Below are 72089 nucleotides of genomic sequence, written 5' to 3'. Positions count from 1 at the left end.
GTAAGCAATGTAATTAAGTTTTCAATTGGTTTTAGATTTTTTGATGATGTTGCTCTTATGTTGTTTTTTAGTTTTCCATATTTGTATGATATTTTTTTTAGAACAAACAAATACAATGTTATCAAGGGTGGGAAAAGTTTCATGTTGTACAATTATTGTGGAAAAGGGTGGCCTAAAGTGGTCCTAAATCTTTATGGGAAGATGAGTAGCAATACATAACCAATGTTGAGCAAGTTTCTACATGTTCAAGCAATATAACCTCTCATCATTTGAACAGTTGGAAACAAAGGTGTTCCAAATTTTGGTTTATGTTTATATTTTGTGGTGCAAGGTAAGTTGTCATCAATTGAGAGGTTCTTCCACCCACATTCATTATGTCTTTGTAGCTTTTGCAAACCAAATACCTTCATATTGGGAAGGTGTAATCCACTTTGATTTTTGTACTTCTTGGCAGGTAGTAGAACAAATTGCATGCTCTTGAATGTTGGAGAGTATCAAATGACATTGAACATCAAAATGTGATATTTGGTAAGAGAGAGGATTGAGAATCAAGCATTTTGCTCACTTTAATGAAATCACCAATTGCAATATATGAAAAAAATGAAAGCATCAATATGTGCAATACAACAAATTCATTGCCTTCTTGTCAATAACATTTCAATTTCTCAAATTTTCCACATTTTGAAATGATTGCTGAATATGGACGTTTCTATAACAATAGGGAAGACACGTTAATCAAATTGCCCATGTCAAATTGTCAATGTGAACGCAATATGGACGTTTCTATAACAACAGGGAAGACACGTTGGCATAAATTTACCTTCACTGGCAAAATCTAAGAATTAGAAAACGTGGCAATTAACAACCGACAAGTTATTCTTGGTCAATGTTCCTCAAAGACTCTTTGATAATGGGTTTGGACGAAGGAAAAAAACAAAGGCGATAATATCGTTTACAAAAAGCCGCATAAAGACAATATAATATTCAATTTTCATTGAGCCCCAAGTCGTGGTGAGCGTTTTCAAATATCACGAGGGGCAAGGAGTTCTGGTTTTTGCAAAAACCTCAGCCATTGGGCCCCTAGAGCCCTTGTTTTTGCAAATTACAAAAGAAGAGAGTATGGATGCGTCAATTACCTTGATAAATCCCACAAAAATAGGAATCAAGCAGCGAAATTAAATTTATTTATTCTAGGATGGAGACGATTTACTAAAATTTCTCCCACACCAGATGGGAGTAAAAAAAGGCGGCTGGTACAGGCCTAGGTATTTGATTTTAAACAGATGACAGAAGCGGTGGGACAAGCTAGAAATAAAGATTAAGAGGATCAATCATTTTTTGGGGATGGCGACAGATGTAGACAGATTCGTCTGCACTCAATCGCCGCGCAAAAGATTGTATGGCTGTTATTTGTCATGGTTGTGCCAGTTGGCACTAGCTTCTTAATTTCCGTGTTGGTCAAGACTTTTTTCTGTTGGAATAATTTCAACTCATTCAATCATGACTTGTATGGAATTGAACGCTGATGTGGACCCCAATTGTTCTATTCTATGTACTAGTCAGCACTATGATAAATCTTATACTAACTATAAGTTTGTTTTGTTAATCAATTTGGGGGCACGAGTCTGTGCTCATACTTCTTCAGCTGAAAACCAAGAATTGAGAGGTATCGTAATATTCTGGCTTAGTCCTTTAAATCATAACTCCAGGGGTTTGAACCTTGGAGCAATGTCATAATTAAGGAACATATCATCACCCTCATCAATTGTGCTCAACCAATAATGCAGAATTATTATCCTACAGAATTATTATCACTAACCTTCAAACTCGCTAACCTTCAAAATTATCATGATGTCATGATAAGTGCATTTAAATCCATCATTTAGAAGATATATGGTTGTGATTATACACTACGCAAACGCAAAATGTGGGTGATTTGCTTTTATATTTGTTTATTTGTGTAATTTGGCATTTGCCTATAATAGAAAATGTGAAGCTTGGTTTCTATGAACTAGAAAAGCAATTACATGACAATGGATAACTGGGAAAAGGGTGTGTACAACTCGGCCTCGTAAAGCTCAACTTATATAAAGCTTTAGCGCCCTCTCTCTATTTTATGATGAAATGAAAATGCAATCATAATGAATCAAAAGAGTAAATCTTGAAATGAAATCGAATTGTTGACGGAATTTTGATCGTTTGAGCCAACATCATCTTTCTGAGATGAGCCACCAACATCTTGGAGTGCTATTTTAATCTTTTAGTTTATAGGTCCTTAATCAGTAAACTTCAGGTAATCTTAAAATAAAATATAGTCTATGGTAAACATAAAGAGAGGATGATATTTTTGAGAAACAGTGGAAAAGTTTTGTTGGAAAGCTTACCATATTTGACGAAGTTAAACAAACCATAACATCATCTCAACACAATCCCGAACACTTAAATGGCAAATCAAGGGATGACATTCATTACTATTTTGGGAAGCACAAGGTGAATGCTTAACTAAATACTATGTAGGATTGCTAATTTAATTGATGAAATTAGTTGTCCTTTGATTTTTCACACTGCAGTCTGATAAGCAGCGGCAATAGCCAAATTCAATTGTTATGAAGAAGATGATGAAAGTTGACTGGCTATGGTAGGTGCTAACTATAATGACTCAAAAACTCATATAATCATAAACAGGTGGAAAAAGGCATCACTTGATCATAATAAATTCAAGTTTCCAACCTAGTCCAAGCGCAAAGAGACCACTTAGTGGTGGTGGCTCAATCCCCAAGGCCACAAGTTCAATAGCCCAATGTAGGCACACAACTTGCAAGCATTACTGCCCAACTAAGGCACATGTCATGTGAGCATATTGGCCAGTGAAGGCATATGGCCTATGAGCTCAACAACCTAGCAGGGGTTTGAACCTTGATGAGCACCACAACAATGTTGTGATTTGACCACTAAAATGCACCCTTGTCAGTATTACTCAACAAACTTCATTGCACATTAAATGAGTGATGAAAAAACCCTTGTTCCAATGGGACGTCCCCCGAGAAAAAGCAGGATTTTCCAAGATAGGGACATCCCCGAGACATAGGGACGCTTGGGGAACATTCCTTCGCCGTCCCTACACTGCCACCAAGTTTCCTTTATCGTCTTTGAGATGTTTCCTCGCCAAGGGGACATTTCCCAAAGTTCTTGCGTCAGAAATGTCAAAAGGGACTCTAGAACTGTGAGATTTTGCCAAGATCAAGAGCTCAATGAAATGTACAAAATAGAGACACAATATAGGACAAGAATAAATTGTATTCTCATCAATAGAAAATGATCAATAATATCCAAAATTACATACAATGTAGATGAGCTTGCTTATATAGGCAAGGCTAGGGATATGTGAGCACACAAACATGACATGTGGCTCAATAAGAAACAAGGGTAGGTAGGAAATAGGTGTGGGTAGGTAGGAGAAATAATATAATAGTCCACATGAGGTGGATCACCCACTGAATGTGGAGTGTAACAACAAGATCAACACCATAAAAGGTGGAAATTCTCCTACACACACTATCCCAATGTGGCACAAACACCCAAGTGTCTCATACCCAAACTACTATGAAATGCATTTCCTAAGTAAACTTAAGTAAGTGTAATAATATCCAAGATGAATAATTATTTACACCAAGACCCCCCCTTAAATGCAACTTAGGGGAATGCACTTAAGTCTACAATGCAACTAAGCAATGCAAGATGGGTCCTGGCTACGAGGCCATGTTAGGTACCCATGTACAAATACAAATGCAAATGCATGCAAACCAATGCAATGAAAACTCTCACAAAGTGGGGAAAGAGAGAAAAACCCAATGGGAAAAAACCCTCCCCCAAAAGAGAGATGAAAAACATACAAGAGAACTCTCATAGAAGAATGTGAAGGACAAAACCCCATGTGAGGAAAAAGTCCCCCCCATATGAGAGAAGAAGAGAAGCTAGGAAGCCCCCCCTCAATGTGGAATCTGCACCAATGATAGAAGCTCGATGTATGAAGAAACTACTCCACGAACGTCGAACAACATTCTTCCCCTTAGGAAGAAACAAAACCAAAGGTGTATCCATGAAGTCTCCCCAATCATGAAGGGAAGATGTATGAAGAAAACTCATGATGAAAGGAATCTCTGAAAACTGCTCAAGTGTCCCCATGTCGATGCTGAAAGATACCCCCTCCAAAGGTGGTAAACTGTGCCACACTGCTGAAAAAGGCACTCCAAGATCTAGTGGAGATGGATGTAGAACATGTCCCAAAGACTCACATGTCTCCTCAAAACATAAAGAGACCTCCTCCAACTACTGTACATAAGTATCCACAATCATGTCAACCTCGAAAGAATGATCATGTAGAGAATGAACAAGAGGGTCAGAGTGTGCCCTCGCAACAATCGAAGAAGGATCACCTTCATCAAAGAGAAGATGAATGTCATCAATGATGTCTCCCAAATCTACAATGTAGGATTCCACAAACAAACCTGCAATATCTGTCAAGTAATCATCCCATGAATCTGAAGCTGGAAGACAATGAATATCCTGCTGCACTGAATCACATGAAGGCAAAACTGTCGCACTATCCGCATCATTAGGTGCAATAGGTGATGTGATATCAATATGAGGAGATGAAATACAAGAATCAAGAATGGGGTCACATGTGAGAATCCCCATGTTCAAGTGCCCAAAGTTCTCCTCAAAATCTGAACCATCACAAGAAGTGTGATCATCATGTGTAGAATCATCAAATGTGAAATCATCATCATCCACAAAATCTGAAAAGGAGTATAACCAAGATGCATGATCAACCACCCCAGTCGCAATGATAGCTCTAGTCTCCAAGTCTCTAATGAAAACTGAGTCGGGTGTGAACTCCACGACTCTCTTAGTTGCACCATGTGTGATTTGATAGATAGAAAGGAGATTGTTTGTCAAGTGGGGTACACACAACACGTCATTGAAGGAGTTATCCCCAATGTCAATAGATCATTTCCCAATCACATCCATGTATGTATGATTGCCCATCAAAATCTGTGGCATGGTGCAAGGCTCAAATGTAGAGAACATAGACTGCGAAGATGCCATATGATGAGAAGCCATCTCTCTGAATTATGACTAATAGTAGCACATAGAGCTTTTCCTTTTCTTGTTCCAAAAGAGTGAGTCTTCCCACTTGTAGAAGCCATGAATGCTTGCCCTTTTCCTTTTGAATGTGAGGAAGTGGAAGTTGATGAATCATCCTTCTTGTAGACTTTAGGCAAATCAATGTTATGCTTTTTGATGATATGTGTAAGCTCATCAATCTTCTTAGAATGGCAACGATGCTCCTCATGACCAATCTTTTTACAATAAGCACAAGTAGGTCTCTCCCTCTTTGGTGAATTATCTCTCTTGGAAGAGGATGAATCTCCTTCTTGTGGAGAAGATGGTGCTTTTTCTTTAGGCTTTGATTGCCATTTCTTCTTGTTTGAGTTGTCATTTCCTTGATTTCCTTTGTTCCCTTGATTTGCCACCTTTGTTCCCTTGATTTGCCACTAATGCTTGAGACTTAGAAGCCTTAAGAATGCCCATGCTTATCAACTTAGTTTGTTCCATCATCAACATTTCATTGAAAGCATCAAATGTAGGCATTGTGTAGCTTGAACCCATTGTCATCCTATGGGTTTGGAAACTAGAAACAAATGCTGCATATTCTTGTGGAAGCTTTCCTATCAAGTTGAATATCAATTGAGTATCCTTCTTATCAATGCCACAATCTTTGAGTTGTGCCCTCAACTCATTTGCCTTAGTGACATAATCTTGTATAGTATCAAAGTTCTTGGGATCTAACATGGTGAGATCACTATCAATTTGATATCCCCTAATCTCATCAACTTGACCATACAAGTCTTGAAACTTTTGCCAAGCATCCTTGATTAGAGTACATTTCTCAATATGTAAAATGAGATCCTTTGATACATACTTTCTTAAGGTACCAATTGCCATGATATTTTTAGTGAGCCAATCCAAGTGACCAACTGGATCAACCTTAGGATCAGCGGGAGCAACAATAGTTCCATCAATGTAATGAGTGAGTCCGTTTTTCATAAGTTTACTCCATGCATCAATTTTCCAAGTAGCATAATTATGAGGAGTTAAGAGAAGAAACTTAGAAGAACCCATAGCAACAAAAAGGAAGGAACATGAGCACAAAAGCACAAGAGACACCCCCCCAAATTCACTCAATCAAAGTACCCCCCAAAAATGATGATTTTGGCACTTTATATGTAGTGCGTGTACAATAGGCCACTTGCAAACAATGGCAAGGTGGACTTCTGATTTTGTTTTACAACTGCCCCAATAGGCTGAGAACTACAAAGCAAAAGATCAGGAGATAGATCTATGCAATACAATTGCCAAATTGGCCAAATAAGACCATATGATGAAAGTACAATTTCTACCCACAATTGTTGCAAACTGATAGCATATTCTGAGAGTAGACAAAAAATAACGCACTTTCAAAAAAAACGACACCTGAAAAGGAGTTCGTATGAGCCCGAACGGAGACCTGGAAGTTGCAGAAACGGGGATTGGACAGGTACAGTCACCAAAAACTGAGAATTCTGAAAAATCTGTCCATCAAAATCAGAAAATAATTCCACCACGTGAAAGTACACGAAATTCTAGCCCATTTGAAAACAAATTGCACCCAAAAAGGAGCAAAAATGAGCAAGTTATGGCATGTTGAAGTTGAACTGCAAAATCAAAAAGCTCAATGAGAGGGGCCTGCAAAATTTTGAAAAATGATGACGTCAACGAATTGCGGGGTTAAATTTGACGATCATATGACCATCATGAAAACTTCACCTCCCTGCTGACTGGGCGTCTGTGCAATACGGACTGCTGACGTGGCACGATCTGGTTGGCCGAAAATCTGACTGGGCGGATGACGTGTCAGATGATGTGGCCACGAGCCAGTGACCTCCTGCCACGTGGTGAGCGTGGATTCGTTGGGTGTGCTACTGACAGGGTCAGCTATCCGCGTGGCGGAGGAGGTGGCGGGTCCACCTGTGTGGTGGCGACAGTGCAGGGCCGCCGGAGGGCCTGCAGGAGCTACCGGCGACGAGGTACCGGCGGGAGGCTAGGTGCCGACGGTGGCAGCGGCGAAGTCGCCGACAGGGGCGGCGCGGCAGACTGGAGGCGCAAGTCGGCAGGGCGGCACGACAGGGAGGCGCGTCAAGAGGCGCGTGGTGGCGCGGCGGGGGAGCTGTCGGTGGGCAGTGAACCTACAGCAACGACGACCGAGGGGATACCGGTGGGAGGTGCCGAAGCAGCAAGGTGCGCAGCGGCGGCAGGAGGCTCCGAAGTTGCAGATGGCGATGGCCGAGTAGAGTACGGGGCGGCAGGGGCCTGCAGAACCTACAACAACGCAGGGTACAAAGAGGATGGGGGGGGGGGGGTCTGCGGACCCCCCTAAAACAATATTTTATTTTAATTTTTTAATTTTTATTTTTCCGATTTTTTTTTGACAATTTTTTCGAAAAAAAAAAAAAAAAATTCAAAAATTTTTTAACAAATTTTTTTTTTTTTCGAAAAAAACAAAAAAATTTCGAAATTCGTACAATAATAGCAAAATTGGCGAAAAAAATTTTCTCACCAAAATAGGCCGACTTTATAACCAAAATTCATGGAAACGGCCTTCTAGACGCAATGGCGGGGTCGGATCTGGTCTAGGACACCTCCAAAAGATGCTACTCCTCAGATCTGCCTCTAGACGTCGCAATAATGTCTCTTCAAGACGAATCAATGAAGCCCCAATGGCTCTGATACCATGTGAGATTTTGTCAAGATCAAGAGCTCAATGAAATGTACAAAATAAAGACACAATATAGGACAAGAATAAACTGTATTCTCATCAATAGAAAATGATCAATAATATCTAAAATTACATACAATGTAGATGAGCTTGCTTATATAGGCAAGGCTAGGGATATGTGAGCACACAAACATGACATGTGGCTCAATAAGAAACAAGGGTAGGTAGGAAATAGGTGTGGGTGGGTAGGAGAAATAATATAATAGTCCACATGAGGTGGATCACCCACTGAATGTGAAGTGTAACAACAAGATCAACACCATAAAAAGTGGAAATTCTCCTACACACACTATCCCAATGTGGCACAAACACCCAAGTGTCTCATACCCAAACTACTATGAAATGCATTTCCTAAGTAAACTTAAGTAAATGTAATAATATCCAAGATGAATAATTATTTACACCAACAAGAACGTCCCCGAGACTCCTAGACGTCCCTTGACACCCTAGGGGTCACAATTAAGACTCCCACGACAAAAAGTGACGTTTATTACTTTATCTTTTTAAAGAAAAAAGGTCACTTCAAATGCCTAACCCTAACCCTAACTCAAGCCAACACAGATTGATGATGATGCTACACAAACAAGGCTGGTAGGTATTGGTATAGATGAGCTTGAGCATGTGGTGTCCAGCAGTTCAAGTGATCAGCAGATTGGCAAGGAGCTTGGGGATGATTGGACTCTAGAGTGTAGATTGTTAGCCATTGACTCGTGAATCATGAGACATTAGTATTACAAATTACCATCTAGATTCTAGTATTTACTATTTTGTTTTTTAAGTTTGAACATTGTTGATAACTTGATTGTAATTATGAATCATGATTATGAAATCAGAAAATTTTGAAAATTCTCATTCCAATGTGTCCATATTTTATTATTTTGATTCTCACTATTAAAATTTAAAAACTACTACTAGTTCAATGCAATCATTGCAATGTGTTTAAACTTTAAAATTTACCTATTCCTCGGGCTTATACAGTTATACATCTTTGTCTTTTTAAAACTAATTTTTCAAGTACCATATGTATTGTGTATTTCAGTACCAGTCCCCCGCCGGTGTCCCCCCGCCATTCCTAAACTTAAGCCCCAAGTACTCCCATCTCTGCATCAGAAAACTCAGTGGAACTCTGGAAAAAAATCAAGAATTGAAATCCAAAACATAAGTAAAACAATTATTTTAAAATCTTAAAATGTTTTATTTGATCTATTTAGAATTGTGATATGCTCACCTAAGAAAACTGTGATGGTAGGGAAAGAAACAAAAATGTCAGCAAGTTGATTTCATCTGTGCCTTTTACAATTCATGGTAAAAGCACTAAGGATCTCTCAATATCTCAAGGCTCTCAAAATACAATGTCAACTAACGTAGTTTTACTCAACTGCAATTGTTCTGTTGAAACTTGTATGTTATTTTGTTTTGAAGCCATGAAAAATTATGGAACCCTAGCGTTCTATCAGCCTAGATTTTTAGGCAACATATTTCATACCTGACAGGCTGACATCATGTACGTGGTGGATGAAAAGCTTGGAGAAAATGGAGAATTGACAAGTTAAAGTACTGATTGACTAGTCGAGACAGTGAGAGCTGATCCAGGAAATGACTAACCACCCCAGTTTTCCACCTCATAAAAAACAGATTAACTCTGACTAGTTATTACAGCCAACCGTATTGTTCAAGAATTACAATTCAGTACCATGTTATACTTGATCATCACAACCTGCAACTATGTGAACCGGTAAGACTGAGTAGAGGTGATTGGTAATTGGTGAGAACCAGAAGAGTGTCTTGTGGATAAGGGGTTTATATGGGTGCAGCTAATTGTAGTGTATTTTTGTTCCTTGATCCAAAAATAGTTACACAGTAGAAAATGTTTCTAGAGGTCATGATTTTATAAAATGTTTGATCCATACCCAAGGTATAGATTTTGCCTTCACTTATGCATGGAACTTTTTATTAAAATTCCGTATACCTTTGTTTTGTCAAAAGTGTTAAAAAGGAGCTTATTAACCTTAAATGTCTACGTACCACCAAGGAGGGAAGACCTTTTCAAAAGCAAAACGAACTTAGGGTTCAATCTAAGGCTTGGGGTTCTCTATATTAACATTTTGCAGTTTCTAAATCCATGAGGCAAGAGCACCAGGTGTTGTTAACAGCTGTTAAAGTTTGGGGAGTTTGGAGTTATCCCACATTTTGACAGGTATGTGACATAATCTCAAAATCTTTGCATTACTGGCATATGCATTTACTTGATATCAAGAACATAAGAGAACACCTGTAAGTGTTTTGTGAAGACAATGAATGCAAGGGATGAAGTCTACTTTGTGGGAACTTAAAATATCAATGAAATACTTCCTTGTTCTTGCTGTAGTTGGTCATGAGTCTGCTATTTTTGTCTCAGTCCCTTAATAGGGATCCTGTTTCAGTTGAGAATTTATGTTCAAGAGGGTCAAAGCATGCAGGAATAATAAGATCAAAAGCCAAAAGGTGGACAGTGCATATGACAGCCAATCAACTATTGAAAAAAGACAGCATATAACAATGGAAGATTAAGATCTATGACATCCTTCAGCATGAGCAAAAGCCTTGGATCATAAAGGCGCAATGACAGTCAATAGACCCCAATATAGTGCATATTTTTTAGCTTTCAGCGAGTATCACAAAGAATACAAAGGTAATAACATATGTTCCCTTCTCACTTACACTCAATATATATGAATTATGGGATATTGCAGTTTTCCATAAGGCCTATTTTGTGACAGTTATAGGTTGCCCTGCAGCAATCATGTACGTCTAGAATGCATGCTTTCTTGATAAACAAGTAACTATGATCTAAATAGTGGTATAAGGAGGTATGATAATGCTTTGTAGGCAGAGTATGGTGATAAGGGAAAAGGCACTGTATGCAAGGTACAGTGAAGAGTATGGTCTCCTTTAAAGTTGAAAGACAGATCTCATTGCCAAGGTCACAATTTCAGAACATGCACGGCAGAGGTTCCATGAGAGACATGGGGAAAAGGAAAGAGGTAAAGGAGATAGTATGAAAAGATGGTGAAATGTATGGATAAACAAGACTTTTATACAGTGACACATGTATCACTATCTTATGCTTAAATCTTTCCTATGCTTTCCTAGAGCATTTAACCATCTTTAAATCTGTTTTCCACGTGCTAAAAGCATGGAGAGTAGGATTTGTATTTTGAAATTTGAAATGATGTTATGGAAGAGTTTTGAAAGCCCATGGACAGAGTTCATGGTGTAAGATGCGTACTTGTAAGATAGTTTGAAGCTTAAGTGGCAGGAAGTTGAGAAAGAAACGTTGACATGTTCAAGACAGTCAAAGAAAAATGGAAAGCTTTGAAGCACCAAAGCTGCGAAGAATATGGCAAGAAGAGTGACTGTTCCAAAGGGAGAATAACAATGAACGCAATAAGGAGAAAGGAGTTGAGTTTGAGCTAAAGCAGTCTTTTGACCAAGGAGTAACCTTGCAAGGAAGAGGTATAATTATCCCATCACAGTGAAGCCAAAAGAAAAAAACAGAGGTTACAGTCTCCCTAAGGCATGAAGAAACTTGAACATAAGAGCATAAGGCAAATATATTAGCAGTCAAAGAATCTATATACTGATAGATTTCAAGAGTTGATAACTGACAGCATTGTCCTTGAAGATAGATCAAAAATGTAAGAGATTCTAAAACATAAGATATCCTAAAGTCATTTTACACTCAAAACTATTGTGAATGGCATCAAGTATGGAAATATACTAAATCTCTCGATATTTTCAAAATACCTTTTTACAATTAGTTGCTATTGGCAAATGATTTTCTATCCTGTAATATATTTTATTTTATTATAAAAATATATGTTATTATATTACTATATCATATTTTCTATTCTATTATATTATAGAAAATAATAAATATATAATATAATATAATATAATATATAAATATATATAATAAGACAGTAGACAATATAAATATATAATTAGACGAACCAAAACCAATCTCCCTACAACTGCTGCTTTAATCTATTCACAATAAGCTAAAAGTAGAAGTAAAAAACATCAGGGTTCTAGAGCTACTAGACTCTTGAGCTGGAGATTAAATTTTGCAGCCTTTTTTACACAAACATATTGACTGAGAGTTAAAATTTCTGATAAATGGGCAAGTTTCTGACGAATGGGTAAATTTCTGAGAAATATGGATGCATGGACCATGCATGCATCTGATGGCTGGAGTATTTCTCACACCTGCTGCTTAAAAATACAGATAGATAAATATAGTTGTACTATATTCATAATTATTTCCAATTTGACTCTTGCCTCTGTTAGAATAAACTAATTGTAGTTTTTTTCCGCACAGACCATAATGCTGCACCGCACTATACCTCACCAATCATCATAAATAATTCATCTAGCCTCTATGCTAATATAAAATTAATATTATGAGTTATTTTGATTTGAAGCCATGGAAATGGAGCCCTAGTGTTCTATCAGCCTAGGTTTTTAGGCAACATATTTAATACCTGACATGATGTGCATGGTGGATGAAAAGCTTGATAAAAATGATGGAGAATTGACAAGTTGAAGTACTGATTGCCCGGTCAAGATGGTGAGGACTGATCCAGGAAATGACTAACCACCCCAGTTTTCCACCTCATAACAAATAGATTAACTCTGACTAGTTATTACAGCCAACTGTATTGTTCAAGAATTACAGTAAGTACTATGTTATACTTGATCATCACAACCTGCAACAATGTGAACTGTTAAGTCTGAGTAGATGTGCTTGGTAATTGATGAGAACTAGAGGAGCATCTGATGTGCTTGGTAATTGGTGCGAACTAGAAGAGCGTCCTGTGGATAAGGAGTTTATATGGGTGCAGCTAATAACTAAGATAAGGTGAAATTACATGCATGTACCACCTGCTTCTGGCACAAGAAGCAATTCTTAACTGATTTTACACCTTTTTCCAAAACCAGGAAAACCCAATTGGGATGAAATTATGCCAAAGCCCTTGCTTACAAGAGCAAAAGTACTAAAAACAAATAGAAAATTTGTGAGGCAAATAACATCCTTAATAACTGAACATGACCTTGGTAGTCAGATAACCTAGTAGATACTAGAGTCATGCCACTTAATCTTAGTTGGTATTCAGATAACCTAGCAGATACTAGAATCATGCCAGTAATTATCATATTTTATTATGAAGACTAGCATCTTAACCGTGACATCAAGTGGAATCAGAGGAAGAAAACCTGACATTCGCCACTGTAGAAAGAAAAAAGTAACAAGTAAATGCCAGAAGGCTACAAAGAAATTCAAGACGCCTGTGAATTACTCCTTGGAAACATGTTTAATCTAATACATACAAGAATCATGCCAATTGATCTTACTTGAATATTATATTTTATTATAAAAACTAGCATCCCAACCCTGATATACATAATGTGGATTGTACGAGAAAATAAGGACACATGACAATCAGAATATAGAAGAAGAAAAAAAGTACAAAGAAAAAGTCAGAAGGCTACACATAAATTCAAGAAGCTGGAAAATTATTTTACATTTATATCAGTTTCAGGGATCAAAAGAAAGGACCAACATACAATAAAATAACAATACTTTGTCAGAGAACAGGCCATATGGGTATCTTACAAGGTTTAAATGATCACAAAATAGTAAATACCAATGAAATTTCCCAATTGATAATCACTAATGTAAAAGGAATCATTGTTAAAATCATCAACCATTTAACAGCATGATATAAAAATACTGCTTTAAGAAACCCAGAAAAACAATGGTACTGGGATCTTTCATAAAAGCTCAAATGCGGTACACTGTTTTTGTCCAGCAGAAAGTTATATCACATAAGTTCCTTGTACCTCTTACCCAATTAATTGACACATTTTTATTAGAGAGAACTTCATGTAACTGATCTAGCCAAAGTGGAATCATTACCATGCACACAATTCTAGTTGAAACAACCAGAATACACAATAGATATTGTTGAACCGAACCTTTATGGTTTATTGTCAATACAACAGTTTTCAACCAAACAATTTAAGACCGGCCTTCAGTTTTCTTTTCCCACCAATTAAAGAATTTTATCTGGGCATCCATGGTGTCAAACTTGTACAACTGAAGAGTATGGTTTGCAACTTCCTTTCCAAAAACCCAACCAAAAGCAGCTCCTGCCCCAAAAGATAATAAAGTTCCTGAAAATCAACCAACAAAAGAGCATAAACTCAGGGAATCACATATGGTTGATCCATTAAAAAAAAAAAAAATCAACGTTGCATGTTATTCACAGATTGGCCATCAAATATTACAATACACAAATCCACCAGACTTCACTATTCCTTATGGAGCTTCCAAGAATCATGCCAAAAGTATTCATATACATCAAAGTACACACTTCGTTAGAGACTTCCGTTAAGATGAACAGTTACAAGAAAATAACAATAAACTCATTAGTGAAAAATTCATAGATTAAAAACTAGCCAATAATTCACATGACTCATAAGAAAACATCATAGCTGAGAAACTTGCCCATTTACTTGCCTATGCCAAGTTTTGCCAATTTCCCCTAGGTTTGGTCATGTTAGTGAATTAAAGTATGTTCTATTTTTTATTTGCGAGTTTTGCTGTGGTCTGCTGAGTTTTGCCAAGTTCCAAGATTTAAAACTAGAGTGAAACACACTAGAACATGCTTTTAGAGAAGCATTGGGTCAACATATATAGAAACTGATCGTTTTACAACTGAAGATATTTCAATAGACATGACAGATACAGATTCTGTACTGCTGGGATAAAGCCCCATTTGAGGCTTCAGGTCATACCTGAAATTGAAATTCCATTTGACCTTCACACATAATTACCAGGAAACCCAAGTATACGAATGAGGAACAAATCCCCATTCCCACAACTTTTGAAGACTGCATTTACATATAATATAACTGCACCTTTATCCATTTATTCTCGTATCATAATTTCAGTGGCATCCCCATTCCCGTACCAGTATCCTATCCCCACATCTTCAAGCAACTATGCCTATGTGACAGATTTGGATTGTCCCTCTACAGCAGAGAGATAACAGCCTATCAACATAATGAAGAACAAAATGTCTATCAACATAATGATTGAGTAGTAAATGTAAAGCATTTAATGAGCAGCATTCAAGTATTTTTAAAATGACAACTACAGGTAAGCTTAATGTAGTAGGTGCTCCCAACTCCATTAGTGAGAACCAAAATATAGAGAACTTGAGTATTTTTTTTATCCCTTTGTAGTTATTTAAGATAAATGGTTAACACTTTTGCAGATATGTCATTGCTACCAAAATGAGCAGAGACTAGAGTTCACAAAAAAAAATTACGCGGCTGGATAAGGGTGATCCCGCAGTTGGAGGCTCAAAGGTAGACTACAGAAAGGACGTGGATACACTCCCATCAACATAAAACAGAGCAATCATGTATGGACACCACCATCTCTAGTTATGCCAAGATGGAAGGATTTATCCAGCACATGACCATAAATGGATCAGGTTTTTCAAACACCATTGGAATTCAAAAAAGAGTTGCTCAAGAGGATTTGGTATCAAGAAGATCAAGCCCCTTCAATGCACCAATAAGCCCCCTATCTTGAAATTTGGCGAAGCAAATAAAATGAAAAAGGTTGAAAATAAATCTTTTTTCACAGAGAATGGATTAATCGGCAACTTCAGCCGTTTATGACCTAGTCCCCTCGATCCACACAAGTGGATCACTAATACCTGGCAACCCATCTTGAAAGGTGATCTTCAAATTCACCCCTATGCTCACAATTGCTTTATATTGGTTTTTGGCAATGTTCTAGATTGTAAAACAATTTTCTATGATTATCTCTAGGGTTGGGATCAGCACCCACAAGCCATGACAATCAACTTTCAACCCACATCCAGGTTATTCACCGTCTCACCTTTGTGGGTCCATCTTCCTAATCTTCCGCTCCAATTTTGGTTTGATTCGTGTATTAAAGCACTTGGCAATTCATTAGGCAACTTTTTGGCGGTAGGTAAAGACCCTCTAATTTGTCGCACACCTCATTCGCTTGCATACTGGTTGATCTAAACGCCTCCAAAAATCTCCTGTAGGCATTACTCTAGAAATTGAGGATCACAGCTGGACTCAATTTCTGGACTACGAGGGACTCCTCACTTTCATAGGTGTTTTAATACTAACCAGATTGCTGCAAATTGCTACAGACGCGAACTGGATGGCCAGGCTATCTGTGGAAATAGAGGAACACAGGCCTGCACCCACCCAAGATAGTATACAACAGCTGAAAATTCATATGGAACCTTTTCGAGAGAAAATATGACTCCTAATATGAGATGTCATGAAGCTTCATCCTTACAATCTCCATCTGCAGCCATTGTTGGTTCACCTCATCCTGGGTTGGGGAGTGTTTATGTATATGCCTCTAAGCCTAAAATATGCTTGAATTCAAAATACAGAGGTTCCAGAAGCAACAGACTAATGTTGTGAACTTGGATGGTGGGATTGCCAACAAAATTTGGACTGTTGTGCAGAGAAAAAAGATAAAGGACCGAGTCACCCACAACATGCATCTTTGATCACACTCCAACAGTGGTGTCATCCTTCAAATTCCATTAGATAGATCTTAATGAGATCCTTTTGGTTAATGTTATGCAGCCCTGTTTATAGGTCTGATGCACCATCCTATTTCAATTTTGTTCTCTTTTTTTTGAGTGGGCAGTCCCCATGACCACAAAAAAAGAAATCCATGGTTAAAATCTCACCAAGATTTACATCAGTTAAAGAACATGAGACACTAAATTCATCTTCCTCCTAACAAGTTTGCAGATCAAACGGTCCACACTACAAACGATTTAACCACTTGACAAGTACACATAATTTGTGAAAAAGGCAACCATGCCCTCTCTACCTAGGTTAACAAAATGGAATATTGGCAGTGGTTTCCAACCATGCTGCCTCTAATATTTTCAAAAATGGTGAAAGAATTTTTTTATAAAGAGAAAACATTCTTTATATTAACAAAGTATATATGGATTACAAAAATCCATCAGAAAAGGAGAATTGCATGGTGAAAGATAAAAAAATCTCCTTACATCAGAGATTATCATGAGTACTGTCAAGGGTAACAAGGGTAAGCAAAGATACACATATTGTGAAGCTGCAGAAGTAAAAGTGGAATTTGTAACCCAAAATGTTAAGCACTAAGACAGTTCCCTTGGCTGTTTACTGTTATAGATGTGCAGATTGAAAAATTGGTGTTGCCACTGATTGGGTCAACCAGCAGCTACATTGAGCAAGGAATGGCGTGTTATACAAATTAAAAAGGGCTGGGCACCATTTATTGGATGTGACTGGACATAGAGTTAGGGTTTGTAAGGTCATAACTTTGGAAGGAAAGGTTGAAATGGCTAGGTTGGGATGACCTCTTTCTGAAATATGATATAATAATAAATAATAATAAAACCAAAATATAAATAAATAAAAAAATATAATATAATATAATTAAAAGCTAATTAAGTTTAATGAAAGGTCAAAGGCATGCAAAGAGTTGTGACTCCCTCAAACATGGGATATAAAAGGGAGAAGGGTTCATTTGAAAGGGGATATGGAGGAAGGAAGAAAGAATGGAGCATAGGAATTAAGGATTAATGGAGGAAGAAAGGAAAGGGAAGAAAATAAGGAAGTGACTTTTCAAGGGCAGAAATGATGAAGGGTTTTACGCATTCGATGGGTGGTAATTGTGAAAGGTTGTGACTTTTTCAAAAGGTGGTAATTGTGAAAGGTGGTGACCCTTGCAAGCGAAGACATGATGAAGAGGTGTGACTCTCTCTCAAATTGGAAGATATAAAAGGGGGAGAACATTTCATTTGAGGACATCCAAGATAACTCAATTTCAAAAATTACTTATTATTCTCAAAAGGCAGCAATGGAGGGTGGTGACTCAACTCTTATAAAAGGTGGTGACACTTTCACCAATAAAGTATAAAGGAGAAATCATTCCAAGCATTCAAAGATCACTTATCAATCATCATTCATGAATGCACAAAAGCAATAATCAATTATCAAATCGAGCGAACAATCAATCAGAAAATCATTCTATCAAATCAGCATTCCTTCAATCATCATTCACCACTGTATCAAACCAGCATCCATTACCTATCACTCACCAATCATCTAATCAACAATCACTTAATCATCACTCACCAATACCTCAAATCATACAAGCAAAGGAATTCATTCAATCAATTGATCATTCATACAACCATCAAACATTCAACAACAATCCCATAGAAGGATCAAAATGGAATGATGAAGAAAATAAGCAGAAAAAGAATAATGATCAGAACTGGAAATTAATATTAGCAGCAATACTACTTAAGAGATAAAGCTGATAAATTAGTAAAGTATAGATCTAAACATGTGTGTTCATACGATAAAGATATTTGCAGATATTACTGACCTTGAAAGTAATCCAAATGCTCTTTTATTATAAACATATAATGGAAGATTCATATGATAGTGCATTCTGAATTTAGAGGAACAGGTAGCAAAATAGAAAGGCCGATCAACCTTTTGAGTTCACAAGAGGTGAAGACTCAAACTATCTTTCATCAAGCATGCCACCCCAAGATGGAGCACTCGTGGGCTGGGAGGCATATGTGTGCTCCCAGACTTGGTAGATGGGGTAGTCTCATACTCATCAAACACACCACCCCGAGATGGAGCACTCGTGGGCTGGTTAATACTCCCAAGCTTGATGGAGGAGGATGGAGTGCCACCAAGGCAAATTGAGGGATGCAATCGGCTTATGATCCTACCATAAAATGTGGCCCAAGGAGTGAGTACCCTTGGGGCTTGGGTAATTCTCCAAGTATGCCAACTGACAATGGATATCGTGGGCCAGGGGCGGATGAGTGCCCTTGGGCTTGAGGTTTCCCCTCAAGTACGCCAACCCACAATGGATGGACTAAGCCCTACCCACACTCGCAATACAAGGAAATCTCCCCTTGAGATTGCGGTTTGAAAACATTTCAACGAATTCTTAATACTACTATAGGAATCCACATTGAAAAGGCTATTGCTTATTCGGATTTCAATATGAAAGATATTTATGGATATCATGATGTTTACTAATGATTAGTATGATATATGATATTATGGCTTATGATTTAATGTAAATTTCCAATGACTAATATCATGTGTAAGACCTAGACTAGGTTTACTATTATAGAAGGCATTTCAATAGGTGAATTTGTATTCTTAAATGTTCTTTATCTCTTATGTTAGTTGAAATTGTGATTCTAAGGCAAAAAAATAGTAATATCCCCATACGGGGCATTACAATTGGTATCAGAGCTTTGATCTTGCCAACCTGCTAAGTAAAAAAAATTTAAAAAAAACATACTCTCATGCTAAGCATTTAATGTGATCGAGTTTGACTACAAAGTTATCCATCAATACTCTCTTACAAGTTCGTTGTGATGTCCTCAATTTTGTTGAAATTTTGATATCAACCCCCCAAAATTATGACTTTTGATTTATAATGTTCCTATGATGTTGATCGAATAATATCCCTTTAATTTCTTATAGAAAACCTTAGAAAGAATGGACCATTTATAAATTGAGCCCCACACCAAGTATTGCACCCAATTAATAAAGAATTAACCCTCAGATTTCCACCATATGCAATGTAGCATCAATATTAATCACCTTTGCCTCCAAACAAAACATTTATATGATCACCACGACTAGTATGCAAACTCCATATAAATAAATACGCCCATATTCAAGTCATAACTTTATATATTGCCCAACTTGCCATATAGAATGTCGTTAATGATTTACTTCAGGAATGAAGCCTCCAACAATAATTAATCGACCAAACACTTGATTCTTCATCAGCAATATAATTAATTTTCTAATCAAAAAATAACTTTATTCTGAGAATTGCAAAAATATCTTATTTCTAAATCAGACTTTTAACTCCTACAAATCTGTCTTCAATGGAGACTTCACAAATTGGGCTCAGCTGTGAACTCCGTCGCGAATCCACTCCCACAAAGAGTCAGGTTTTCGTCCAGCTCTTATGTCAAACTGATAAAGGTTTTTGTCCCTGGAAACCATAAATCATCATATCAAATCCATAAGCATCCTTTACTACAATCCTAGGAACCTCCTTATAAAGACCACCAGGAAACATCTAGAAGATTAGGCTGACTGGAGAACTTTATTTAATAAAGTGACTTATTTTATTATTTTTACTTTATTTTATTATTAAATTAAATTAATTAAACTCATCCTTTAGAAACAAAACTAATTTTTGGACAACGAGACCAATTAATTTAATTACTCCACTTTATAAAAAAATTGGGGACATTATAGTTTTGTCGGCCCAAACATTGCTTGCCCTCAAGCAATTCTCTGATACACCACTAGGATCTCAAACGAACCGAAAGAAGAATACTAAGAGGCTATCAATTCCCAATGATTATCATACATCACTATGCTTTAAATCGGATTAAATTAAGAAACAATTAATGATTCATAATACATTTGACAATTAACCTACTTAAGCCCCAATTCCTTATTTCTCTCCTAACATCAACCCAAGGAGGATGGGGAATTACTTGGCATACGGCGCTTGGAAACCATCTACAAGAAGGCTCCCTCAAGGCATTGGGAATGCATGTTCATACCCATCTCAGGACTCTCCCTACCCATCTTGGAACTTACCTACCTGTTGACGTGTATTTTGTACACTATCAAACACAGAATAAAATACCTAAAGGTACCTTATCCTCTCTTGAGTAAAGCCTCTGATTGCTGAAGATATCGCGAAAAAGGATCAATCAGGATGACTCCAAGGTTCTTGTATGTAGGGTCTCTACGTGTGGATAAGCTCTCTGTGGTATGATGTGATTTGCTGGAATCACAAGGGGACTTACATTTGATGCCTGAACTTCTGATTTGCTTTGAATATTGCTGGACACAGGATTTTACTAGCTTAGATTTGAAAAAAATGGAAAAAGGATGAGGGCGAAGAGAGGATCTAATCCTAATACTAAGAATGTAGGAGCAATGATTGATCTTTGATGAAACTCTAACTAGGTCTTGTTTTGACATCGCAGGACCATCTCCACAAGGCTAGTGCGATCTTCGAAGGGAAGCTTTATGATGTTCAAATCATCACTGCAGGCATAGACACCATCAGGTTGATGCATATCAATGAAGAAGCGACAATTGAAGTTAAGCTGAAGCTGAATGATTCCAGTTGACTACGCAAGGCAAGTCTGCAATCAACAAACTGCTAGTAGTATGGATATACGAATTTCACCATCAATCAAGCACATTTCTTCCACTCATCTAATCATAAAATCAAACATGAGAAGTATAAAGACCATGCAAATTGTCGAATCGACCCATAAATTTCACCATTTCTTCAATGAAGTTACAAGTCTTTTACAACAACATCTTGGCAACAATCTTTGCCTTCTCTCTCTACTCTACTCTAATTGCTATTCTCTCTCTATCTTCTAACTGCTTCCAACTATTCCTAACTATTTTCTGATTCTCTAACTATTGCTAATTGCCTTTATAAAATGAAATGCCAGGGCTTATATAGTGCCCTCAATACAATTCGATGGCTTAGATCAATTCGAGATCAATGGCCAAGATTCAACAATGAAAACCCTAATTAGGGTTTGTTACAACCATTACATAACATTTAATGCTTGACCAATGAAATAATTGTATTGCTTGGACACATGTCCTCTCTGGAAAAATTGACCAATGGATAGCCGGGGTAGGTACATCGGAGTTTGTGCCACCTTCCGTGAGTTAGGTAAATTGAATCTGGACATGCTGAGGTGGACCACACTGACTGGAGACGTGATGACTAGGATGCCACCTCGTCTGACACTTGTAACTTGGTAAATATTCAACTTGGTGTTGTTGAGAAGCTAGCTTTAATTAATTCATCTGGAACTATCTGCTTCTTCAACGAACCCTTGTTCTAACTTCTTGTGTCCTTGATGTGCAGGACGACTGTTGTACCTTGCCTTGAAACGCTGGATTGGAGGAGGCCGCCCTTGTCCTTGCTTGATCGTCCTTGAGGAGACCGTCCTTGATCTGGCTTGATTTTCCTTGAGGAGAACCTTCTGACTTGTAAATCCTTTGAGCTTGGGAGTCGCCATCTTGATACCTACACAACATTTCAAAATTAGTAACATGTTTTGCAACGTGGAAATATAAATTAGAAAGAGGATTTAAGTTTTAAATTAGGAAACCTCATGATAAATCTTTGAATTATCATTTCCTAAATTTAACTAAGCCACTTGAGATTGAAAATTCAAAATTCAAAATTGAGACTAGGAGAATCTCGCCATACCTCCACTTGGGAATTAACTCTAAGAAAAGATGCAAAATTAAGCAAGTTTGCTAGGCAAAATGTGGATCAAAGTCTTCAAAATGTGCTTCTTCTATCAACTTCACCACTTCTAGACTTCAATGTCTTGAGGAAAATTCGCTCCACCTCTAGCCTTCAACTCGTACTCCTTCTTGGACCAGATTTCGCACTCCTTTATTGCTTCTTCAAAATCGCACTTGGACAAATGATTGAAAGATGGATTAACATGCTCAACACACCCCTCTTATATAGGCGCTCATCTTGATAATTGCCCCTAGGCCGACTTGGAAAATAGGCCCAAAAAACAAATAAAATTTAATAAAAGAGGGGGCCGACCTTGCAAAATAATACCCCCAACGCTCCCTTTTTTTAAAAAAAAAATTAATTTAATAATAATTAATTAAATGCCTTTGTAATTAAAAACTTCGATTTTTTAAAGGCTTTAAATTAATTATTGAATGTCCATGCGCTATTTTTAAATACCAATTTAATTAAATCTTTCACATTTTTATCGAATTTGGCATTTTAATGTGTCATAGATGATATTGGCGCCTAGGCATGGCAAGATAATGGACATCAATAAGATCGCTCTGGTCCCTGGGAGAGGGACAAGAGCGCCCTTCATTTTGGCCTTGTTTTCTTGTTTTTCACGTTCAGAGTCATGTCTTAGACGTCCAAAATAGCATTTTAATTGGGAATCTTGAGCTTAATTCGTCCCTTTTGTGGAAGGAGTGCGCTTTAAAGTACTTTCGCCCTGGTCCCTTGGTGAGGGACAGGAGCGAACTTGCCCTTTTCCTTGGGTCTTTGTCTCTTTAATCACCAATTTATATCGCAAGGCAGGTAACAATGTTATCTATTCATTCCATGCATACTTTACTCGTCCTTTACAATGCAAATTTGATATTTGAGTGAATATCGCCCTGGTCCCTTGGTGAGGGACAGGAGCGAACCTTTGTTCCTTGTGCTCATCCTTGTTTATATCAACTTGCAACTGTCTTCACGGTGTAAAATGATGTTCCTTACTCCCTTTTGAACACTTGAAATGTGAGTGGCAACTTAAACTTGGACACACTTGAACATTTCGCTCTGGTCCCTTGGAGAGGGACAGGAGCGAACTTCATTTTCTAGGCTCAATCACACTTTGCCCATGTTTAAAATTATCTTCAACGGACTTGTTGTGCCCCCTTTCACTCATCCTTGACATGTAATTTGCTTCATCTTGGCGAGAGATTTGTCTAAGGAAGAAATCGCTCTGGTCCCTGGGAGAGGGACAGGAGCGCCTAGGACAATATGGGCTTCACTTGGCGTTTTTGCAATCTTCAAATTATCTTCAACGGACTCGTTACGCCTCCTTTGCTTGCCTCAAACTTAACACTTACTCGATCTTCGCCCAAAACTTGTCTTATAGGGAAAATCGCTCTGGTCCCTGAGAGAGGGACGGGAGCTATCACTTAAATTCGCCCTGGTCCCTGGCAGAGGGACAGGAGCGATTTTGCTTCTAGGGTCAATTTTCCTCATGATTGCGCTTTCAAGTTATATTCAACTGATAAAATGTATCTCCTTTGATCTTCTCAATTCGCGAAATCGTTCAAATCTTTCAAGGGCAAGGCAATTTTGGATTTCAAGCTCCGGTCCTTCAGTGAGGGACAGGAGCGATTTTTGTCCTCCAGGCCCAAATGCTTCACTTTTCACCATGAAATGTCTTTGCTAGGGAAGATATCATCCTGCTTCATGCTATGAATAAAAGTTAATGTCCAAACAAGGTCTAAAAATGTGCATATGAATAAAATCGCTCTGGTCCTTCAGTGAGGGACAGGAGCGAATTTGACCTTCTAGGCAAAAACTTCATCATTTCATTGCTTTTGATCAAGTCTGGATGCTCCATCATGCTCATTTTGCCCTTCACCATGCCTTTGATGTCTCAATTCGTCCAAACAAGGTCAGGAATGGCTCAAATAAGTATTATCGCCCTGGTCCCTTGGTGAGGGACAGGAGCGCTTCGCCTTGGTCCCCCTGGGAGGGACACGAGCGAAATTCGCTCTGGATCCTCAGTGAAGGACAGGAGCGAAATTTGACTTTTCGAACTCTCTATCAGTTATACTTTAAGTTATATTCCATATATACTTTCAGGATGTTTGAGAGTGGTTTCAGACCTCCAGGAGTTATATTGCAAAATCTAGTTTTTGGAGGTTTTTTCAGTTTCCAGACTTAGTCAAATTCAGGATCAGGACATTCCAGACTTAGCCAAAATTCAGGATCAAGACTTTCAGACTTAGCCAAATTTCAGGATCAGGACGTTCAGACTTAGCCAAATTTTCAGGACATTCCAGACTTAGCCAAATTTCAGGATCAAGACATCACTCAAGCCGGACTTGCTATCCATGTGATCCCCTGGGCGACACTCAAAATGCAAAGGCTAACTAACAAAACCCTAAAAACCTAAAAAAACAAACCCTAAAAAACAAACAACAAAAAAAAAAGCAAGGGTCCCCATTTGCAATGGGGCGATGTGTGAAAACGTCACAACACTACCCTACCTTGTGAGGATTTACTCCGCCTCTCCCTACACAACACCAACCTCTCCTCTTAAGGGGCTATAGTGAGTGATTAAGGAATAGGCTATGAATATATTAACTTCAACGAATTATGACTATATATATATATATATATATTGTTGGCATTTGCATGAAGATGGCATTGATGAACTATTATGTTGTCATTGATGTCAATTATAACCGGTAATGATGTTGTAATAATGTTGTTTTGCAACCGATAAGTGAGCTTGTGAAGGAAACCGGTATTACTAGAGAAGAAGTGAGATCAATCGGTAAACCCTACTTGTTGATATGCTAAACCCTAACCAATGGAGCTTGGTGAATCGTTTGTATTGGTTTATGATCAAATGATGAGCGGTAATGATTATGCCACGTATGCATGTTGTATGTGAAGAGTTTCAAATGGTTTTTGGCGCGTAGAGATAACGGTTTTATCTTGGGAATGAGCGAGTGCATTGCATGTAATGGAAACCGCATGATGAGTTATAGGGATGCGGTGATCAAGGAGCGGTCAAGGTTGTCTTGAATGATGTGCAATGATTGCTATGTAATCCAACAGTCATACTTGAACCGATTTGTTTGTAATCTCTATGAGATCTTAGGTTTGTGATGTGTTACCGACCTATTGTTTTGTTTATAAAAGGTCGATGAGTTGTTTTGTTGTACTGTTGGCAATTTTGGTTGAATGTAAGGGTGATTGGTTGCCAAACCAGGAGATGTATCTGCAGTATGTGTAAAGGTAGATAGGAGCATGAAAAGGATCTGATTAAGCAAAGTAGTGCTATTCACCAGATCAGCAAACCCTCTCTAACAATTACAACAGTCAAATCCCTTAACCGAGTAAGCTCTAACAAGCTTAGTGTTATCTAAATCCTCTAACCAAGTGATCCATTAGCTTGGATTTCAAATCCTCTACCGAGGTTACTCCTAATAGGATATTGCTTCTAATAGGGCATTATAGTCAATCCCTTGACCGAGTGGTCCCTAACAAGATCTGTTCTTAACAGGACTTATTGTAAAGCTTCAACAGGCTTGGCTCCTAATAGGGCGAACTTCAAAAGAGTTCAGAATACTTGTGGGTATTCATCCCCACCGTGGTTTTTCCCATTTGGGTTTCCACGTCAAAATCATTGTGTCAAGTGGTGAATGTTTTTGTGGTTATGTTTGCTATGGTTAATTTGCTTAACTGCTAAATCCACTTAGATATGATATGTTGACCGGCAACACCCTGAAATGTGCTTTTAATTTTGTCAGTAAAGTATTTGGATGTTTTGGTTAAAAGTTTTGAGAGTTTCAGAGTTGTTTTACTATTATTCTGTTATGACAATCAACCGGTATACTTGACAGTGATATTGCATTTGATAGTTCAGTGTTTGAACCAGTCAATTCTGAGTTTGACTTGAGAGGTTATTTTGTTTGGTGAAAAGTTTATGTCAGTTTTGTATCTACTGATTCACCCCCCCCCCTCTCAGTAGTCGCCCGGATCCTTATTGATTCATCATACCATCATATATATAATCTTGGAACTTACATACCTTGTGAGGATTTACTCCGCCTCTACCTACACCACACCAACCTCTCTTCTTAAGGGGCTATAGTGAGTGATTAAGGCATAGGCTATGAATATATTAACTTCAACGAGTTATGAATATATATATATATAGCATAACTGATATATAAATTCTGATTATACCATTATAAACTTTTATTTACACTACGGCATACAAACTAGACCGTATATTGGTCCCCTTATTCCTAGCAGCATTCATATATAATAATCTGTAAATAAGTAAGTCACAGCATAACTATTTGCTGTTATATGATGCTTACCCACAATAATATATATTCTATTTCTTCCTGATCTCTTTCTTGTGATCAGTATCAAATATATTTATCATTCCCCTTGATTGATGCCTTTTGTGGAGTGGCAGTTTGGTTATATAAATATCCCCTCCCCACGTGTGAGTGAAGAGAGGTGTCTAAACCATAAACGATGCCCCCTTTTGACCTTTCAAACTAACTGCTGGGGATAAGATTGCACCTTTTGGGGAGTAGCATATATTAAAAGGGAATCGCTTCATTGCAGCTAGCGATGAGGGCTAGTTACAAACAGATATAACTTGCTATTTTCTATTAATTAATATATATATATAATATTAATATTTAAAGGTTTCAAGTAATATAATAATAGACTTTTATTATTTAGTGAATCTGATATACTTACATATTGATCACAAGGTCCATTCATATCTTTAATTCGAATAAAGAATAACTCACAAGTAATGGATAAATATATTCAAATATAAATTACTGTCAATATAGGGGTATGACAGTCCTCCCCTGTCAAATTTGCATGTCCTCGAGCAATAACAGTTTTAACCAGGCTCTTTTAATGGAAGGATCCCTAACTGACACCTAGACCCTCAATGCTTATCTTACTACTTTTAATTCACTGTGGGTTATCTTGACTAACAATTGCGAATTGCAAGGGTTGTAATCTTAAGACAAATTCTCTTATCTTTATTTCCTCATCACTTGTAAAAGACCACTTTGGATTGACCAAACATTTGCACAACATCATAGATATCACTTAACGTTAAGGCAAGAACTTATGATTAGATGCATGACACACATCTATGACCTCAAATGCAATGTTCTCTAGATAAATTCATATCCTCTTTGATTCCTTCTTGTTATTCACATATTCTAGATTAGCTACAAATATAGAGCCAAACACGGAGCATGCACTTGAAAACACGGAGTATACACAAAGCATACATATGGATACACAAAGCATATCTTGATACTACAATATTTTATTGTCGATGCTGGTTTATTTTGACGTTTTTATGTTGTAACTGCTAGAGCTGTTCCCTCATAAAGCTTCATTGGTTTATTTCCCCTTCATCTTTTGATTGGGTGCTTTTGAGATCTCCTTCATCATGCTTTGTTTTCTTGTTCGAGTTTCCTCTTGTTTCCTTGTCAAGTATTTCTTCCATTTTGTGGACTTGACTCCTTTTTCCACATATATGTCCAAGTTCCCATGGTTCTTTACATTTGAAGCACACATTCTTCCTTTTTAGGTCTTCTCCTTGTCTTTGGGCATTTCCATCTCGGCATACATGCCCGGGTTCCCATTGCTTATTACATTTGTAGCATACGTTTTTCTTGCCAAGTTCTCCTTTATGGCAATTGTGCTCCTGTCCCCAAGGCTCTTGGCATTTGTAGCATAAATTCTTTCTGTTAAGTTCATCTTTGAACATGAGGATCTTGCAGTGCCTATCTTCCTTGTGGAAAGTTTTTGTATACTCGCTTGCGGATTCGATATTTGTAGATGATGTTTCTAGTCTCAAAGCTGTTTCAATAGCTTCATCTAGGGTCATTGGTTTAAGGGCACTTACCAATCCCCAGAGTGAATGTTTCAATCCTTCAACAAATAGATAGGTCAGCCTATCTTCATCAACTCCTGAAACTCTGACTGCAATTCTTTGGAATTCAGCTATGTAATTTTCTACTGTCCCTTGCTGTTTCAACTGAGTTAACTTTTTAAAATCTTCTTGGGGGTGTTTTCTATCAAACCTTTTAATAAGCTTTTGTGAGAATTCATCATAGGAAATTATATTTTGGTGCCCTTGGGTGTGGATCACATGGTACCACCATTCGTGGGCCAATCTCTCCAAATGTAAGATAGCAAATTGGACTTCATCCCCTTCTGTCATTGGGCTGCGGGAAAAAATGTGTTTAATTTTGGCAACCAGGCATGGGCTGTGATTTTATCTGATCCATCAAAGTTTAGAAGAAATACTTTATTCACTTTGTGTCTTGAGTCCTTATTTGGATGCCTCTTTTCTTTCTTAGGTGTCTCATGTCTCTTGGCTTCACAAAATTCCATAAAATGTTATAAGTTCCCTAACCTCAAGGTCAAGATTTACATAAGCTCTGGCAATTTCTTCAGTGCTGTTTGTGGAAGGATCAATTTCTTCTTCCTCCCTTGGTATATCTTCCCTGGGTAGGAAAGGAGGTTTGGGTACCCTAGGTGTAGAGGATCCATTATTATTTTCTGAATGATTTGAGCTTATATCCCTCCCATTTGAGGAATTGGTCTTAAGATTATTAATTGAATTACCCATGTTTTGTAGGGCCTGCATAAGTACTTGGGTTCTTTCATTCTGATCCATTAATGCTTTCGTTGTCAACTCCATGAATGATCTCAACTCTTCTCCCATTGGTTCACCCATGTTATTGTTTTGTTTGGGGTTAAAGTTTGCTGCTAGTTTTCTCCTTTCACTTTCTAAGGCTCATTGTGCCCTATGATTATGTTGCATTAACTTATCTTTTCACAGGCTGGCAGGATATAGCTCTGATACCAATTTTAATGCCCCCAACTAGGAGGCTGTCAATTCCTAATGATTATCATACATCACTATGCATTTAAATCAGATTAAATTAAGAAACAATTAATGAGTCATAATACATTTGACAGTTAACCCACTTAAGCCCTGATTCCTTACTTCTCTCTTATCATCAACCCGAAGGAGGATGGGGAATTACTTGTCATAGGGCGCTTGGAAACCATCTACAAGAAGGCTCCCTCAAGGCATTGGGAATGCATGTTCATACCCATCTCAGGACTCTCCCTCAAGGTATTGGAAATACATGTCCTCACCCATCTTGGAACTTAACTACCTTGTGAAGATTCACTCTGCCTCTCCCTACACAACACCAACCTCTCCTCTTAAGGGGCTATAGCAAGTGATTAAAGAATAGGCTATGAATATATTAACTTCAACAGATTATGAATACATGTGTGTGTGTGTGTTGGAAAGGTTGTCATTGATGTCAAGAAGGTAAGTAGACATGTTATAGATACGTTTGTCATTGATGTCAAGCATGGAAATATTGTTATACAGTGATAAGTTATAGCTTTATTGATGCCTTGAGAAAGCCCTTGTATTATTGGAGTTGATACAATAGGTTTGATAGTGAATGATATCTATTATGTTAATATCTTACTATGTGTAAGACTATGATGAAGAATATCAACAGCAAAATCAATATGAAGATAGCTCATCTGATTGGGCCATAAAGCACTAGGCAATATGTGTGAAGATGATAAAAGTCAAAGCAGTTAAAAACTATAAAGGAGAAGCAATTCATATTATATAATGCAGCAACTAGAATATCAAGACAGCCAAGACCTTAAATCAGACAAAGATTCAAAAATATTTGACTATTCGTGCAAAGCATTTAAACAAAGTATGCTTTGAAGACACCTATTAATATTTATCAAAGAAATCAATTAACACAAGGCAGTGTCATTAATATTTTTGATTGGTGAAATGAAGACAGCAGTCAAAAGAAAAAATAATAAAAATAAAGGAGCCCACCTCCTTATGCTAGCCCCCACAAAGAATATATCCTACGTAATGACTTTAGAGTCATAAGTAATGCAGCAATCATGTTTGATAAAACATTAACAAACAATTTAGGAGGTATGTTGCCACATCAGAGGTCAGCAAAGAGAAGTGCCACGTAACTCAAAAAGAGGAGATGTTATTATATTAAGTGCAGCGACTTCACCAAGACAAAAGTAGTTTAATTAATCTACTAGCCGACTTTCCAAATGAGAAGGTTACGCAAAGATTAATTATTGGAAAAGTCACTAATTGTTGATTAAGAAGAAAATTATATGGACGACTCAGTCAACAATTTACTTTAAGGACGTGGTTCTTATTTAATATGAATTGTGATTCATATAAAGTGGTTTGATAAGACAGAATATTATGATAATCGATTTCATCAATACTATTATAGGCTGCGATTATTATTAAGGAAATAAAAAACAGAATACTGTCGACTTGGTAAAGCAATGATTTCTGAGTACAGCGATGGAAGAAAATTGTATCTATAGTTCTCATATGACAGTCTCCATCAGCATCGGGTCTTCATCAGCAAGCATGATAATGATGATGATCAGTTTTTCATTTTGATATGAAGCAATGAATTATTAAGATTCAGATATATTCAGACAGTATTTATATTCCTATGCAGATTGTGAAATAGCATCGAACAGACAGAGTTTTAACAGTAGTTGCAAGCATGGGTTATATAATATAAAGTCTACTCTATATGGTTCGTGGCAAAGAAAGTTCAAAAAACAGCAAAAATCTCAGTGTCAGCAAGATATAAGGAGATATTTGAAACCTATTAACGGAAGGAGGACAGTTTTGAATAAAACAGATATATACTCTTAGTTAATCAGGCTAAAAGTTTATTAGTCATTTTTGTTAAGAACCGATGGGAATGTGTCATAACCAATTTATATAAAACAAGTTTAAACAAATAAAAATCAGTAAGACAGATACAATTAGAAAGATTGCGATTTAATGAAGGAATATAAATAATCATTAAATGAAAAATATTAATATCTGAAGAGATGTGATTAATATATGAATTCTAAAGAAATAAAAGAATGTGCAGTTAAAGTTAAACAAAGAAGTGCTTCTAGTCATTATGAAGGGTGACGTCTCTAGAGGAAGATATAAAGTGTAAGTGTAAGGAAGAATGAGCGTGTGTGTGGAATAGCAAAATGAATGTAATACTAAATAGATAAATCGGAGGAAGTTGGTGTATAAAAGAAAATTCATAGTTAAATACGTGTGAGTAATTCTAAAATATAATTCAGATAGAAAAGAACTTTCAGATAAATATTGTGTGTGAACTATGAAAATATAAAAGGGAGTGAAGTATGTGTTGTGAGTGAGTGTGCAAGTTATATTTAATTCAGATTTACTACTGTTGTGAAGAAATAAAAAAGAAAATATATTTGTGAAGGGTTGCCTCTCTTGGTGAAGAGGTATGTTAGAGTAACATATGAGGAGGTGAATGAGAAGTGGATTTGTCTCTTAATGTAATAACTTATACAGATATAAAAGTATATTGAAGATTAGTAAGGCAGATTTATGATCAGCTTATAGCAGATTTGAGAAAGAAATTGTGACAGATTTATATAAAGATGTATATGCAGATTTGAAGAGTTTGCTATTGTCCATCATCCGATGTTATAGCAACACTGTCAAGATGGAAAAACAGATTTATGTGAAGTGGGTTGGTGCCTCACAAAATTCAGAAGTGGGAGTTGGTGCTTCCAGTGGGTTGGTGCTCACAAAATTCAAATTTGGGAGTTGTGCTTCCAGTGGGTTGGTGCTCACAAAATCAGATTTGGGAGTTGATGCTTCCAGTGGGTTGGTGCTCACAAACAAACGTAGGGGTTGGTGCCTCTAGTAGGTTGGTGCCTACGAACATTGTAAAAGAAAATATTCATCTAAAAGCATTGATTTGCCATGGTTTTCAACCGTAAGGGTTTCCACGTATACATCTTGTGTTCTACTTGTGTTCATATTAGTTAAATCACATATGAATTTTGGTATGCAATGAATATGTTAATGAGATAAATTATGTACTTGTGGTTGAAGTTGAAAAAGTTTAATTTGGTAAAATTTGTTGTTATACTGATTCACCCCCCACCCCACTCCTCAGTATAACCGTGTGCTCTTCAATATATATATATATATATATATATATATATATATATATATATATATATATATATATATATATTAAGGGCAAGCGCTTTTGACTGGAGCTATGAACCAGTGAGATCACATGGGAGGACCTCATCTCCATGTCGTGAGCCAAGGCATCCTCGATGAAGCACCTGTACGGCTTGAGAGCACCAGCCGTCATTTCCATTGGCCAACGAACAGAGACAAACCATTGATCGAACCGCTGACAGTGAGAGCCGACATCAAACTTTAACCCTACATCTGTGTTAGGCCTTCCTCACGGTACGCGCTACTAGATCCGTCTATCGGCACTAGAGGGGCAGAGCAGATGTTTTTTTCGGGATTGGGACCTACGGACAGTCACAGTCAGCGGGGGGCGAGATAAACCTCCACCTCACCGTACCGCCCAGCTTGGACGGCACGGTGTGAGGCTCAGGGGTTTCGACCCCGAGACCTCCACTCGGAGGTGCACAGCCTACAACCGCTGCGATACGGGGACAACCCCATATATATATATACAGCATAACTGATATAAAAATTCTGATTGTACCATTATAAACTATTATTTACACCACGGCATACACACTAGACCGTATTTTGGTCCCCTTATTCCTAGCAGCATTCATATATAATAATCTGTAAATAAGTAAGTCACAGCATACCTATTTGCTGTTATATGATACTTACCCACAATAATATATATTTTATTTCTTCCTGATCTCTTTCTTGTGATCAGTATAAAATATATTTAGAATTCCCCTTGATCGATGCCTTTTGTGGAGTCCCCACGTGTGAGTGAAGAGAGGTGTCTAAACCATAAACAATGCCCCCTTTTGAACTTTCAAACTAACTGCTGGGGATAAGATCACACCTTTTGGGGAGTAGCCTACATTAAAAGGGAATCGCTTCATTGCAGCCAGCAATTAGAGCTAGTTACTAACAGATATAACTTGTTATTTTCTATTAACTAATATATATTAAAATATTAATATTTAAAGGTTTCAAGTAATATAATAATAGACTTTTATTATTTAATGAATCTGATATACTTATATATTGATCAAAGGGTTCATTTGTATCTTCAATTCAAATGAAGAATAACTAACAAGTAACGGATAAATATATTCAAATATAAATTACTGTCAATATAGGGGCATGACACCACTAGGATCTCAGACCAGCGGAATCAAAAATACTTCATCACTCTATTGCTCCACTGTGATGCCATCAGCACTCTTGAAACCTTTAACTCTGTTATCCTAAAGTATTCCCACCATGGATGCATAAGAGATAGGACACTCATCATGAAATGTCATAGCTAGAAAATGACTTGCATCAATATCATGTTCACCCCTTAGAAGATCAACTGGTGAGGTTGCTCACTCCATCAAATCATGATTGTCCATCGTTGTCATCATTCTTGCTGTTGCAATTGGTGCTTCAACCCCCAGTGCCTTGAGTATTATCTTCATCCCATCCTCCATTAACTCCAACTCCATCTGCTACAAATCCTGAATGTCTCACCTAAGAGAATGCAACCATTGAATTCCTAATATGATATTGGGATCAGCAATCTCAATCATGTAGAAATCATCAGTGGTTGTGTAGTCATCAAACTCAATGCTCATTTGTGGTACCCTCTTGTTGCATATCCTCTTAAATCCATCAGCCATCATGACACAAAATCCTAAACAATCCTCTAATGGCAATCCTCTTGCCACCAAGCTATCACTTATGAAAATTGTGAGTTGTAGCACTATCCACCAAACATGTCACTTGTTGTCCAATACCACTCCTCTTACTCTAAATGGTTGATATTTGGGAGTACCTGGATATAAAGTTGTGGAACCATGTGCTTAGGCTATAGTATCTTGCTCCTCATTGTCACTTTCGGAAGTATCATCAATAGCATCATCAACATCAGATGCAACTTCAATATAATGCAATTGACCTTTCCCACGACATCTATGACCAAGCACCCATAGCTCCTTACAAGTGAAGCACAACTTATTCCTACACAACTCATTCTTGCTCTCAAAATCCAGCTTCTTATCATCTTCCTTACTTGGCTTGGATGGGACTTTGGACTCTGTTGTGACCTTTTTCACACCACCCCATTGCAAATGGGGACCCCCTTCTTCTTGCTTAGGCGCCTAGTTGTTCTAAGGTTTTGTTAGTTTGGCGGTAATTTTTGATCTCCAAAGCATTTCGCTTTCAGAAGTTCGTGCATTGAGCTAGCTAAGGTCAAGAATCATCAAGATTGCAAAGTAGAATCAAACACATGATATTGACAATTTTGTCAAATGTTGTCAATATTATCGATCGTTTTGCTAGAGTTGTCAAAGTTTTGTCATGTAGTAGGGTTGTCAGGAAGATGTCAACGTGAACGAATTAGGAAATTTCCTTCTAGGGTTTGATTTTTTTACCCTTGGAGAATGATGGTAAGCAAGAAACAAATTTGAGAATTTCCCTATAGAGATTGATTATCTACCCTTGAAGAAAATTAGAGGAGTCAATTTCGAACAAAATAAAATCTTCCTTGCAAATTAAGGAAATGAAATCTCTCTCTTGTGCATTTTAATTTCCATTTTTAGAAGAGGGTGAAATTCTAAGCCAATAGGATTGGATGAATCACCTTGTAAAACAAGGACAATTTAGCATGCCTTGAACAATTTTTGGGTGAAATTTGAGCCTTCATCATTTTGAGCGCTTTGACTCTTAGCAATTTTGAGTAGTTAAGTTTGGGTGAAAATATTGAGAATTCTTCCTCAAAAATCAAGCTAGATTAGACCTTCCATGTCAAGAAAAAATTTCCTCAAAAATCAAGGCTTGATTGAGCGGCTAAGTGTTAAGGAGAGGAGGAAAATTAACCTCCGAAATGTGGAAGGTGAGGTGCGTATTGTTGCCGATTGTAGCGGCGGAAGTCTCCTTGGCCGACTACATCCGAATATGCAATTAGCCATTGGCTTTGCATATTTGTTTAAGACGACCCTAAATAGCGCTTCATTATATAAAATAAATTTATTTTATTAAGTGGTCGACTTTGCAAAAGTCCACCACCCTTGTGTAAAGTTGCCTTGTTTCAAAGGAAGCCGACCCTTGGTGAAAGGGTGTCTTCGATTGGATATAAATAAGGATCGGATCTCTTCCCATGAGCATCGAATGACATCAAGCACAAATCGCCTAACTTCAACAACAGTTCGCATACCTAGAGCAGATCGTGGACTCTCAAGATCAGATTGAGTTATCTATCTTGCTTCAAGGAGTGAAGCGATTCATTTTGGTCCTTGTATTTGACCATTGTAAAAGCATTTTGGTGTTCTTACTTGATAATTATAATAGAGATACTTGTTGCTGGGTTTTTCTCCCTCATGTTGGAGGGTTTTCCCAGGGTACATGCTGTGCAAATTTGATTAAATTGTCTTACATCTGCTTACCCTAAAATCTGATCAAAAAATAACACGTATCAAGCTCCACAAACATGGAAAGGGATGCGGATCTACCTCCCCAAACAAGGAAGCTAATCAACCTCAAAAGCACAAAAGATTTCAAGTCTAAGTAATCAATCAACCTTCAAAATCAAGGAAGAGGAAAATTAACCTCCAAAAATGTGGAAGGGGGTGTGAATTTACCCTCCAAAACATGGAAGCCCTCAAGAAAACAAGAAAATTAAGCGATTTGCCTTCCTCAAAAACACGGAACCCTTAGAGCGCACCCCATTACACAATCACTTGATGCCTAATCGCATAAGGAAGTCGACTTAGCAAAACAAAAGGAAGGTGTGGATCAAGCTCCCCAAACAAAGGAAGTGAATTTCAAATTCTAAAAACATCGGAATCGCCTTGTGCATATCTACCTTCACAAATGTGGAAGAGGTGCGAAATAACCTCTACAAATAGGGAAATGGAAATCAACCTCCCAAGATAGAAGATCACCTTGTGCAATTTTACCTCCATAAACATGGAAGGGGGTGCAAGTTTACCTCCACAAACGTGGAAGGGAAGCAAATTAACCTCTTAAAATGAGGAATGTGGAAGATATTAGCGCACCACCTTATACAATCATTTCATTACAAATCACTTAATAAACAAAGTCGGCTTGTCAACAAGAAGGAAAGCGATTTTTTTGAGCAAACAAAAGAAAATGATTTTAAACAATGCCAACTTGAAGAGTGAAGGAATGCGAATTTAATAGCAAACAAGAAACATTTTTTTAAGTAAAAGTCGGCCTTGTTGGGAATTGAAACGATGCAACTCCTAGATTCAATGCCTCTAAGGCCAAGGAAGTGCGCTACTCATTGCAAAACAAATTCAAACTCTCAATCAAATTTGCAGCAAGGAAGAGCACAACATAATCGCACTAAGCCAGCAACAAAAATCAAAATTTAGTCAAACTTAGCATTTGAAGATCAAATTGATAGGCAAAGTTGGAAAGAAAATCGAGGAAGGAAGGAATTAAAAAAGGCTGATCATAAATCAAAGCCTAATCATCTTTTTTTGCTGAAGAAGAGCAATCGAAGTTTAGGAGGCGTAATTCTAGCATTCTGATTTAGGATCAGAACTTTGTCAAGTATGGGATGGTTAATTTGAGAAGAGTTTTTTGCAAATTTTACAAGATTATAATGCATATTTTATTCCTAGGAATGTCATTCAAAATGTTCATTCTGATTTTTAAGAGTTAAATCTAAAATTTGTGAGCCAAAAAAATCAGAACTTAAACAATTCTGGAATAGGAATAGATAACTTTGAAATATTTTCTAAAGCATTATTCATTTCCAAATTAATATTTTGACTTCAAGATTTGTACAAGAACATGTCAGGAGGAGGTGCAAGGAAAGATCAAATGAAGACCGTGCTTAGAGGTTTCTTCCTAGAGTCTCAAATTTCATCAAGATGGAGGAAAGTTGGAGGTACCAACTTGGAGCAATTGGATCTAGTGAAGTGCAAAAGGAGGATGTTTGGTACCCAAGGTCAAATGTAGTCCACCTTCGCAAACAACATGGTCAAGAACGAAATTTACCAAGCCGCGGTTTCCCACCAACAGTTCAATGCAATGAGTTAATGATTGAATGCGCAAGGCATTATAATCCCCAAGCAAGGACAATAGTGGCACCTAGCGGAATGGTTCTTGCATTCCTCTTGAAAGAAGCAATTAGAGAGACATTCGATATTCCTCGTCATGATGGGATGTTGAACATGACTAAGTAGGAATCATCAACATTTTTTGAGAAGGCATCTGGAAGATGTATGGCCTCATTACTTCGGATTGGATGAGCGGACCGAAGAGACCACAATCCAAGCTACCAAAGAAGCTCGTGTGCACTGATTTCAAGGAAGAGTACAATGATATGGTGTTCATGCTAAAAGAAATCATGGGGAGTCCACAAGGAGCAATGTTTGAAATGTGGATGTTTTGCTATGTAGAAGAGATTTCTCTAGGTTTGAAGATGATAAATTGGGCTAAGCTGATTAGCGACAACCTAGACATGCAATTGAGAAACTTGGAAAGGACAAGAACATTCTACATGAGTTCTTATGGGGTATATGCATTGGCCAGGCACATAAGGTATACGGGATTGATATGTAAGGGTGAAGTAGAAATCAAGAAAGGTCAACTCAAAGTATATGATTGCTATCCCCAATTACAACTGTAGGAGAAGCGGCACTATAGAAGAGTCAATGATACATTTTCAATGTATCTCACTCGTCTACTACAAGGAGGAATGCACAAAAGATTGTCAAAGAGAGCTATGGCATTAGTGGAGAAGTATGGTTTGTGGTTCATCCAATTTCCCACTTTCTCATACATTAGAATCCAAGGGTGTTCATACCATCCATACAGGGTTCCACAATATCCAACCGATAAGATGGTGCTACTTGAGGTGCTAAGGCAACTATCCGAGTTTGATTTCATTCAGAAGGAGGAGCATAGACCTAAGGTATCATCCCCTACTTCAATTGGCAAGATGGTGGAGACATGTTATTCAGCTCAAGTCGCCGAGACAGCTAATATGGAGTTAGAATTCTATCAACTCAGCATATACAAGCAAAGATCGTGCTTTAATACTCATCATAAGATGCATACCATTGAAGGGAAGAGATACAAACATAGAATTGACATAGAGGATTATTGGGCCAACCTCACGGATGAATTCGCAGTTAGAAGGAAGATGTGGTCCAAGATGTCAATTGACTTCATCAAAAGATGCAATATTTTTCTAGTTACTGATAAAGTAAAAGGATAATGGAGAATATGTATTGCCCCAATACGGTCAAGAAAAGGACAAACCTATCTTAGCACCAAGCTGGTCACAACCTAAGCTTACGGATATAAACACATTGATGAAGGATGTGCTAGATAATTCAAGGTGATGGATTGATCAGCAAATCAACAAGTTAAGAAATCGAGGGGTATCACTTACTTAGTGCAAGATGGATGAAGAAGATGCTTCCTCTAAAGATGCGGCAATGAAAAGCAATGAAGAAATAAATAGCGAGGGAGAGATTCGAGTTTCCAAGAAAGAAAGAATATAGCCGAGAGTCCTCAAGATGGGAGAAATGCGGGAAAAGAAGTTGCTAGTGTAGAGTTATCTACAATGCCTGATTGGTTAAAGGAGAGAATGAATAAGAAGGTAGTTCAAGAAGTCCAACCCATCAAGGACATAGATAATTTCTTTGCAAGAATTGATAAAGCTAAAGAACAAAAGAAGGCAAAGAAGTTCTCTCACGTCTCAAGAGGCAATTCAAGATCACGCACTTTACAAGTGGCAGTCCCCATGGTTGATAAACCACGAGAGGAAATCACTCCAATGGATTATGAGATTAGAACACTCGATCTTGGACCAACAACAAAGGAGCAAGAATTCCAAGAATTGAATGACACCGTCATGACAATTCAGCAAAGACTTAACAAAATTGAAGAAAAGAAAGATAATTTGGAAGCAGAAAATATGAGATTGAAGGAATTCATGCAAAAGTTAACGAAATCGGTGAGACAAGAGGATGAAACATTTGTCCCACCTCCTTCCATTCCATAGGAGTCATTTGAGAGCCTTGAGGCCATGAGAAATTCAAATCCAGAAATGAGAAAGTGGATAGAAAACATCTCAAGGCAAGCGGAGGAGTTTCTACAAGGGATGGTACGGATGGATGATGAGATAGCATTGTTCAAAGGGAGAATCCGAAGTATGGAAAACTAGTGGGAAGATTTTTCAATGGCACAAGACATGAAAATTTCTCATCTTAGGGTATTGAGGGGGGATTCCTATGTAGACATTGATACAAGGTGTAACTGAGGAAGGAAATCTCTATGATTTCCATTGTTGGTATAGTTCCTTAATGATGACAAAGGCAACACTTGATAGAGTGAAAGGAGAATGTGAAAAGATAGAAGAATCCATCAAGGAGATACAATCAAAGATACTTGCGTCTTTGGAGGAACTATTGGGCCGAGAAATGAATGAAGAAGATGGTTTGAATTTGGAAGAATTGAAAGAGCAAGTGAAAGCCATCTATTTCCAAGGGTTGGAGTCTATCCAGGAAAGCCAGTTGAATGAGATGATTTCATTCATGATCTTCATGAATCATCAGGCAAGTGAAGTGGGAGAAGACTTTCGAAGCATGCACAGATGAATGGATGTGATAGACTTGCAGCTTGATGCCTTACCAAGTGTTGGCACATAAGAGATCGAATTGTTCATGACCACGTTCATTGCATATGGAACCAGGGAAAGAGATAAGGGAAACTGGATTCTAGAAGATAGTTCGTTAGAGGATTAGGTGTCATCTAATTTTCTCATTGGCTCTTGCTCCTCGTGATTTGTGATGAGGAGAATATTCTATTTCATTGCATAATATTTAATGATTTTTCTGTAAACCCTAACCAGGGTTTAGGTGGTTTGATCTTGGCCATTGATTTTGAATCAATATTGGCCCTTCATTTGTAATAAGAGCTTTATATAAGCTAGCTCATTTCATTTGTAACTCATGAGAGATTTTGGAGAATTTTTGCTATAGTGCTGCCAAATTAATATAAGACATTGAAGCTTGGTGACTTTATATGCTATCTTGGAGTATTTGCATGGTTTTCTATCTTCTCAAGTCAAAATCTAAATTTGTTTGAGTCATTTTAGTTAAAAGGAAGTCTTTGTGCATGATTTATTGTGAAACTCTTATGTTCATATCATTTACAATTTGTTGATTAAAAGTTGTAGTGCATGGTTAGTCTATGTTGAAATAGTAGCTAGCTCGGATACCTATCTATTGTATTTTAATGTTGTCAATGACAATTAAAATACACATGTATTATCTATTATGTAAATTGAACTTAGGGCTGGGCCCAAATACATGTAACTTGTAATTATGTCTTGTTTGGGCAAGACCTATATATAATGTAACTTGTGGCTAGGACAGGCCCTATAAATGTAACTTGCAATTTGGTCTGACCCTAATTAGGCGAAGTAACTTGTGGTCCTATACTGAATGTAACTTGTAGATAGGGTAGACCCAAATGTAACAATTAACTATGTTTTGGGCTGGGCTCAATTGTAACGTGGTGGCTATTGGGCTGGACCCCCAGCCCAATACCTAACGTGGGAAAATGTATAGTATTAATTATTTATCTTGCAAGCCAACTTGAGGATGTTTAGCGCCAAAAAAGGATGGTATATAATCCACTTGAAGATGAAGTCATTTAAAACAATCATTCTGAGCAAATGCAATCTGCTCTCCTACATTTTAGCGAACTCTTCACTTGTGCGAATTCAGTCAAGGATATTGCTGGGTGAAGTTGTCAAGATCTTCTGCGATTCTGCTCCAGCCTATTGTTGTCATCTGCTGCTGATCCTCTCTTTTGGTCATCTACTGTTGATCAGGGCTGCATCCTTCATTACCTTGTCAACTTGCTGTTTGGACAGCAATCTAAGATAAGTTTGCTATATTGTAATTGCCTACAATTGAGATAATACATATCATATTTAAGGCTGGGTTTTTCACCTCCAAGAGGGAAGTTTTCCCAGGGTATTGGCGTCTTGTGTCTTGTGTTTTATTACTATTACTGTTTATTCACAGTCTGATTATAATTAATTGGTTAGATTAACATCTGATTGCTTGAAATTAACAGTCTAAACTCTCAAAATAAGCTTAACTTCAATTGTTACTCACTCATTGATATGCATGCCTTGGATGGTATTGATGATTGTTGGTGGTGATTTGAAAATTATTCGCTTTCCTTAGAAGATCGTACCAGCTTTGCCTAGTTGTTAATTTGCATGGCGAAACATAGTATGGTTGAGTTTCACTAAATCGTCCATTGTCTCTTGCATTTTAGGATTAGATTAAGATTCCTCTGAAACCCTATCCTATTTAACTTTTTTTTATAAGTCATTAGTAGTAAGCAAAGCACATCATTGAAGATCATTCAAAATTAGAATCATAGGGCATTTCTTTGCAAATGAAAAATGATCTCCTAAAAACAACTATGTAAGTCCCCTTGGATTACCAGCAATCACATCGACCATTGAGACTATCCACACATCAATACCTGACAGTATAAACCTTGGAGTCATCTCAGGTGATCACTTAGTTTAGCATTTGGAAAGATTTTGTTCAAGAGAGGATAGAGCATTCAATACTTTATTCTACGTTTGTAGTGTCATAAAACACACATCAACAAACTCCTCTTGTGATACCTTCTTGTGCTTGGTACTAGTGTCCTCATGATTATGCTTTCCCTTAGAGGTAAAGCTATTACTAGTCACTAACTCCTCCAAATTAAGGGCTCTTGTGATGGCATCTTGCAAGGTATTTGAGTTGAATGCCCTTACTAAACCCTTGAGACGTTCAGCTAAGCCTTCAACAAATAGGACAATGAGGCTTATTTCTGTTAAATTTGGAACCATTACTACAAGCCTTTTAAATTGTGCTACAAAGTCCTCCACTTTATCTTCTTCTTTCAGTTGTGCTAAATCCCTGAAGTGAATTTCTGGGTCCTCCTCATCAAATCTTTTAGTCAACCTTTGGCTGAAGTCCTCCATAGTGGTTATAGAATCATGCCCTTGAGTTATCATGCCATGAATCATGACACCACCATTCATGGGCTGTCCCCTCCAACTGCAAGGTGGCAAAATTTATAGCGTCTTCTTCGAACATTGGGTTCAAAGGGAAGTACATATCTAATTTCTATAGCCACGACCTTGCTGTTGTACTACCTATCCCATCAAAGTTGGGGATTGTAATCTTCCCTAAGCAGTGTTAAATATCTTTACTTTCATCATACCTCCTCCTCCTCCTATGCCTTCCTTTTGTTTGCAGCTCATAAAATTTTGTGAAAGTCGTATCATTGTAAACTGCCACACTCAAGGTATTGTATTCATCATGAAGTTGTCCATTTCATTAACTTTATCAGGTGGCCCTTAATCTATAATATCTTTTTGCAAAAGCTTGGCCCTAAAGAACCTGGTGTTCACTAAGGCTCTTTCTCCTTCAGCAAAAGTCTTATCCCCATCAGAACTACTACCTTCAGCCTTCTTATGTGCAGACTTATCAATACTTGGTTGCTGATTTAGACCTCTCAGTAGCTAGACCAACTCCCTCATTGTCTCAAACATGCTATTATAGAATTCTTCAGTTCTTTTGAAAAATGCTTCAGCATTGTTGTCCTCCTTGTCTCCCATGGTTGTTTCTTTCCTTTTCTCTCGTAGATGGTAACGTTGTTCTCTTTCACTCATCGAACCCTCAGGCTGGCAGGGTCAAAGCTCAGATACCACTATGAGATACCCCTACTGATTTCTAACAGAAGTTCAGATTATCTCTTCAAATTTTAACACTTGAGAACACCCAATGCTGATTATCCCAAAACTTCATACCACTGTTATGTATCTTTCAGATTGCAGAACTTGTGTTTTTGCATTCAAACATATACTTAGCAATAATCTCTAATGTATAAATATGTACAGAGAATATCATATACTGGAAATCAAATGTTCCTTATTCTAAGCAATGACAATGCATGGAGAAATACAGAACAGTATATGATCTAAAGAGTCGCAGACATTAATTATAGAGGATTATTAATGTCCAGTGTTAAGAGTCGCAGACATTAATTATAGAGATCTAAAGCTTGATACTCTTCCAACTAAGAACGCAAACCAGCTATAGGAGAGTGAGTCGATGCAACAACAATCATTCAATATGCAGGCATCAATTATGACTCCCGTAATGCAGAGAAGAAACACGATGCATACGAATTTCAATAGCCCGAGATTCACAAATACCTTACACGGTGCTCCATGTATCCGCACTCGTTCCTGCAGTTTGAATAGGCCATCAGCAGCACCTTGAAAGTAGGAATTGTGATCAGATAAACTCTAGACTTCAAAAGGGATTGTGATCGCTCAAGAAGAAATACCCATGAGAAAGCCAAGTCACTCTGTCAGATTATATATTTCTTATCGGCTTTGTATTTCTTAATGTCTCAAGCTCAAAATTTTGATTTCTGCCCCCCCAGATTATGACCTTCAACTTATAATATTCCTGTGATGTTGATCGAATAATACCCCTTTAATTTTTTTATAGCAAACCTTAGTAAAAACGGACCATTTATAAATCAAACCCCACACCCAGTATTGCACCCAAGTAATAAAGAATTAACCCTCAAATTTCCACCATATGCGATGCAGAATCAATATTAATCGCTCTTACAATCACCTTAGCCTCCGGACAAAACATTTATATGATCACCGTGATTAATATGCAAACTCCATATGGATAAATAAGCGCATATTCAAGTCACAACTTTATAAATTGCCCAGCTTGCCGTATGGAATGCTGTTAATGATTTACTTCAGGAGTTAAGCCTCCAACAATAATTAATTGACCCAGCAATTTATTCTTCATCAGCAATATAATTAACTTTCTAATCAAAAAATAACTTTATTCAGAGAATTGCAAAAATACCTTATTTCTAAATCTCGAGAAATTTGTCTCCAATGGAGACTTCACAAATTGGCTCAATATCGTGAATCCATTACCAGGAAGAGTCAGGTTTTCATCCAACCCTTCTGTCAAACTCATGAATGTTTCCGTCCTCAGAAATCATAAATCATCATATCAAATCCATAAACATCCTTTGCTACAACCCAAAGAAACTCCTTCTAAAGACCTCCAAGAAACATCTAGAGGATTAGGCCGACTGGAGAACTTTATTTAATAAAGTGACCTATTTTATTCCTTTATTATTTTCACTTTATTTTATTTTTAAATTAATTAATTAAAGCCATCCTTTAGAAATAAAACTAATTTTTGGACAACTTAACCAATTAATTTAATTAAGCCACTTTATAAAAATTTGGGGACATTACATTTGTCGGCATGAAACTAACCCATATCTCTAGCTTCTCTTCACTACGATTAACAATGATCATCATTATTCTCATCAAGAGCTACACCATTGTTTGCACCACTTAATTATCCAAATGGCTGTCATGAGATGAAGAACCATATACCACAACCGTCTATAACTTATGTCAAGATCAAAAGCATCAAATATAAAAACATACCTTTAAGGAGTCACATTCTTGATATTCAATTGTCAGCATCATTGTCATCATCACAAATGAACCCATTAGGTTGCATGTAAGTGCAGATATGATCATCACTATGTACACAGCTGTCACATGGTGTGAATCACCCTTCTCATTTTCCTTGAACATATATCATCAACATGGTCACTAAGAGCAGAGCTTGGAGTTTAAATGAGGTCTTAAAAGGTGTCAAAGAATCCTATCCAAGGATTATGATATGTTGCTACAGTTGTTGAGAGTTTGACTCATTGATGTGCTTGTTCAAAGACTCACCAACCCTAGACTTTGTTATCAAGAAGACACAGTATGTGGGCAAAGAAGTAAATAGCAGTCCTAGAAGGTTCTAAACAAACCATAGGACAGTCAGTAACGAGTAAAAGAGAGGGTACAGTCATATGACTGTTGAAAAGGGAAGAAATGAAAAGTTAAAGGTCCACATAAAGAAGACACACATAAAGAGAAATGACAGTTAGTGGCAATAATGGACAATGGAATGATCCATGAGATTTATGGAGAGCAAGAAGAATAGATCGATCCACTAGCAAGTGTTCATTCCCCGCCCCTCCCTAATCCAGGTTGAGTGATGGCCAGACGTTTCTGGATTTGATACCACATGCTCATCCATCCTTACGTGAAGTAATATACTTTACCCCCCCACAATAACCCCTGCCGAATAGTAGCAGTGTAGCAAATAATGCCAATTTTGATTGCACTTGAACTCACCACCAGCCACCCCAAGATTGGGAAGATGCCAAAAAAAAAGAACCTACAGAAATGGCATAATGCTCCCTAAATTTTCTTTCCACATCCCCAAACATTCTAAATCAAGAGTCAGTTATGACACTCCATAACTCAACCAGGACCTGAAAAATAGAAATTGCAAAACCACTAACTGGTGGAAGATGCTCTGTAGTCCTTTTTGTGTCATTATATTGATGCTTGATCCAAGGTTGTTTCATAAGAAACCATTGTTAGATGATAGCATAAAACAGCATTGTTAGATGATGCAAGTGAACCAAGCATGGCAAGCACATATTGACAGGTAAAATCAATCTACAGAGGATTCTGCAAGGCACACACTGTACGAAACACTGCCATATGTTTCCTATCTTAGATATTATATTTGCTGAGACACTTGGTTGTCAAACTAAAAAGTGAAATTCATGTTATTTTTTATAATTTGTTTTTAATAAAATTTAAATTAAACTTCAAATATTTTATATAATATTAGCTTTGCAGGCATCAAATGGAAATAAATCAAATGGTAAATCACAAGGGTGTTCATAGTAGGAACCCACATTCAAATTCCAAAGAGACGTGTTACATACTTCAATGTACAAAACATTGATGTTTATTGAGTAAACTACTGTATCCAATTCAAGGTGTAAAATAAAAACTAGTGAACTTGCCAGAAGAGATACCCATCAGTCATGGCATCTCACCTAAAGACACCATCCCCACCAGCACACCAGGGAATTTACCAATAAATAAAATATATATTTCATACGTGAGCAGTGCCTCTGCCTGAAAAAGAAATCAACTTTAATTATGTCTTCATTCAACAAAGCATAATATGTTAGGAAGCGAAAGGATAGAGAAACTTGTGTATGTCTATTCCAATCTTCACCTTTTATATCCAGCTTATCGTACCTATCAAGATTTCATGGGATGTGATCTTATGATGGCATGATAATGGTAATGGATTGCCAATTGAGGTGACAGAGCCTAATGAGGAGGCCTGCATATTTGAATATGGATTTCAGGAGCATTCAGCTATGGAGTGGATCAAGGCAATAGAAGCAACTATACTCCTCCAACATATAGTGCACTTTGGTTCTTGGAGAGATATATATGCTTTTATGATAAAATTTATACTGATTCTTGTGCACAATTTTGATTTACATATGATGTATGAAGTACATCTTGAGGCTTGATTCAAATCTCTATTTTTCCTTGACATCTATCATAGATGCTTTTTCTTATCAATGCGAATCCAAATAACAATCTACTGTACCATACAATCAAAACTCAATCAGAAATAGAGCTGAAACAGAGAATAATTTTAATTTTTGTCAATGAGAAAACCAATAAAAACAGCAGAGAAGCCATTGGATCTTTGTTGGGATGGTTTTGATGTCTTATCTCAATTTTGCAAGTGGCACTGGCAGTTTTGAATATGGTGCAATAGTTTTGTTAATGGCACGGCAGTTTCATACTGATAACCTGTGGCAATATTTGTTAAATTTTGTAACGTCGGTCGTACTATTTCATGCTTCCGATAATATATATATATACACCGTTCATGGTATCGGGTGGTAAAGCGATTCTCAAACAAGTCGCACTCCTTTCGATCGGGTAAGTAAATGGTGACTAGTTTATATACTGTGGTGAGAGGTAGATAGGGAAGAGATGTGTCTTCCCACGTGGGAAGACATATCTCTTCACTACGTAACCCCTCATCCACTTATATAGCATGCTTACATTGAGGAGGATGGACACACCAAAATTAATAAGTGTTGTGCATCTTCAAAACACGCTATAGCAGATAAAATACAACTTTCACATCATATCTCCATCTCTTCTATTTTGATCACAGAATTTTGAAAGAACTTAACATGGTATCAGAGCCAAGTTAAGGAAGATCATATTAAAATTCTGTAACGATCTCATAAACTTTCACCAGGCTCTTACTAAGATCACATTCCCATAATCCGGGCAACCGGAGTTAGGTTTGAAGATAGATTAGATGGAGCATCAAATTTTGTATCTTGGAAATTCAGAATCATGCTTGTTTTGAAAGAAAATAAAATTGACTCCCATGTCAAAAGCGAAATTCTTGAACCCTGTGATGATACAGAGAAAATCCAGTGGAGCAAAAACAGTGAGAAGGCCCTTAAGATAATTGTGGATTCAGTAAGAGACCACATTGTACCAATTATTTCTAAATATGAGACGGCCTTTCAGATGTTCAAAGCACTAGCTGACATTTATGAAATCAACAACACTAGCAGGGCTCTCACCCTAAAGAATCAACTACACCATATAAAGATGAATAAAGGAGAAACGGTTACATCCTATTTCTTGAGGATCACTGAGCTTAGGGATCAACTATCCACTATTGGACATCTAGTAGACAACAAAGAACTTGCTATGATGGCCCTAAATGGACTTCCTACCTCATGGGAATCGTTCTAAATTTCCCAAGTTTGATAGATTGAAAACCGATTGCATTCAAGAGGAATCTCGGCTTGTCACAAGAGAAATAAAACAAAACAATGGTAATGAAGACATTCAAGTTCTAAACTCTAATTCCCACAAGAAAGGAAAGAAGAACTTTAAGAGAAAGAGGGACAACAACTCAAATGGGAAGAGGTCTTCAAAGAAGAAGAGAGACATTTCTGAAGTACAATGTGTCAGATGTGACCAATATGGGCACTATGCAATGAAGTGTCCAGACTGGATCAAACAACAAGCTTCAATGGCAGAAATTAATAAAGGGAGTAATTCCGAGAAGCTAATCTTCTACTCAGCCCTCTCTAGTCAAGTCACCTCCAGTTTCAACACATGGGTGATTGACAGCGGAGCATCTCGACACATCACTGGATTTCGTGAGCACCTAGATACACTTGTGAAAAGTTCAAATGAAGAAGTGACAATTGGTGATGACTCAAATTATCCAGTTATCGGAATAGGAACCTGCAATATCAACCTAAAGTCATGCATATCCCTACAACTGACTGGAGTTTTATTTGTACCTGGTATAAAGAGAAACCTTGTCTCAGTTTCGGCACTTGAAAATAAGGGTTACAAATTAAACTTTATGGAAGGAAAGGTACTTGCTTGGCCAAAGAACTCCACCATCAAGAAAGCCCACACCATTGGAGTAAGACAAGGGAGCCTCTACAGACTTTGCACCACTCCACCTCTAGCCTTGATTCATGAGACTCCAAATTCGAATGAACTTTGGCACAGAAGATTAGGGCACCTTCATTTCCATGCCCTACCTAAGATAGAGAAGATGGTGATCGGCTTACCCAAGCTAAGTCAAAAATCTGAAGGAGCTTGCAAAGGGTGTGCCTTGGGAAAGAATACTAAAGGGTCTTTTAATTCTAGCAACAGTAAATCCAAAAATGTATTAGAATTAGTTCATTCTGATTTATGTGGACCCATGTCTGTACCCTCATTAGGGGGATTTTTATATTATGAAATATTTGTAGATGATTATTCTAGGAAGACCTGGATATATTTTCTGAGGTACAAAGAGTCTGAAGAAATCCTTTCTAAATTTAAGGAATTCAAAGCTCTTGCAGAAAATATGACAGGTAAGAAAATCATAACCTTAAGAACAGACAATGGGGGGGAATACACTTCCGATATGTTTAAAGATTATTGTATAAATGTTGGGATTAAGAGGGAGTTAACTGTACCTTATAACCCACAACAAAATGGGGTAGCTGAAAGAAAGAATAGGACTATAGTAGAAGCTGCTAGGGCTATGTTGTTTGACCAAAATATAGAAACCTCATTTTGGGCTGAAGCATCTAGGAGAGCTGTGTACATTCAAAATGGATGTCCTCATTCTCTTCTTGACAATAAAACCCCTAAAGAAGCCTTTACTGGCAACAAACCTGACATAAGTCATTTACGGATCTTTGGGTGTCCAGTCTATATTCATGTCCCCAAAGAAAAGAGGTCAAAGTTAGAACCTTCTGGAAAGAAAGGAGTATTTGTTGGGTACAGTGAAACCTCTAAAGCCTACAAAATATACATACCTGGTCAAAGACAAATTGAACTAAGCAGAGATGTCATCTTTGAGGAAGACATAGCATTCAGGAGGTCCAAAAGCTCTAATGAATTAGAACACCAAGATCCTCCTACAAGCTTGGATGAGGATTCCACCCCTGAGATTCAGAGGGAGACCCCTGAAGATGCTAAGCATGAAGTTCAAGGCTTACCTTTAGAAGAAAATTATCCCAAAACTAGGAAGAGACCACTTTGGGCTAAAAAGATGCTTCAAGAAGCTGAAAATTATGCTGCTCCAAAGGGGACCTTCAGAGAAAGTAAGAGACCTAACCTATTTTCCAGTTATACTACCTTGATGAGTGAGATCCTTGATGCAGAACCTTCCTATGTTGGAGATGCGCTCAAGCATCAAGTTTGGAAAGATGCTATGTCAGAAGAGTATCAGTCAATTCTGAAAAATGATGTGTGGGATATTGTGCCTAGGCCTAAAGGCAAATCTGTGGTATCTTCTAAATGGCTCTTCAAAATCAAACATGCAGCAAATGGCAGCAGTGAGAAGCACAAAGCAAGGTTTGTTGCTAGAGGTTTCTCACAGAAAGAAGGTATTGACTATGAAGAGACATTTGCTCTTGTTGCCAGATACACTTTTGTCCGACTAGTTTTGTCTATTGCAGCATCTAAAGGATGGAAAGTCCATCAAATGGATGTTAAGACTGCTTTTCTGAATGGTAAGATTGAAGAAGAAGTTTATTTGGAGCAACCTGAAGGTTTTGTGATTCATAAGGCTGAATCACATGTCTGCAAATTAAAGAAAGCTCTATATGGACTGAAACAGGCCCCCAGAGCATGGTATGAAAGAATTGATCACTATCTCTTGGAATTAGGGTTTTCCAAGAATGAAGCAGATCCAAATCTCTACTACAAGGTAATCAATGGTGAATTATTAATTCTTATTCTTTATGTTGATGATCTACTAATCACAGGAGAGGATAATTGTATTTCTCAATGTAAAAAAGAATTAGCCTCTGAGTTTGATATGAAAGATTTAGAAATTCTTCACTACTTCCTTGGATTGGAAGTTTGGCAGCAAGCAGATGGTATAATCCTTAATCAAGGAAAATACACCATTGATATACTCAAGAGATTTGGAATGATGGATTGTAGATCCATGACCACACCTATGGAGACAAATCTGCACAAACTAAAGGAAACAGCTGCAGAATCAAAGTTTGCAGATCCTACCCTCTACAGACAAATTATTGGATCTCTGATGTATTTGGTAAACACAAGACCTGATATATGTTATGTTGTTAATACACTAAGTCAGTTCATGTGTGAACCTAGGGAAATACATCTTGTTGCTGCAAAACATATTCTGAGATATCTTCGAGGAACTATTGGTTTTGGTCTGAAGTATAAACATGTAGACCTTGACCTACATGGATTCACTGATTTTGATTGGGCTGGAAGCGTAGTTGACAGGAAAAGCACATCAGGATGTTGCTTCAGTTTAGGATCAGGAATGATCTCATGGATATGTAGAAAACAGTCTTCGGTTGCTCAGAGTTCTACAGAAGCTGAATACATTGCAGCCTCCATGGGAGCAAGAGAAGCAGTATGGCTTCGGAAACTGCTTGTAGGACTGTTTGGTCAGCCCTTAAATCCTACTGTCATCTACTGTGACAATCAGAGTTGTATCAAGCTTTCAATGAATCCAGTATTTAATGACAGGTCTAAACACATTGAGATTCCTTATCACTATGTTCAAGATATGGTGGAAAGGAATGTGATCCGACTGAATTATATTGGTACAGGTGATCAGATTGCAGACATTCTTACCAAGCCTCTCTCCAAGATCAAGAATGAACACTTTAGAGATAAACTTGGTATGGTTGAAAATGTTATTTAATTTTGAGATAGAGTCTCATTTATTCTGATATACTAATATATTTAAAGATGTTTAGTGTGTAAACTCTTTTATTTGTCATGTGTGTGACTCCATGACTGCATGGGCCTTCTATGAACATTATTGAAGGGTGACGATTTTTCAATAATGAACACTTATTTCAAATTGATATTGTAATGTGACGATTTTACAATTATCAATTTAACTATCTTGATGGATATCATGTGACTTGATATCTGTGGACATGTCATGATAGTATATATATCTCTGAGACATAATGGTAGATATTTGTTGGTTGATATCATTAAATAAACCATAATTATGATAGAGATCTTCATAGTGAATATTATGAACATAATATTCGTGGACATGCCATGAAATCATTATCAATATGGTAGGCATCATGTGACTTGATGCCAGTGCACATACATTACTTGATAACTATGAGTTATGGTGAGTATCATGAGACTTGATATTCATTGTTGAACCATATCTCTGAATATCACTATGGTGTGATATCTCCTCTCTTCACAATCAATGGATGAATTGTGATGTTTTCTCTAACATGAAATGTGTCCTCCCTAGTTAAGAGGGAGTGTTAAATTTTGTAACGTCGGTCGTACTATTTCATGCTTCCGATATATATATATATATAAAATTTTACACCGTTCATGGTATCGGGTGATAAAGCGATTCTCAAACAAGTCGCACTCCTTCCGATCGGGTAAGTAAATGGTGACTAGTTTATATACTGTGGTGAGAGGTACATAGGGAAGAGATGTGTCTTCCCACATGGGAAGACATATCTCTTCACTACGTAACCCCTCATCCACTTATATAGCATGCTTACATTGAGGAGGATGGACACACCGAAATTAACAAGTGTTGTGCATCTTCAAAACACGCTATAGCAGATAAAATACAACTTTCACATCATATCTCCATCTCTTCTATTTTGATCACAGAATTTTGAAAGAACTTAACAATATTATCTATTTCTAACATTGAGGCAGCATACCAACAGAAAGAATGACTTTTTAAAATCCTTAATGTCTGGAAGACCTTTAGTACACGAAAGGGCAATTCCAATAGATGATATCTAGAAGAAATATGACCCTGATAATCTTTGCATCATAAGTTGGTCAGAGTGTATGTTACAACAAGAACACTACTGAATGCGTTCCATCACAAGTTCTTTGTAACTACTTTTGTCCCATGGGAGGATGAGGAAGCTGTGCAATTGTTGTTTCTGGCTAATTTTCCTCACAAATGGTTTCCAAGTTAAAATCCGTGTCATACTTCTTGTGGCTGTTGTTCTTGTTGTATTTATGTTTCCATCTGGTTTATGTAATTATGATACTGCTTCCTCTCTAGCAACTTAAGAACACCAATTCCAACACTTTTTGCATTCAAATCCAGCAACTTGGAGTTTAATTCGAGTAGAATATTTCTAGCATCTGTAATTTCCAACAAGTTTAGAAACTTGAGAAATCACAGATGATCTTTAAAGTTTATTTTCTCAATTTTCAGTAATTCTTGTATATTACAAAGTATTTTCTTTTCATTGTATTACATCTATTCAATGAATTTTATTGTCATATAAAAACCCTGATGAATGTCAAAGGAATTTTAAAAACATAGATACATTTATAGTTATACATTAGATACATTTATAGTTATACATATGGATATTTAGTTTCTCATTTGCAGACTTCCCAACACCATTCATCGTCAGTTTGCTGGTTCTCATTTCCCTTTTCTGGAAATTAAGGTTCTTATAACATTGTGGTTGAATAGAACATGTTGCTTTCAAGATATAATTGTCTGCATATCTATGCTGGAAATTCCAGTATTAAAAACAGCAAGATATGGGCTCATGAGCAATTTTTTTCAAAAATGGAATATTCTTCAACATCTTGAAGAGCTACACACTTGTTAGTTGTTTCCAGTAGCAAGGTACTAATAAGGAGAGGTTCCAAAAGCCCTAAAACCTGGCAGTTTTTGGTAGGCTGGAAACTGATTTCTGGATTAAAAAATGGTCATGTGTCCTGGAACCTTTAGAAAACTCTGAGAAAGAGGTTAGAAACTTCTGAAAGCATTGGATCTTCCATCACATTCCATATTAGTTTTTTTTTATTTTACCCATTATCTGTATTTTTATTTCCTTTAAAATCCTACCTATACTGTTTACTTTACATCCTATCCCAAAGTTTCTGCTGTTTTTATGCCTGGAATTTTCCAATTAAAATTACTGGTATCTCCAAAAGCTCCATGTACCTCCTTGATTCTTGGTGTAGCACTATCAAATAATCTAAGTGATGAAAAAATCTGACTTAAATCTTTCAAGGTTACGAAAAATAGAAACGATACTCTTACTAGAAAAACTACCAAAAGTTTTCACTTGGTTTTTGATGTAATTACTATTCTGATGATGCAGTGATATGGTTGGTGGAAGTTTCTTTTCCTTTTTTAAATCTGTATCGTATAACGTTTTATCAATAAAAAGTTTCAAGCACATTTAACAATAAAAAAGATACCTTGCAGAAAACGGGAGGAAATTTTCATAATAAAGGAAAATAAAGCTCATTATTAAAAACATTGATAGATTATCAACCATTTTCATTAGTAGCATAAAGTTTCTACAGCCAACCCAAACTAAATTGCTCAAATGGATGCAATACTAGAAACATTATCATAAATCCATTTCAGATATTAGAAAATGCAGGTTCAGAAACTACTTTAAGGTCAATTTTAAAACATAACCTTAGAAAAGCGACTGAAAACCATTTCACCATTTCAAGGGTTGTGATGTAATGGTAATGACAACACAAGTAAAAGCATAACCTAAGTTCAAATCCCTCTTACCAGACTAAAGTGGCAAACATATGGCAAGATTGTAATACAACAAACATGAGTACCAAGCGTGACACAAGTTTAATGGTGTACATTGAAGTATGACCTAGATTTATGATTCTTAAAATTGTAGTTACAAAACCCAAGGGGCATTCACAAAAACGTGATACAACAAATATCAGATACATTAAAGGGCAAACAAAATTTAATGGGGTAGATTAGAGCATGCTGTTAATCCCAGGTGACATGTGGTAAGATTGTAATACATCAAATATGAGATACTTTCGAGGGTAATCCAAGTTTAGCATTAAAAGCATGGGTACGCAACTCCAGAAAACATGTATCAATATTACAATACAAAAAGCATAAGATTCATTCGAGGTCACAACCTAAACTCAATGATGTACATTCGAGCATGCCCTAGACTTAGAATATCAATACGTGGTCCAAGCTTACCCTGCATAGCTAAAGCTAAAAACCATTTTAAGGTCACAGCCTTGCCGGAACCCATTTGAGGATTGCAAAAACATGAAATATTTTTTCATTTATCTTATATATTTTTCAAATACTATCATACCCCTAGTTCGATCTCAATCTAAAGCTCCTCAATAAACCTTGTCCAACGATCAGCCTCCATCCGGAGTATGAGGCAAGACATTCACTAAAAGACACATAAAAGACTATGTAAATATTATATGTGATGTGAAGAGCTTGTACACAATTCGAAAGCTGGACAAGATCAGACGACCCATGCAACAACTGCCTACTAGAACTACTGACAAACAACGTGCCAATCCTAGATAATTTATCATGATTATCTCTCACAGAAGAAAATCGCATCCATCACTAACGAAGGAGAATACATGTATCATTCCTTTAATGTAAGGAATTTAAGGACAAAATTCCCCCTAATTTGCCAGGGAAAATGCATTATCGTTCATTTAACTAAATCAGTCGGACATACCTAATCCGTTTTTGGAATACTTCATTGCAACCCCAGCCGTCGAAACTGCCCCGACCAAGCTCCCAGCGGCAGATATCTTCGCAGCTTCTCTCGTCAGTTGCAGCTGTTAATACGGAAACAACGCCACCAAAGAAAAAGAAAAAAACTCTAAGCCGTGCACCAAAAATAAAACCAGCAAGAAGCGAAACCCTATAGAAACCTAACGAGTTAAAACACCTGAGGGCCATAGACAGGATCTGATTGGACAAACTCCTCCACATCAGCTTCGGTCCATTTGGGAAGGGGTTTGTCTCTGGAGTAAATCTGCTTGTACTTGTCGAGATTCTTGAATCTCTCGATCCAGTATGCTTTGTACGAACTCCAATATGAAGCCAAGTATGATCGTGAGTCTTCTTCTCCCATTTTTCCTGCAATCGTATATTAAGATCCTCCTCTCTTCAATCAATTGGACATCTTCCGGCGGCCTTTATATGATCATGTAGTAATTAAATAATGAGATTGGAATCGAACTCGGGAAACTGATAAATCTTAGAGGAAAAAAATGCTGTGAATTGACGGTTAAGGGGAATATTAAGTAATTTCACAAAATATATTTGTATCAATCAACCACTTCAATGCTAAGCTTTTCTTCTGGTTTGCTATTTTTTAAATCAGTCAAACCACTTCAATATATTTGATAAAATCAAAAACAATAGCAGGGAGCTTTGCAAAAGTAGTGAATTTACTATGTCCTAGAGAAAGCAATCAGTTTGCAAATTGTTATTAGGGACCAAAAACCCCTTTGCCTCTAAGATTAATAGTGAAGTGAATGAGTGGCCAATTGAAGTTTGAATTTTCAATGATACTAATATTGTTGAACATTCATTATTAGTGTTAGTTCACCATTCATTATTAGATCATTTTTTATTGGTTAAATTTTTCAATCTTTTATAATTATTTTATATGTTCAAAATTAGATGGAGCGAGTATATACATGTCAACAATCCAATTCAAATGGTGATGTGAGGGATAGATGATCTAGCATTGATGTGTATTATAAGAGTTTGAGTTCAATTTGAATTTCATTATGACAATAAAGTATTAGCAGATGTAGTAACAAGAAGGAAGTAACAAATGTTGATCTAAGTAACTATTTAAATATGGTAAATGAGGAGACTTTGTAGTTTATAAAAGTCATTATGGGTCATGATGGTTTATATGTTATCGAAAAGGAGTTTAAATGGATTATCTGTTAGGCATGTGTGAAGCTAATCTCTAACTATGGGTTGTAGAGGACAAGGGAAGTAATTAGATTGTGCATGCTCCTTCTTTGGCTATGTCCATAGAGATATATAATAGTAGTTACCTAGGAAATGGTATTCTTTTATCATTAGGGTGTGAATAACAAAGGATTGAAGAGGAGGGATAAGAAATGTGGAGAATAGAGTAGCTCATATTGAAGATTTTTGCAAATATTTAGTTTTAATCTTGTATTATTGAAAAATTCACTTTGCAATTTCCACCCTATAAATTACACTCACCTAAATGCATGCTCTCATAGCATATTTTAGATTCCACCTAGCTAATTGCCTTAATTATTTTATTAATCCAAGAGCCAAATCATGACAATCTCGATGAGACTATCAAATATTATAACTTTTGGAACATCATGATTCACCTTCTCATGATTTCATCATCTTTTTGCACCTCTAGGCTTTGAGAATATAGTGCAACTGTGTTAATGTCAAAGCAAGTGCATATTCATCTATTGTGAAATAGAAAATAAAAGGGCAAACAAATAGTTGTAATAGGATATTCTAACATGACTCAAACTACTCTTTAGTCATGAGTTAATTCACAACTTCCCAACATATTTTCTACTGGTTCTCTTTGTGGCACCAAAACTCTACCATTTCAAATTTCTTTCTCACTCTCATTTAAAATCTATATACTAAGTTTTCTTGAGGGGATACTAAGTTACACAAGCACTTCTCTCTTAGATATTAATTTTAACCCTCACAATCACTTTCTTATACCTTTTGTAATGGTGAATTTTTTGGGGGTTAGCTAAAATGAGTTTTGTTTTCTCACTTGATGATTTTCTATTTTACATTAGGATTTTATTAAAATAAGTTTTTTAGCCAAACGGTTTTCTCTTTTACACTAGGATTTTCTAGATTTAAATGAAATATATTTATCTATTCATCTACCATTCAACACAAAGAGAATAGAATAACTCTAGAAATCTATAAATGCTTTTAAACATGGAAATGAAATGTCTCACTGAGGTAAAGTATGAACGAAATTGATAAAGGATGTTTTCTAAAAACTAAAATGAAAATTTATAGAAGATGGTAAAACAAAAAATAGAATAGAGAAAGGAACCTAGCGCCAAAAGTTGAAGGTTATTATCCAAGACACTAATGTGTCATGTTGTCATTTGTATGACTCGGAATGTTGAAACACTTTCAAAAAGTGTATGATATTTATCTAGTAATTCACCAAATCTATATAATCATAGATGGAGATGAAGAGGGAAAAATATTGAAAGGAAGATACAATGATCAAATGTAATGAAATGAACAATAAAACATTAAAAGACCATTATACCTCTGTAATCTTCTTCTTCTCCTTCAGATTGAGCCTTTGATGAAGCCAAAGATGCACCCCTTCTTGTCTTGATTGGATTGGCTCTCTCATTTGATGTGGATGGCTCTCCAAGATTGTGCACAAGATATTGGATGATGAGATGGAATGGATGAGAAATTTGCTAAGTGATAGGTGAATGAAAATTTGGCTAGAGTTTGGATACTTTGATGGTTTTCTAGGCTCAAATTGATAGCATAAACTTGGATAACTTGGAGATGTCAAATGAAGGAGTGGACCCTCCAATTTATAGGAGAAGAGGGGAGGAAATGAAGGGCTAGGATTGATCCAAGATGGAGGGTCAAGATTGCATGTGAGCCCACACATGGCCCAAGAGGAGATGACAAGACAAGTGTGGAGTCCAAGAGATATGCCTTAGAGGCATTTCTTGTCTCCACACTCCTCAAGGTTCATTGGGAAGGCTTCCCAGTGCACCTAGGGAAGAGAAAAGGAATAAAATATTCCTTCAGTGATGAAAAGAAGGAATTAAAAAATTCTTTGAAAGAATGCTCATAGGGATTGGAGGAATAGAGAGGAATTAAAAATTCTTTGGGTGAAGGGATACCTAGAGGAATGTGAGATTTTCTCTTTGGGTGAAGGGAAAATCTCACATTCCTCTAGGTATCCCTTCACCCAAAGAATTTTTAATTCCTCTCTATTCCTCCAATCCCTATGAGCATTCTTTCAAAGAATTTTTTAATCATGAGACAAGAAGTTGACTTTGTCACAAGGAGTTGACTTTATCGCAAGGAGTTGACTTTGTCGCTAATCATGAGGATTAGCCACTAGCAACTCATTAGGAGAGGGATTAGAAGAATGATTAGGTGGGATTAAAACAAATGGGATTTGTAGGAGGATTTGACTAGGAGAGAGAGTGAGTGGAGGGAATTAAAAATTAGAAGAATAATGATAAGTGAGATTAGGGGTGCTTTGAGAAGAATTCATTAGGTTAATGATAGATTAGGAAAAGGTGATTTGTAGGAATCACCTGGATCAATTAATTAATTGAGATTAATTAATTAAAGGGAGGATTTGGAGAGAATTAATTTTAGGAATTATTAAATAAATCAATCACTAGACTATAGTGACAATATTAATTATATTTAATTAATATTGAGAAAGAATGGGGATTGGCATAATTAATAAATTAATTATGTGAGGAAATTAAATTAATTAATTTAATTGTCTACATTTTGCCCCTCTTTTACGCAACGGAAAATTTGGCGATGGGTAAAAGATAAAAGAAGGATGCCCCAGTGCAAAGCACGAGTGGTGTATGCCCCCTCGATAATTTTTTTAGAATTCTTTGGAAAATTGACAGAAAATTCTCGAAAAGAAGGAAGGAGAAGGGGTGACGAGTGAACGAGAAAGAAAGACGGAAGGGATTGAGAAAATAGAAGAGAAGATAGAAGGAGGGAGAAAACGAAGGGAGTGGGCCCACAAGGGGGTCCAACTAAGCCACACATGGCCCAATGAAGGGTCATTGTCACACATAAGCATTGGAGCATTTTAGAGCTTGGAAGAAGAGAAGGAGAGATGGATCACATTCTAACACGTGAGCATTGTGCCTTGAGGGTTCGCCGATATGATAGACCTCAGTGCTATGGACCACTGGTATGTATGACTAACCTTCTTTGTGATTTTGTAGATTTAGGCTAGAATTAGGGCTTAGATTAGACGTAGAAGTCTGGCGAGGCAAACGCACTGATCGTCGTTTTGGTGAGTGTGCCTCTAGGGTAGCGCAAGTGCTAGCGGTTAGCGCGAGCACTCGCGGGTCAAAGGGGAGAATGGGGGGTTGTGGGGTGAGTACTCATGTTTGGCGCAGGCACTCACGCTAGGGACAGTTAGGGTTAGGTTTAGGGTTGGGAAAGGGCAGCGCAACGCCAGCGTTCGCGCTAGGGCAAGTTAGGGTTAGGTCAGGGAGGGAGAAAGGGTAGAGCGGGGCGGGCACTCACGCTAGGGTAGATTAGGATTAGGTCGGGGAGGGAGAAAGGGCAGCGCGGCATGGGCGCTCGCACTGATTAGGTCTGCGGACCTAAAATCGGAGTCAGTTAGCGCGTCCAACTATGGCGTAGCGCGAGCGCCATGGGTTTGGCACAAGCACTAAGTAAATCAGTGCTTGCGCTAAGGGCGAAGAAAATGGGAGATTTGGTATAGAAGATGTCTTGGGGGGCATCATAAATGCGTTGAGAATAGGATACGACCAAGAATATGAGATGACGAAGTTGTTTGTGTTGAAATGTGGCGACTGATCAACAAAGTACTGTACACTCAGCATGTATCCTTGCCAAGGTCCAGGGCCTGACCGGGCTCCGGACAGGGGTTCGGGGGCGACAACCCCCAAGAAAAGCGAGCCCCCGAGAAAAAAAAATTTAGGTATTTTTTTATGAAAACCGACATTATAATAAAACCCCAAAAAAGGCCGACTTTGTTTTTGCCCTAAAAATGCATGTTATAAGCGGCTAGGATGCTTAAGGAATTGTAAGGTTGATGTACTATTTTTGCTGGATAATAAGAAAGATTGGACGACTGTGTATGGTGGACGTAACCCATTTTGGGTGAACCATGTTAAATCTCTGTATTATCTATGTCCTATTTTATTTCTTTATCTTTTGTATTTAAATCTGCATATAATTGTTAGTTCATATTTGCTTCGGATCTGCTTGAAACCCTAACAATTGGTATCAGAGTGAGGTTTTCTGTAAATTGGCAGGACTTTCAGATTTGAGTGGGAGCAAATGGAGGATTCCAAATTTAAGGTTGAAAAGTTTAACGGCCAGAATTATCAGTTATGGAAAATGCAGATGGAGGATTACCTGTATCAAAAGGATTTGTGGCGGCCGTTGGAAGGAAAGGCAAAGAAAGCGACCACAATGTCAAATGAAGAGTGGGACATTTTAGATAGAAAGGCACTAGGATCCATTCAATTGTGCCTTGCACCGTCTGTAACATTCAATATAACAAAAGCAAAAACGATTGTAGATTTGATGGCAACATTGGCTAAGTTGTATGAGAAACCCTCGGCTTCGAATAAGGTATTTCTTATGAAGCGTTTGTTTAATTTGAAAATGAGTGAGGGAGGATCTGTAGCAAAGCACTTAAATGAATTTAATACAATTACCAATCAACTATCTTTGGTAAAAATTACCTTTGCAGAAGAGGTTAGGGCTCTCTTGATTTTATGTTCTTTGCCAGAAAGCTGGAATAGCTTGGTTATGGCTGTAAGTAACTCTGTCTCTGGTAAAAATACTTTGGTATTTGATGATATTGTTGGTGTTATCCTAAGCGAGGAAATGCAAATGAAAAGCACAAGTGAGACTCCAACATCATCGGGTAGTGTTTTGAATGTGGAGAACAGAGGAAGATCAAAGGAAAGAGGAAAAGGCCCTGGGAATTAGAAGTCACGAGGGAAGTCAAAGAAAGGACGCTCTCAATCTAGAGGAAAGAAAGATTGCTGGTACTGCGGAAAGCCTGGTCATCTAAAGAAAGATTGTTGGTCTCAGAAAAACAAAGGAGACAAAAATGAAAATGACAATAAGGAAGCTAATATTGCAAGTAATACTTTACAAGATGCTTTAATCTTATGTTTGGATAATTTTAATGATTCCTGGGTAATAGATTCTAGGGCTTCATTTCATGCTACACCCCATAGAAAATATTTTCTAGATTATGTTCAAGGTGATTTTGGACAGGTATATTTGGGTGATGATGAGCTCTGTCAAATTGTTGGAAAAGGAAAGATAAAGATCAAGTTGCAGAATGGAAATAACTGGTTTCTACAGGAGGTAAGACATGTTCCTAATTTAAGAAGAAATTCAATTTCTGTAGGGCAACTAGGTAGTGAAGGTTGCATTGTTACTTTCTCAGACAGTATCTTGAAGGTCAGTAAAGGATCGTTAGTAGTGGCTAAAGGTGCGAAGGTAGGCACATTATATCTGTGTACTAGTAACACTTACTCTACCTTAGTTGCTATAGATAAAGTTACTACAGGGACAACAACAATAGATGTTGCAAGAAAAGATTCGATAATGTGGCACCATAGGCTTGGGCACATGAGTGAGAAAGGGATGAAAATCCTTCACTCCAAAAATCTATTGCCAGGACTAAAGAATATTGATTTAGAGTTCTGTGAAAACTGTGTTTATGGCAAACAGAAAAGAGTCAGATTTCTCAAGGTTGGGAAAGAGAAGAAGAGTGAGAAGTTAGAGCTTGTGCATTCAGATGTATGGGGACCGACTCAGGTATCATCTCTCGGTGGCTCTTGTTATTATGTTATTTTTATTGATGAGTCAACCAAAAAAACATGGGTATATTTCCTAAAACAAAAATCAGATGTTTTTGAAACTTTTAAGAAATGGAAAGCTTTGGTTGAGAATGAGACAGGAAAAAAGTTGAAGTGTCTCAAATCGGATAATGAAGGTAAGTATTGCAGCAAACCATTTGAAGATTACTGCTCCTTAAATGGGATTAGAAAGCAGAAAACAGTTCCAGGAACTCCATAGGAAAATGGTGTGTCGGAGAGAATGAATAGGACTATCATGGAACACACAAGGATCATGAGATTGCATGTTGGATTGCCCTTACATTTTTGGGCAGATGTTGTACATACTGTTGTCTATTTGATAAATAGAGGACCTTCAACCCCTTTGGATGGTGGTATTCCAGAGGAGGCATGGACTGATAAAAAGGTAAAATATTTTTTTTCTGAAAACCTTTGGTTGTGAAGCTTTTATCCATGTTGATAAAGAAAATAGAACCAAGCTTGATGCTAAATCTCAGAAATGTACCTTCATTGGATATGGGATAGATGAATATGGCTATTGGTTATGGGATTTTGAAAATAAGAAAATAACTAGAAGTAGAGATGTTATATTCAATGAGAAGGTTATGTATAAAGAACAGATGCAGGAAAAGAAGCATGAACAGGACAAATAAGAATATGTGGTGTTGGATGAGATTCCTGAAAATGAAATGCCACAGGTACCTGATGCTCAACAACAACAGATTGTCCCACAAACTCCTGCAAGTGTTAGACGTTCTATGAGGTCAAGTAGACCCCATAAAAGATTTTCTCCTTCTTTGTATTCTATTTTATTAATTGATTCTAGTGAACCCGAAGAATATGAAGAAGTAATGCAGGTGGATGTCAAACAACAGTGGGAGCTAGGCATGAAAGAGGAGATGGACTCCTTGATGAAAAATAAGACTTGGGACTTAGTCCCTTTACTTGCAGAAAAAAGAGCTTTGCCTAACAAATGGGTTTATAGGCTGAAGGAGGAGGAAGGAGGTCAGAAAAGATATAAGACCAGACTTGTGGTAAAAGGTTTTGCACAGAAAAAGGGTATAGATTATGATGAAATATTTTCTCTAGTTATAAAAATGACTTCAATTAGAACTGTACTTAGTCTTGTGGCTGCAGATGATTTACATCTTGAACAATTAGATGTCAAAATAGCTTTTCTCCATGGAGATTTGGAGGAGGAAATTTACATGTTGCAACCACAGGGATATGAGGTCAAAGGTAAGGAGAACTTGGTGTGCAGGTTCAAGAAAAGTTTGTATGGCCTAAAGCAAGCACCCCGACAATGGTATTTAAAATTTGATAGTTTCATGGCTGAACATGGTTATCATAGATGTCATTCTGATCATTGTGTATATTTTAAGAAATTGGATAAAGGCAGTTATATTATTCTGTTGCTTTATGTTGATGACTTGCTTGTTGCTGGGTCTAACATGCAACATATAAATGATCTTAAACAGAAATTAGCCAGGTCATTTGCTATGAAGGATTTGGGTGCAGCTAAGAAAATTCTCGGTATGAGGATTACACAGGACATGAAAAATAGAACCTTGAAATTGTCCCAAAGTGAGTATATAAAGAAGGTGTTGAAAAGATTTTAAATGCAGGATGCAAAAGCAGTTAGTACACCTTTGGCTAGTCATTTCAATTTGACTAAGGAGATGTGCCCAAAGGCACAGGAAGAGGTTAATAAAATGTCTAACATCCCATATTCATCAGTTGTTGGCAGTCTAATGTATGCAATGGTATGCACAAGGCCATATATTGCACATGCAGTGGGAGTTGTGAGCAAGTTTATGAGTAATCCAGGTATGGAACATTGGAATGCTGTGAAATGGATCCTTCGATATTTGAAAGGAACCACTACGAAGGCATTATGTTTCAAAGGATCTAATGCTGCTCTAAGTGGATTTGTTGACTCTGATCTGGCAGGTGATATTGATTAACAGAGGAGTACTACAGGGTATGTTTTTACTATAGGGGGAACTGTAGTCAGTTGGATTTCTAGGCTGCAAAAGGTTGTTGCACTTTCAACCACTGAAGCTAAGTATGTTGTTGCTACAGAAGCCAACAAGGAGATGATTTGGTTACAATGTTTTCTGGAGGAATTGGTTCAGACACAAGAGGATCGTCCATTGTATACTGATAGCCAGAGTGCTATTCATCTTGCGAAGAACTCTGCTTTTCATTCAAGGACAAAGCATATTCAGCTTAGGTACCACTTCATCCGAACTATTTTGGAGGAGGGTCAGTTACGACTTGAGAAGATTCACACAAGTGAGAATCTTGTTGATATGTTCACGAAGGCAGTTCCATAGGAGAAGTTGATTTCTTCATCAGTTTCTATTGGTCTTCTTGATTGATAATTGTGGAATTTATACCAGTCAAGTCCTAGTGTTTTATCCAGCGGATGTTACATGTACAGGTGGTGTTGTGTAGTATCAGTCTCCAAGTGGGAGATTGTTCAGTGTGGAGCCTGATCAGTCTCCAAGTGGGAGATTGTTGAAATGCGGCGACTGATTAGCAAAGTACTGTACACTCAGCATGTATCCTTGTTAGGGTTTGGGGGCGGCAACCCCCGAGAAAAGCGAGGGTTTGGGGCGGGAGCCCTCGAGAAAAAAAATTTTGGTTTTTTTTTTATGAAAACCAACATTGTAATAAAACCCTAAAAAAGGTCGACTTTGTTTTTGCCCTAAAAACGCATGTTATAAGCAGTTGGGATGCTTAAGGAATTGTAAGTTTGATGTACTATTTTTGTTGGATAATGAGAAAGATTGGACGACTGTGTATGGTGGACGTAACCCATTCTGGGTGAACCACTTTAAATCTTTGTGTTATCTATGTCCTGTTTTATTTCTTTATCTTTTGTATTTAAATCTGCATATGATTGTTAGTTCATATTTGCTTCAGATCTGCTTGAAACCCTAACAGTTTGTTTAGATGCAAGCAAATTTGTGACCATTGACATCGAGGGAGCACTGGTCGGCGACCATGAGACTTTATCGGCAGTTGCGGTCAGATGAGTTGGAGATCCTAGTTGTTGTGGGATTGCATTTCGTCGGTCAGTGTTCGAGGATTTGAGCTCACACTGCGATGATGAAAACCTTAGTAGAGAGATGGGATAGTAGGTGTGTATGGTGAAAATGGATAGCAATAAACAACAATATTGAAAGACTAAAATGGATTCAACCACCAAACCCTAGCCTAACAATGAACAAAGATCCACCATAACATATGAAGATAACCTAAGACAATGCAAAATAACTCAATAAATCACAAAGATTATACCATCACATGTCCACTAGGGTTTTTGATCTCCATTCTTCCTATCTCCATTGATCTTGTTTGATATGCTTGCTCTCAGATTTTTGTATGCACAAGAGCTCAACAAAGAACGGAATGTGGTTGCAAGTAGGATCGTAGTATAGCCAAGTCCTCCAAAATTAGTCATTAGGGGTTTGATAATGAAGAAAGCATCTTCTTAAATAGAAGACACAATAAGAAATGGAGGGTTAAGATTGAGAGGTGTAAAAAGAGAGGTCGGCTAGGATTAGAGGGTAGGTATAAGAAATACCAAAATAATGAAAGGGGTAGGTAGTGTAGGAAATAAGAGATGAATGACATGTGTCATGTGTAGAAAAGGTTAATGAATTAATTAAATAAATAAAGATTTATTTAATTAATAGAAGAAGTAGGGTAATTAAATAAATAAAATATTTATTTAATTTAGGAAAGGGATAATTTAAATAAATAAATGTATTTATTTAAATGAGAAATAAGGCTAGAAGAGGATAAATGAATTAATTAAATAAATAAAGATTTATTTAATTAATAGAAGAATTAAGCTAAAGTAATTAAATAAATAAAATATTTATTTAATTAGACATGACAATTTTAGGTGTCTACATTTTGCCCCTCTTTGAGACAATGCGGCTTGTCGCGTTGTTTCAAAGAAGATAAGATGAACTGATACAGAGTTGCCCCAGGATGGGAATGATATGCCCCCTCGAGAGATTGGATGAAAAAGTCTGGAAAGATTGCAGACAATCTCGCGATAAGAAAGATGGGAAAGAATGGACTGATTGGATAAAGTGACAAGGTCACGGGATGAGGAAGACTGACTCGGGAAAAAATGAGGGCGAGGGCTAGGGTAGGCTATAAGATAAACCACGGGCAAAAGACATCCTCATTGTCATCCACACCCATAGAAGATCACAGTGCAGAGCGAGAAAAGAGCAGCAGCAGTCAGCAGCGATGGCATTCGTTCATAGATTCGATCGTGTCCGCCGATTCCAGCGACCAGCCGATGCAGGAGAGCCGGTAAGTACCCGAAAACCTCCTCGTACTTTCACGCATTTCAAGTTTTGTCATTAATGCATGTTTAGGAGCAATAAATGCGCTAGAAATAGGGTAGTTTAAAAGTGCAAAAACGCGCAACCGCGTCTGTGTCAGCGCCAGGCGCGTCTGTGTCCAACAGGCGCGTCTGTGTCGGGTCCAGGCGCGTCTGTGCCTGGAACCGCGTTTGTGTTGAATGCGGACGCGTTTGTGAAATGTAGTAGCGTCTGTGCTTTTGAACAGCGTTTATGTCATGCAGGGACGTCTGTGTTCCCTGGTCGCGTTTATGTCTGGCATAGGCACGTTTGTGTTTAGAAAGCGCGTCTGTGTTGCAGAGGCGCGTTTGTGCAGTCTATAAGCGCGTTTATGAGTTAAAAGCGCGTGTGTGTTGAAAAAGTGCGTTTATGTGTTTAAATGCATGGTTTTAGTCCTTTAGGTCAAATCGGCAGTTCTGTGATGAACATACGCTGTCGATTGGATAAGCTGCTGAGAGGATACACTCAAGCAGGTCCTCTAGGAATACTAGGATAGATCAAGGCACTTTGTGATGAACAGGGAGCACCAGGATAAGCAGCACTTTGTGATGAACAGGGAGTGCGAATGTGAGTGACACTTTGTGATGAACAGGGAATGTCACACACGTAGTACTTTGTGATGAACAGTGAGCACTACTAGGATAAATAGCAACACTTTGTGATGAACAGTGAGTGTCACTAGGGTAGATAGCCATATGCATTTGGGTAGCGAGTAGCATTTTGTGATAAACAGTGAATGCCACGATAACTGACAAGATTGATTTGCTTGACTGCAGGAGTATTTGCCGATGTTGGAGTCACGGGAGAGATTCCCATCGACTCAGAGACTGCGTCCAGAGTTGTCCATCCAGGACATGATTTCCATTGAGGAGATGGGTCTCACATATATGCTCTATGTGCCTGAGTTTCGGGCAAACATGGGGTTGCTGACTGCATTGGCCGAGAGATGGCACTCAGAGACATGCACGTTTCACCTGCCGATGGGTGAGATGACAGTGACACTGGAGGATGTATACAGGATATTACATGTCCCTATTGATGGAGAGTTGATCCCCTACGACCGTGACGGTGACAGGGAGGCCTTGAGACGGGTTTTTCAGGATCCTGAGTTGGAGATGAGAGCAGGGCATGTAGCCTGGGACACCATGACTGCCACAGGATTGGCATTGCCGGCAGTTATTGGGGGAGTTATCAGTGGATACCTGTGTCCAGACAGGGCCACACGAGGATTGGCAGTGGGCTGGGGAGGGGCCTTGGAGACGCTGATGGCAGAGCACACTAGGTATGCATGGGGGCCATGTGTCCTAGCACATTTGTACTATGAGCTGCATCAGTTTGTATACCACGGATCAGTGGGGCTGGGCTGCGGTGTGACTCTATTGCAGGTGTGGGCCTATGAGCACCTTCCAGTGACGAGGCCGATTCATTTCAGAGGCAGAGGACAGGGACAGAGTTTTGTTCATTTGTATGCCATGATCACATCCCAGCCTCGGATTGGGAGATTGGAGCACTGGAGGAGAGTCATTGATGACATTGATATGGTGATCTGGAGGCCGTACCTGGGGTGCGAGGAGTGGGGTGATGATGCACTGGATCTACCCTACACCTTCCGGAGCAGGTACCTGATTGGGCGGACGCCCTATATATTAGAGAGACAGCTGGTGGATAGGGTATGCAGGCAGTATGGCCGGATTCAGAGGATGCCCCGAGGCTCGGGTATGTATGCCCGTACTGTTAGAGATCAGGTGCAGTTTGGCCCACTGCTATCTTATGATCAGGCAGTGATGCAGCTAGCAGAGATGATGCCGATGCCATGGGACATGTGGCCAGAGGTAGATGATGCAGGGATGGACGCAGAGTACTCTGCGTACTGGGCAGAGCATCCATTTCCGAGGTTGACAGATCCGGCAGAGCCAGTGGATGGAGAGGGTGGAGGAGATGATGATGAGGGAGGAGGGGATGCAGGTAGGGGCCGGCGGAGGCGGAGGGGAGTGGTGGGAGAGAGACGGGTAGCACCTCGGAGGGAGGGAGGTCAGGAGAGAGCAGCTCCAGTGGTGAGAGGACGGGGTGGACTGCCCCTACAGGTGCCAGCAGCACAGGGTCCCCGAGAGGGACAGAGACAGGTACAGCCACAGGGACAGAGACAGGTACAGCCACAGGTACCTATACAGGCACAGGGACAGGTGCAGGCAGAGGCACAGGGACAGGTGCAGGCAGAGGCACAGGGACAGGCACCTGTAGAGGGGGAGCCACAGGCAGGGGCGGAGAGCGGAGACTCCGAGGAGGATGAGGTGGTGAGGTTGCGGGAGATCTGCCAGGGCCAGGCAGATGAGATTGAGGATTTGGTTCGAGAGAGGAACCACCTCAGGATCAGGGTCCGAGACACAGAGCGGGAGAGGGATCAGGCCATCCAGAGATATACCGAGGCCGAGACAGCTCTGAGGGCAGGTAGGCGGGCAGCAGAGGATGCAGGGGCAGGCTATGCCTATGTTTTGCGAGCGGGAGAGGAGATCGCCTACTGGAGGGATCTATATTATGCAGCCGTGCCAGCGGAGCAGCGGGCTAGGAGCTTCCAGAGGTCGTCGCGCACAGCGACGGCTACGGGAGGGAGCCGCAGGAAACAGGCATCCAGCGGTGGGGTTATGGGGCCTCCACCACCACCAGAGGGACAGGGGGATCCAGGGGCAGGGCCATCTACAGCTCAGACTCCGTCGAGGCGAGGTGGCTCCGAGGGAGGGAGTTCCTCATAGCTATAGTGGGCTCCCATTGTATCAGTAGATGTATCATTGTTGTATTGTAGACACCTGCGGGTGATTCTTTTGTAGCCATATGATTCTTTTGACATCATTGTATTATGACACATTTGATTGATTATATATATGAGATGATTCATCTTTTGCGGCAGCTATATGCATGTGTACCTTGTGTGATGAGATGTTCTTATGTGATGCATGTTTTATGATATGGATGCTTATATGATGCAAGGCCATATATTTTTGTTCTTTTATGTTGTATATGTGATGCATGATGCAAATGAAAATGTATGTGATGCAAATGATTATTTATATAATGAAAATGTGAGATGTGCTAACATGTGTTGTATGCAGGATGTGATGCCATTATAATATCTATATGTATGAAATGCTTATATGTGGTGATGCAGGTGCAACTATATGAAATGCACATGTTTTTGGTGTGTCATTATACTCAGTCATGTGATAGCGGGCTACGCGGACTCGAGAAGGACAATGGAAGTCAATCAAGAAAGGGGGATGGAAGACAGAAGATATGAACGTGAAAGAGCTTCTTGTGCGTTATCATCATTGAGCTTTATTATGGCAGAATAGGTTATGACAATCGAGGCATATGTTCGGCCCAGAAAGTCATTGTACCTGTTTGCATGGAGATAAGACAGTCACAAACAAGGAATGCCCCAGTTCACACTAGACTCACAGTGTCCTCATATCCTTGGACAAGTCATAATATTACTAAAAGACAATCCACAGACAGCAAATGCAAATAAGTGACGATACCCCATCCTCGCCTTTCTAGTCAAAGACATCCTGGAGATAGAATCTCTAGTCAAAGACATCCCGGAAAAGCTAAAAGACATGTCACCAAAAAGATAAAACCAAAAGAAAACCAAGACTCGACACCCACATCCACTGTAGTCCTCAAGTTTGTGTCTCTTGTCACTTGTTTAAGTCAAATTTTGATTGTGGTCACAATGTTCACTTTCACAAAAAGGATAGATAGCACTGAACCATATGTTGTCTGAGTCTGTTAAAAGATTTGATTTTGTTGAAGCCCATTGTTGCTGCTGTGTCTCCTTGGAAACTGACTGAATCCATGAAACTGATACCTTATTGTGGAGAAGATGGAACTTTATTGCGGATCTGGGATGCAAAATGTTGCTTTATTGCGAATTGTGCGCGGATAGACTGAAGAGAGCTGAAAGAAACTGTACTCCTCGAAACATGTGATGTTCTCAGTTCCACACCCATTACTAGACGCAGGAATTGGCCGTAGTCACAGATAGGATCTGATTTATTATGAATGGCTAACCAATCTCGGGTAGATCAATAACAAGCCATGATGGGCATGGGTAAGTTTATTGTGAGTGAATTGGTCGTGATTGTGTGCGAAGTGAAAGAATGAAAGGGAATCCTGAAAGAGGGAGGAGCAAAGTCCCTACGCATGGCGCTGGTGACCCAGTTTTCACCATGGTACTTGCCCAGGGCGCCACCGAAGTGGTTTTCACCGTTGGACGAAATTATTTCTCTTTACTTTCTTGGATTTTGCAATTTTTTTTTGTTGTCACAAGGCGCCTGTTTGCCAGGTTTTCACCAAGTAACAATTTTTTGTTTTTATAATTTTTTTTTTGTATTTTTGAATTTTTTTTGATTTTTTTGTATTTTTGCATTAGGATACTCAAAAAGAGCTTATGTGTAGAACCTGCGAAGGTGCATGCTATTGATAGGGTCCTCCAAAGATTCACCTTCTGTAGTTGAGAGCTGATATGCCCCAGATCCATATGCTGCTGTGATGATGTAAGGACCAAGCCAGTTGGGTTCAAATTTGCCCTTCTTTTCTCTATCTTGCTGATTCTTGGGGTTCTCTCTGAGGACTAAGTCACCTACCTCAAATGTGCGAGGCTTGACCTTGTGATTGTAACTGCGACTCATTCGTTGTTGGTAAGCCTTGAGATGATTAAAAGCAGTGTGTCGTCGTTCCTCCAACAGTTCTAGTTCTTGTAAGCGAGAGACCCTGTAGTCTTCATCGTTGATTATGTTTCTCAAGGAGACCCGTAAAGAAGGTAACTCGACCTCAATAGGCAAGATGGCTTCAGCACCATAGACAAGTGAGTAAGGTGTAGCTCCTGTAGGTGTGCGGACACTGGTACGATAGGCCCAAAGTGCGGGATTGAGTTGGACATGCCAGTTACGGCCAGCGTCGTCGACTGTCTTTTTAAGTATTTTGAGAATTGTTTTGTTAGACGCCTCAGCTTGGCCATTACCTTGGGGGTAATATGGTGTGGAAAAACGATGAGAGATATGGAATCGCTCACAGAGTTCATGAACATCCTGATTCTTGAAAGGACGCCCGTTGTCGGTAATAATGGAAGTAGGAATCCCGTATCGGCAAATGATGTAGTTCAGGATGAAAGTAGCGATTTGTTTCCCAGTAACTTGTGTGAGAGGCACAGCTTCAATCCACTTTGTGAAATACTCTGTGGCTGTGATAATGAATTTATGTCCGTTGGAAGAAGGAGGGTGAATCTTGCCTATGAGATCGAGTCCCCACTG

The 72089-nt window shown here is 38.0% G+C and overlaps 2 protein-coding genes across 2 annotated transcripts; one reads left to right on the top strand and one right to left on the bottom strand.

Moving 5' to 3' along the window:
• The first annotated feature begins 6949 nt into the window (after positions 1 to 6949).
• Positions 6950 to 9157, top strand: LOC131857984 (uncharacterized). Its single transcript, XM_059210815.1, has 2 exons — positions 6950 to 7437; positions 9091 to 9157. Exons 1-2 carry the CDS (start codon positions 6950 to 6952, stop codon positions 9155 to 9157), a joined length of 555 nt encoding a protein of 184 aa, XP_059066798.1.
• A 4512-nt stretch (positions 9158 to 13669) lies between these two features.
• On the bottom strand, positions 13670 to 56129 carry LOC131070306 (succinate dehydrogenase subunit 6, mitochondrial). The gene is made up of 3 exons (XM_058005813.2): positions 55705 to 56129; positions 55489 to 55591; positions 13670 to 14095 (listed from the first exon to the last, which is right to left on the bottom strand). The coding sequence occupies exons 1-3, from the start codon at positions 55888 to 55890 to the stop codon at positions 13941 to 13943; spliced, it is 444 nt and encodes a 147-aa protein (XP_057861796.2). The 5' UTR covers positions 55891 to 56129; the 3' UTR covers positions 13670 to 13940.
• Positions 56130 to 72089: the final 15960 nt, after the last annotated feature.

This window comes from Cryptomeria japonica, chromosome 1, assembly GCF_030272615.1.
Source record: "Cryptomeria japonica chromosome 1, Sugi_1.0, whole genome shotgun sequence".
Lineage (NCBI taxonomy): Eukaryota > Viridiplantae > Streptophyta > Pinopsida > Cupressales > Cupressaceae > Cryptomeria > Cryptomeria japonica.
The sequence above is the reverse complement of the archived record's forward strand: the minus strand, read 5'-3'. Positions and strand labels throughout refer to the sequence as shown.

Excerpts from the sequence above, each read along its gene's own strand:
- LOC131857984 (XM_059210815.1), top strand. The coding sequence starts at position 6,950 with ATGACGTGTCAGATGATGTGGCCACGAGCCAGTGACCTCCTGCCACGT. Across the intron at positions 7,438-9,090 it reads AGAACCTACAACAACGCAGG|AATTGTGATATGCTCACCTA; the intron begins GTACAAAGAGGA and ends TGATCTATTTAG.
- LOC131070306 (XM_058005813.2), bottom strand. The coding sequence starts at position 55,890 with ATGGGAGAAGAAGACTCACGATCATACTTGGCTTCATATTGGAGTTCG. Across the intron at positions 55,592-55,704 it reads ATCCTGTCTATGGCCCTCAG|CTGCAACTGACGAGAGAAGC; the intron begins GTGTTTTAACTC and ends CCGTATTAACAG. Across the intron at positions 14,096-55,488 it reads GTATTCCAAAAACGGATTAG|GAACTTTATTATCTTTTGGG; the intron begins GTATGTCCGACT and ends GTTGATTTTCAG.